This window comes from Aplidium turbinatum, chromosome 7, assembly GCF_918807975.1.
Source record: "Aplidium turbinatum chromosome 7, kaAplTurb1.1, whole genome shotgun sequence".
Taxonomy (NCBI): Eukaryota; Metazoa; Chordata; class Ascidiacea; order Aplousobranchia; family Polyclinidae; genus Aplidium; species Aplidium turbinatum.
In genome coordinates, this window is record NC_137478.1 from 20,231,810 (window position 1) to 20,303,898 (window position 72,089).

At 37.7% G+C, this 72,089-nt stretch overlaps 3 protein-coding genes across 4 annotated transcripts; 1 reads left to right on the forward strand and 2 right to left on the reverse strand.

Moving 5' to 3' along the window:
• The first annotated feature begins 669 nt into the window (after window positions 1–669).
• LOC145774298 (inter alpha-trypsin inhibitor, heavy chain 4-like) lies at window positions 670–28,885 on the forward strand. 2 transcript variants are annotated; one of them, XM_082585499.1, is made up of 17 exons: window positions 670–783; window positions 2,088–2,290; window positions 3,637–3,718; window positions 5,350–5,517; window positions 5,857–6,017; window positions 6,310–6,585; window positions 9,483–9,604; window positions 14,477–14,602; window positions 15,149–15,290; window positions 16,070–16,198; window positions 19,714–19,814; window positions 19,995–20,164; window positions 20,595–20,760; window positions 21,099–21,278; window positions 24,120–24,236; window positions 25,427–25,517; window positions 27,485–28,885. In XM_082585499.1, exons 1-17 carry the CDS (start codon window positions 688–690, stop codon window positions 27,696–27,698), a joined length of 2,544 nt encoding a protein of 847 aa, XP_082441625.1. In that variant the 5' UTR covers window positions 670–687; the 3' UTR covers window positions 27,699–28,885. The 2 variants fall into 2 exon arrangements, with proteins under 2 accessions (XP_082441625.1, XP_082441626.1); XM_082585500.1 differs by having other exon boundaries at window positions 24,126–24,236.
• A 1,874-nt stretch (window positions 28,886–30,759) lies between these two features.
• On the reverse strand, window positions 30,760–37,532 carry LOC145774161 (NADH dehydrogenase [ubiquinone] 1 alpha subcomplex subunit 6-like). The gene is made up of 3 exons (XM_082585332.1): window positions 37,359–37,532; window positions 37,007–37,122; window positions 30,760–30,950 (listed from the first exon to the last, which is right to left on the reverse strand). Exons 1-3 carry the CDS (start codon window positions 37,495–37,497, stop codon window positions 30,822–30,824), a joined length of 384 nt encoding a protein of 127 aa, XP_082441458.1. The 5' UTR covers window positions 37,498–37,532; the 3' UTR covers window positions 30,760–30,821.
• Window positions 37,533–39,848: 2,316 nt separating this feature from the next.
• LOC145774160 (uncharacterized) lies at window positions 39,849–48,290 on the reverse strand. Its single transcript, XM_082585331.1, has 5 exons — window positions 48,192–48,290; window positions 47,948–47,991; window positions 47,388–47,453; window positions 45,157–45,223; window positions 39,849–41,277 (listed from the first exon to the last, which is right to left on the reverse strand). Exons 1-5 carry the CDS (start codon window positions 48,261–48,263, stop codon window positions 40,582–40,584), a joined length of 945 nt encoding a protein of 314 aa, XP_082441457.1. The 5' UTR covers window positions 48,264–48,290; the 3' UTR covers window positions 39,849–40,581.
• Between the last annotated feature and the right edge of the window lie 23,799 nt (window positions 48,291–72,089).

The window sequence follows — 72,089 nt, forward strand, 5'->3', positions numbered from 1 at the left end:
AATGACAGACCGCACCGAACAGAGGCAATACATCAAGTTTTACCAACAGATTAGTGATAGTCAATCTAAAACTATCCGAAAGATTCAGCAGGTTATAAAATAGCCTATAACCAATTCACTTGTCACCAAACAACTGATAAACTTACGTAATGGTGGCGATAAGCATAATGCTACTTCGTGAGGTCTGGGAAAGGAAAGTTTTCTCGCTTGATTTAACGTGTAATAAGAATGAGTTTATGATTGTTTATTGTGAGATGGCGCAGCGGATAAGGCGCTCGCTTTTCCAATTTTGCAATCCTGGTTCGACTCCCGGCTAAAGCTTGTTGTTCAAAAACACCGCTTACTCCTACCCAGAGTGTAATAAATTGGGTGGTCGTAGTTGCTGAAAGAAAGGCGGCCGAGAGAAAGGAACTGGCCAGTGGCCACCCTACTCTCGTTAGTGCCAAAGGCTTATAATGAGAATCTTATCTTATCGTTCCCCGATGCGTGGACCAAGTATGGAATTTACCTTTTTACCCATTTATTTTGGTGTAAAACTAAGATTACACGACATATAAAAAACATATTGTTTTTGGGGTCTTGCAATGCACAATAACAAATCGATAGAAACTAAACAAGAAACTGAAAAAAAAATATCTTCAACTTTCCTTTGTTTGCATTTATTAAGATAAAGGAATATTTGTCATAATGTGGACAATATATATATTTCTTTGTTTGATCAGAAACTTTATCTTAAGTGAGGCAGAAAAGAATGGATATTTTATCATTTCCCAAAATAATGCGGTGAGTGGTCAATTAAAAAGATAAAGCAGTGTAGGCTACTGGTAAATCTAATTACTTGGCTGAAAACCTAGTTCAACTTAAATCTATATTGACAATACATTATCTTAGTAAGACAGAATATGTATAAAAATATAAACAACCTTACGGGCCGTTCAGCACGCCCTTCCCGCCAATGCCCCGTTACTTCCAATAACATCGCATCAGAACTTGTGAAAAACGGGACGTACAAAATAGGCGACCGCAAGTTCTCCAAACTTGTAAAGAAGGAAACGTCTGATCTCTGGAAAATCCTAACACCAGCCGAGGAAAGCATTTCTGGTGAATTTACGTCCGATGAGTTTACCGCTGCCCTACAATCAACTAAGACCCGTAAGGCCCCTGGTCCCGATAACATCTGCCCCGAACTTGTACTCCATGCTGGCACCGCCATGAAGTCTTGGCTGCGCAAATTCCTGTCTTCCTGCTTATGCCAACTCAAAATCCCCAGGATGCCTGCGACCTACACCATCGGAAAATCTCCCTGTCCTTGCAGGCATCCAACCAGCTGAGCTTCGTCGCGAAGAAGCTATCCTGTCTCTTTCTCGTCGCGCTACGAACCCCAACCACTTGCTCTACTCAAGTCTCTATGAGTCTGTGAACGAGAAACCTCAGCGACTAAAATCGAGACACCCATTTGTACGTGCCGCACAACTCCTGATGAAAACTGCTGAAGACCAATCCATCAGTGCGGCTACCTGGGCGGACCACCAATGGAGCTCGGAGTGGAAGAAGAACTCCTCAAGACTCCAAAGTTTCATCTCCGACACCAGCAACCACCCAACCGGAATGCATTTGCCAAGGAAGGCCTGGGTGCGGCTCAACCGCCTGCGTACTGGCGTCGGACTATTCCGCTCGAACATGCACAAATGGGGGATGGCTCCATCTGCGATTTGTGAGTGTGGCAAGGAGGAACAAACCGTAGACCACACCATTTGTAATTGCGCCATCTACCATGCGCCAAATGGTGTGCGTGGTCTGCGTGAACTGGATGACAAATCAATTGAATGGCTGCTCGACACCTGCCCAAACATCTAGACCGCGTCGCCGCCACTGCCCAAGGGTGGTAAAAGGCAGAGCCCCTCGACCCTTGGAGTGGCGAAGAAGGTTCAAACGAAGAAGAAACATTCTATTTGAATAAAAACCTTCTGAAGGTCACAAACAAGGGTGAAACAGCCAGTAAAAGGTTTTAAAGACCAGTAATTGCATTTGATGTATAAAAATATATTTGGGTTCGTTCTGTTCAAACGACTGTTTTGTTTTCACAGGAAGAGGTAGCTTCTCTTTCCCGATTTCGTCGTCAGTCTGACTCCACCATCAACATTGAAACATTCCATGTCCTCTCAACGGTGACGTCACGATACAGCCGAGTGGAAGTGACAAGTCTTGTACGAAATAACGAGGATGCAGCGAGAGCTGTGTCTGTGGTACTGCGCCTTCCAAAAAATGCCTTTATTTCCAACTTTTCAATGTTAGTTCTTAAAAACGAAACGCATTAACACCGTTGTATACTATGTACAGGGCCTGATTAAGGCTCACGGGGGCCCGAGGCACAGCTAAGTTTAGGGGCCCCCATTGGCACATCGCTTTCGATGCAGAGCAGCAGTGCTCAACTGAAGCCTAGCATTTCAAGTCCGAATGGTGACGGTCCGGAATCGTTCTATTTAGCAATTACACAATTTACACAATTACGTTACACAATTTGAAATCGTCACTCAAAAATAACAACTGTGCAGTTGTGCACATACCGGCACAACAACTTTCACTACCTATTCCTACGGTACTAATGTAAAAAAATTGGGGGCCCCCAAAACCAGGGGGCCTGAGGCCAGTGCCTCGTGTGCCTCATGGTTAATCGGGCCCTGACTATGTACAGTAGTAGGCTATCATGTTGCATAGTTTTTCTGTGCATATCCAAGTTTACGCCAGGTGGTTGCAGATTTGACGTAAGTGGACGGGAAGGCAAGGAAGCCAATCTTCGTGACCACTTTCAGGCATGCCTTTGAGTGTCCTGTTAAAAACACAACTGCATGCTCGTGAGAGGTGTCGAACTAGCACCCTTTCGAATGTCGTACCAAAGCTCTCACCACTCGGGTATGGAGCCGACTGTCAGACTGTTTGCAAAAGTTTTTGCAAAGTGATATTTGATTCGTTTTTCCCAAACAAATTTGATTTTGAACTGAAATACTTCATAGCCAGATAGAATTACGTTTCAGGGAAAACAGTTAAATTAGGCCACAGACCCGATAGCTCAGTTGGTTAGCGCGTGACGTATGGAACGAAGAAGCTTCAGATCAAGCGGCGTTGGTTCGACTCTCGGGGTGTGCGCTTGAGCTGATGAGCTTGTGCTCTCGTGTGTTTCACCCGAGATTATGCAGGTTAAGGACTGCTTTCCATTCAGCGGCATCTAGTGGGTGGAATAATTCCTCGCCAACAAGACTTCAACAATCTGAAACTTGGCTCTGCCATTCTTGGTGACCGGGCCTGCGTCAGTGATTCAAAGCCTCTACAAGTATACGAAACTGCCAGGATGAAGCTCTGCAAGAAGCTGTCCCAGTCCGAGGATAAAGATTTAATCAATCAACAGACCAACTTTATGCAAAGAAATAGTACGCAATCGTTGACCAGAAGACTTAAATTTTTCTCCATGATTTTTTTTATTCACACCAACGATAACGGTAGGCTACCCCAAAGTCTTGTATAGGCTGGGAAAAATTGCCATCTTGTTTTTTTCGATCTACTGAAAACGTACTTTTTTGATGGTAAGTGATATTCTATAAAACGTAGCATGAAAATTAGTAAAAAATTGTCTTGTAGGGTTATTGACGATGTCACGTACATAGGAGCGGTGAAAGAAAAGGAAGAGGCAAGGAAACAGTACAACCAAGCAGTTGCACAGGTGTGTTGGTGTCAAGTTGCTTTTAACTTTTTTAACCTTTTTCCTGCCATTGTTCCACAAAGAGAACAAATTTTTCGATAGGCTACTGCTTAAATATTTTTAAATTTTAGTGTAGATATTGTAATTCATTTTGTGCAATGTTAAAAAAAAAAGTTAAGGACAAAGCTAGGTTAGGACAACAAAGTTAACAGCAAAGTTAAGACAAAGCTGAAAATGTGAATGCGAGTACTTTACATGGTGAAAAAAGTTTCGAAACCTTTCAAAGTGGCCAAGGTGTTTGAAAAAACCACCTCATATTCTTTGGATATAGTGCGTTTTTTTTTTATAAGTGTCTTGTATTGGAGACTCACGATCTCACTAGTAGTGGGCCCAAGTTGCTCATTTCTCTCAACGGCCCTGCGAGTATAGCAACTGTAGCGGAAATCCGCAAAATGCATGGAGGATCTCTACAAGTTTGAACAGCGGAAAACAACGCATCTTGATTTTAGAAGATAACCAATGATCAGTGTTTACTGAACTTTCGAAAACACCGTGCAACAGCAAGTAGTGTTTCTTCTAAACTACCACAAGATATAGGCTTTTAAGGCCTACTCTACACTACTTCCTTGGGCTAGCAACGTGAACCCAATAACGTAGGTGCAGCAGGTGTAGAAAAAATACGTGAAGTATATGCAAAAAGTGCAACGTTCTTCTCTATGGGAAGCGTAGCAAAACTTGTTTAAAAGATTATCACACTCGTCTATGTGTAATCTCAAATAAGCCTACACAAATGTTTTTCCACCAATTTGTAACTCCTACCAGACAGACGTAGTTCTAAGTCACTAGAGAAAAAAGTTAAAAATCTTGCACGGGAAGCTGCCAATGTTCCACAAAGGGAACATGACGTAACTTCCGTTGGTTACAACCCTAAAACTTCAAAAATAAGTAGTTATCACAACAAAAACAAAATACCTAAAATTTATCAAAATCCAATGAGTGAAACTATGCGCGGTAAAATAAACGATAAAGTATTCGATAGGTACGCTAAACTAAATTGAAAGACAACAAAGTCACTTTTCAAGTGCATCTTCAAGAAAAGCCGTTCGAATGTTAAATGACCAGTATTTGTTGTATACTAGTTTTATAGCTATCTTGCTTTCAAATTTTTGTATTTTTGTCACCAGTCGGCTATTGGACTAGTGTACTTAACCTATTTATCCTTAGACTAGCTGTTAGGCTATATTCAATTTACCACATTTACCCTTGATGCTGGAGAGGAGTTGCAACATCTTTTGTAAAGGGAAAACGCCGTTATTACTTTGGACATCAGTAAGACTTTATCGTAATTCGCTTTTCGCTAGTCTTAGCGGGTACATTACAATTTTTACTCATTTTTTCTTGAAAATTGACCTCAGCCTTAAGAGTGGATATTCTAGAGTACAAACGGGGGCGGAAGATATTTTTTTTCTTCGAGGCTGCGCTTTGCCCATGATTAAGTTAGAGTATCCAACTCTCTATAGGCCCTAAACAAGCCGTTGGCACACTCAAAGCATTTATGAAAACGTTTGGACTTCCTTTAAAAACTGCTCAGTTGGCAAAATACAAATGACAATACTTCCTGCTAAGTCACAATCGAATCTGTCTTTTTAAAGGGCCAAAGTGCCGGTTTGGTAGCTGCAACGTCACGAGACATTCAAACATTTGACGTATCGGTCAACGTTGCCGCTGGAAAGGCGGTGGAATTTAAATTGAGCTATCAAGAGCTCCTCATCAGAAGACTGGGATTTTACAACCAAGTTCTATACGTTAATCCAGGCCAGGTAAATCATTCTAGGGTTGGTTTGTGATGTTATAACATGAGTCAGCTTGTTAATTCTGCAATATAGGCTACAATTCAATTTTAAAGACGAAAGAAGAACTCTGTTGGTGAAAACTGTTGATGAATTGATTAGTATTGTGCTTTGTTATTTTGTACAAACAGTTAGTAAACCACTCTAGACTGGCTAACCTCTGTGGTAACACTAAAATATCAAACCTACTTGAACAAGCTTTCTAATCTTAGTTGTTTAGTTTAGTAGAATTAAAAACATTTACTTTCTTTTATCTTGTGTGAGCGCTATATGTTTTACCCTGTAGTTTATAAATTCATTTATTCACAGGTTGTTGAAGGACTCAAAGTGGAAGTTTCTATCAGTGAACCGAGCGGGCTTCAAACCTTAGAGGCAAGGCTTCCGCATGGTGGCGCAAGACGAAACTATTTTGACGCCTATTACGCAGAAAGTGTTTCAATACGCCGAACAAAAACACAGGGATTGATTGTGTAAGTTTTCTTATTAATGATTGAATTGCTTTAACAAAATTTGACAATGCGTTTGGTAATCGAGTTGAGAGTACACCCCAAAATAGCAATAGACATGGTAGGCTACATGTAGCCTACTTCATTCATTACGTAGGCTGGCCTCGTCAGTATTACCTTACATTTGAAGATAGACTATAGGCCAATTAGCTCAAGATTTCAAGAAATCCATGATTATAGCTTGCATGTCTACACAGAATGCTTGGCTCAGAGTAATCGATGGTAACCCAAAAACAACAACTGACAACCTTTGCAGATACAGACCATCCGTGCAACAACAAAGGGCATTTCTTCAAGATAATGATCGTACATTCACGGTCACATACGACGTCACAAGGGTGGAATTAGGTGGTGAAATCTTGGTTAAAAATGGCTACTTTGTTCACTTCTTTGCTCCGGCTACAACATTTCCAATCATACCAAAGAACCTTGTCTTCATAATTGATCGAAGTGGATCAATGACAGGAACCAAGATTCAACAAACCAAAGAAGCTTTCATCACTATTCTTGATGACTTGAAAGAAATTGACAGGTAGCGCACAGCAAATATTATGCAATGTTTTGATAGTTAACCTAAACATAATATTACACATAGACATTCAGAGGTGGGCATCCGCTACTTTAAAAGTATCGCGCTACCCACTACCGCTACGCGAACTAAAGTAGCGCGGGTTATACCGCTACTTCTCCCGTTACTTTTGTTTTAACGTAAACTGACACAGTAAGCAGTTGGTGACGTCAAAAAGATCTTGAAAACGAATGAAATCATTCGTTTGCACTGTCATTTCAAAGTCATTATAGAAAACACGTTCTAGGTCAGGGGTTCTTAACCTTTTTTGTCTCGTTTACCCCTTGCTGAATGAAAAAAGTAAAATTTACCCCCACCGTTTTGGTGGCCCCTTGTGATGTCATCGTGTCCAGTCAACCATGCGAAGAAATGCAAAACATCCTTTTTGTCTGGATTTACCTTGGCAAATATCTGAAACAAGCTGTTTATTTGCCGAAGACACGATTGTTCTTGATGGGGTCCTGTGAAAAATAATGTCTACTCAAATGTCACAAATAACTATGATAAAAGCACACAAGAATGTTTAAGTTTTTTTCTTTTATTAATTACTGACACGCAATTTCAACACGAACAGTCAATCAGTGAGACTTTTGTGCTTGCTTTCCATGAACAATTTTGGAGATTCTAGGAACAGTCGTTGAAAGAGCTACTCGTATGTCGTATTTGGGAACTAAGCGAGATCGATGTTTTGATTTAATAGTCAACAATGAAGAGAACCCTGGTTCACACAGATATGTAGTTGGAAAAAGTATAATAACTTTACATGCACGCTAAGTCAGCGTAGGAAACTCTTCGACTAATCCACACCAAAACTTGGAGAAGTCACCATTGCACGATAAGAATTTGGAACAAAGCGTTGTTGAACATTGAAGATCAATTCATCTTTGCAAAGATCATCGTCAGCAATACTTTCTAGCTTGGCTTCGAAGGGATGAGTTATCCAAAGAGCAGTAGCCTACTGTTAAAACTTTCACCTTCGAAATAATCGTCAAAGTTCTTGTTAAAGGCGGCAAGGTGCTGGCATATTTCGACTTTGAGGTCAGAAATCTCGTTGCGACTTCTGATATTCCAATCATCAAATGTTGGAAAATTTGGGTAAATTCCTTTTTGAACTTTTCTACTCCACAGATCTAATTTTGCCTGAAAGCCCTGAATTTTATCATATACATCTATAATGGTAACACTTTTTCCTTGCATTTGCATATTGAGCTGGTTAAAACTTGAAAAAATGTCTGTCAAGTAAGCCAATGCACCAATAAATTTGTTGTCGCCAAAGTGCTTACTCAACGGGGATTTGCGTTCTCGAAGAAAAATCTCGATTTCACCATGTAGTTTGAAAACTCGAGACAAAACAAGACCCCTAGAGAGCAACCGAACGTCGGTGTGATAAAGGAGAACAGAGTGTTTTGATTCCATGTGATCACAAACCACTTTGAAAAGACGATGATTAAGAGCACGTGCCCTGATATAATTCGCACATTCAACCACATGCTTCAATACTGCTTTCAAATATTCTGGAAGGGTTTTACTTGCCAGTGCATGTCGATGAAGGGCACAGTGAGGAGAAATGATGTTCGGTGAGTGTTTTGTTTTTTCACCAGAGTTGTAAAGCCAGACTTAGCACCAAAGTGAACCCACATGATTCCAGGATATATTATTTTGTTGAAAGAAATTATCCATTTTTTCCAGAACATTAACCGCTTTGGTAGTCGTCTCTCAACTTTCGAACATCAAGAATTCCTCGAAAATGACAGAAATTTACATTAAGCATAAATTTGAATGAAAATCGAGTGCAACACTCCCAGTTTTTTAATAACTGAAAAAACGAAGTTTGCTTTAATTTATGATTCAGTAAATTTACCCCCTCGGAAGGTGAAATTTACCCCCAGGGGGTAAATTTACCCCCGGTTAAGAACCCCTGTTCTAGGTGAAATTTATTGCAATAACTTACGCTATAAAAGTAGCGCACTACTGCCCACCTCTGTAGATATTCAGTTGCCTATTCAGTTGTGCCATTGCAACTGAAATTTAATAATAAATATTCTGAGGTAAATTTGGGTTATTTGCTTTGCAAATATGTTTTGGATACGTTTTCTAAAGTTCACCAGAAACACATGGTCATTTTATTGATCATTCCCTTTTGCAACAGTCGACGAAAAGCTAAGCCCTATATCAGGAGTGGTCAATCTTTTTAACAAAAGAGCCGTTTTGTTATATCTTTTAACAGATATGACAAGCAAAGAGCCACAAAACGTAATATAACCTTCGTATGTCGTGGTATTTCTGTCTATTTCTGTAACTTGGAACGGTTCTTTTATGTATCGATAGTCTCCGTCTGTGAAATGCTATTCAGGCCAATCTCGTCTAAAACCTTACTCTGCTTCAACTTGTGCATGGCTATATGGCTACTGATAGAAAAGGTGTGCTGTTAGTGCTAAAAGGAGTAAATTGACCTGATAAAGTCAAAACATGAATGGCAAAATTATATTATTTTCTGACGGAGTATCACTCAGTGAGGGCTCATTGCTGAACCATCTTGCACATATAATACACAATGCAGATACCTTTCTATTTCATTCATTATAATAATAATCAAATGCTAATTTAATTTCCAAGTTTAGTTAAATCTAGGCTCAACCGCTTCCAAGAAACTAAAGGGCCGCATGTTGCCGAAACCTGCGCCTAGGCAGTGGGCTATTATTTCCCATTTTCAAAAGCAGTTAAATGAATCCAATTTTATAATAAGTTACTTCGAATCTCAAGAATAATATAAAATATTTTGAAAAGTACTTTTGTTGGTCATTTTTCTTTATAGCTAAAATGGTATCATTTCAAATATACTCTAAAAATGTTTTTTTCAGATTCAATATAATCACCTTTGCTTCTTCTGCCAGTGTGTGGCGCCCTAATCAAATGGTAGAAGTTACCAGCACCACTGTCAATCAAGCTAAGACTTTTGTGCAGGGAATCTATGCAGGCGGTGGTGAGACATGAAATAGCTTATGGTAGCAAAACTACCAAAAAGGCTTTTTTAAATATTAAAGTAGTGTGAAACAGTTTATGAAGTTATATAATATATCAAGTAGGCTACGATAAAACTCCGGTTGGCGATCACCCTGACAACGAGACCACCCGTTTTCACAGCCATTTTAGCGCGGTTCCAAAGATTTTACTATGGCAGCACCTTGAATTCTGTTTCAATAACGTGAGCGCTTCAGCTTCCAGACCACAACCACTAAATGGTTGGTCTAAAACTGCAATTTAACTCCACCAAAATGGCCACTTTGGTCAATCATAGGTCAATCATTTACACACTTCTTCTTCAATTGCTATGCCTGAACCATAAGGCATCAACGGCCTCCAATAAATTTACACACTTAGTGCACTGAAAGATCAGAGCACACACGAAAGAAAATGTAACTTCACGATGAATGACAGGTGTGAAGTACGATGCAGTTCGGCCAAACTTATGGTTTTCTTAGTTATTTGGTATTGCTTTGTGATTTTGGGTATTTTTTAGATTTATCTGTTGCTTGTTTTTGGGGTTGTTTGTTTTTGCAACTCTTGCTTTTTTAAGTTTAGAAACTGTTTTTGAGACTGAAATTGAGAGTTTTTTGTTGTGAGAAAAAAGTACGAAATGAAACTAAATTAGAAGAAAACAAAGACAAGACTTAGAGATGCACCAATTATATAAAAAGAAAATCGGTCAAGAAAAGGAGTCATTTTGAAAATGTAAGGTAGTTTTAAAAAGTGATAGGCTATAGGTATGACATTGAAACTGAGATTATTATCATGTTACATCAAACCAAGTTTGTCATATTATGGAATTGAAAGTTGGAATTACACTAAAGAAGTTCACAAAAAATTAATGCTTTTCAACTTTGGCGCTACAAAAGAGTACCAGGGATAGGAAGTAGCAATAACGCAATGTAGCCTGCTAATTTTTCTGTCTTGTCTTACAGAGTAATGAGCAAATCTCTTGCCCTTTAATAGATCGTTATAGCATATTAAAAAATTGAGGTGATGTCATCATAAATTTTATGACATCACCATTACGTATAAAATCATCTTAGTCAAAAATAAATCTGAGGTTTCTTTCTGTCAGACTAGACCCATTGAGAAATTTCAAAAGATGTGGATAGGTTACCTGAAATAAACAAAATGCATTTTCAATACTAGTGGCGCTAAGTGCTACATTTTAATATGCTTATTCCCCCAGACTTTTCAAAAAAATGCCAAATTTCCAAAAGTTGATTTTCCCTTGTGAACTATCAGTACGACATTGGATGAAAGTGTTTTTAGTTGAAATATATAATTCCACCGTCAGTATTATGGCTTCAGCTCAAAAGTGGGTGAATTTGTCAAAAATAGTAATGTTTAGGCCTTTGGAGGCAAGGTATCCCATCGTCTGGGAGCAAAATGATTATCATTTTCAGATTTCGCATATTAAAAATCATAGGAAAGAATGCGTGAAGCTAAAAAAATGTGAAAATTTTTGAATTTTAAGCATGTCTACATTGTCTAGGCTAACCTAAGGTGGTTAACTAACGTACTAATAATAGCCTGTGGTGTCAATCGGGTTTAAACAATAGGCTACGCTGGGAGAACTGCAAAAACACTACTTTAAAATATCAAGTTAGCTCTAAAACTGCAGCGTAGTGGAGTTTTTTTTCTGTTTACAAGTTCTCTAAAGTGATTTTTCGGCCCTAAAATCATCCCGCTTCCAAAAGTATACCCTGGACCACTGAATATCAACACGAGAGGTGGGCATTCGCTACTTTAAACGTAATTCATACATATGCGACAATATGCTAAAGAAGCAGCGCTCCCGTTACTCGCTGCCAGTCAATGAAAAGTATCGCGCTACCGTTTCCGCTACTCTAATCCAAAGTAACGTGCATTACTGGTAGCCTACTTATACGCGCTACTTTTGTCTTGAGCTGACACTGGAAAGCTCTATTCAAGTGCACTGAGAAGTCGAAATGACTTCGAAAACAATGATATCACCTTTTCGTGCCATATTTGTTTACACTACCATTTCAACGACGTCATGGAAAATAAGTTCTCGATATAATTTATTCTTATACTTCAGTCTTTCCATAAAAAATATTCAAAATCGACTCATTTTTTTCAACTTTAAATTGGAAAGTTGCGAATAGCCGAACTACGACTGAAGCAAATGTAGCGCTTATCCATTACACTACATTGGGAAAAGTAGCGTTGTTACTGCAGCCGTTACTTAAATAAAAATGAAGCACCGCTTCCGTGATTTACTATAAAGATAGTGCGCTACTTCCCACAATATAATCCCACTTCTGGTCAGCACTATTGGATGTCGCTATCCAACTTTCTTATCATTCCACGAGCCCACAAAGCGCCTATCCATTCTGCCCACTATAAAAAGAAATTTTTCAAGAAAGCGAGAGCAACATAATATTTTTTGTTGCTGCAAACTTCAACGCAATGGGCTAACATAGATTTGCTGATTTTTTCAATTTGAAATAGTCATACCAAGTGATACCCGCCCATGCAAAACTCAACTTTTTCGTTTTGTTGTTCGGAAATATAGCGTGAAACTAAATGATAACATGTAAGCTATTAAATACGGTAGGGGCATCAAAATCGCATCCCCATAGCCTATATCAATATAATCTATCGGCAAACAGTAGGATTGATAACGTGGAATAAACTAGGTTTGTTGTAAACCGACTAATTGAATGTTACTTTACATCATATGATTTTCGGTAGTTATAGATGTACATTCGTCTGCAGTAGCCTATATTATTTCACTTTTAAAACATAGTGAAAGCTGTCTTTTAAATTCAGCATTCTGCAAAAGCAACAATAACTGCCAAAGTCTTTTTACTTCAATAGGATTATGAAGTATAGGCTGGTGTAGGGCTGTATATACACTATACAGTGTATAGCCTGCTTGAAAATAACGATTTGCTCAATTAAGTTGAATGCAGGGATTAACGGACAAACTGTTTTTTTTCTATTTATAGCCTACGTCCTTGGCAAAATTATTGATTTTATTGTTTTATCAATATGTGATGATTAAATAAATTGATACAATCATTTAACATTGATATAAGATTGGTACAGGGCAAAATCCTTCTGTTCTCTGCAGGGCCGTAGCAACAAAGAATGTGGCCCTCTCCGAACATAAGTCCGGGGCCCCTTCCAACGCAGAAACTGGAATGTGGTACTGTATTTATTTTACACAACATGCAGGGTTCATATTATGTATACACAGTAGAGGGCACAATTCCGCTAGTTAGCGAAGCTAACGCTTTGGTTAGCGGATTAGCATTTTCGCTAATATTTAGAAATTTTAGCGTACTCGTTAAAGTAAATTTATTGGAAATCCGCTGATTTCTTTGTCGAAAGCTAACTTTTACAATAGCTGCGCCCACCACTGTGTGTACAAAGGTCTACAGTGACAATGTGGATATATATTCCATAATTACGCAAAGCGCTTCTTTCGAGCCTTGTTCTGCGCAAATTCAATGGGTCATAGTCCACTAAGTCCAGGGATCTGGCAATCTTGTTTTCGATTGTAATTGCAAGAGCAGAAAGCCTGTCATCTGTCATGGTTCAGCGCAGGATATTCTTGATCAGTTTCATTCTGCTGAAGGTCCTTTTAACACTGGCGACAGTAACTGGTGTGGTCGATCAGAAGAATTCTGATGCAAATGCAAAGATTCGGATATATCTCCTGAAGGCTGTTCTTGTACGTTAAAAAATGCTTGCCGTGACAAGTCCTCTCTCTTTCTCGATGACATAAATAAAACGATTCAATTCCGTTATTAGTTTGTTGGCATCAATGTCTCCCATTTTTCTTTTTAAATTTTTGCAGTGATTGTCCAGTTCCATTGTCCGCCCCATTAGCTCAGTGGTTATGCGCCCACTCAAAACCACGCGGCGCAAGTTCGACTCTCGGGGTGTGCGCTTGAGCAACGCATTTCAGGACTGCTTTCCATTCAGCGGCACCTAGTGAATGTAATAATATCCTGGCAACAACACTTCAATAATTGGAAAACATCACGCTGCCAATCTCGGTAACCGGCCCTGCATCAAGAGCCTCTAGTCTACAAGTATGCGAAGCTACCAGGAATAACCAATCAAGGCTTTGTCAGTCCGAGGATAAAGATTCAAAACCAACCAACCCAACCATTTTCTCTGAGACATTTCTTCAGGCTGCTAGCGTTGTACAGAAATTCAAACAACTTATACCACTTCACGAGTTGGTCAAAGCACGAAGAAACAGAAGACATGGCCTGATCAGTGAGAACAAGAAAAAATTGCGATTTGAATTTTTCTTCAGCAAAAAGACGACTCGAATCATTAGCACATTCGTAACCAAACATTCTTTTCCTACGTTGCACCGTGTTTTTTAAAAACACCTGCTCAATACCAATAAGCTCTGCTATTTCGCGTTCATTTGTGACCACGTGGTTAGTGTCCTGTATTTCGATAGTCTTCCAAAAACTTCGGCGGAGGGGCCCTCATTCCTTGCGGGGCCCCCTCCGATCGGAGGGTTTGGAGGGTGGTTGCTACGCCCCTGGTTCTCTTGTTTCCAAAGCAATCAATTTTGTTTGAATATCATTTTATCCTGTCTGTCTTTTTCGTTTCAAGTCAGTAGTTTGTGAGAATACGTAAACACTACCGTACTGTTAAGCGTATGGAAAAATTGCCTTATAAAACGGCAGGTTTTGTTGACAAAAAGATTGTACTATGAGCATCAAAAAGGTGCAGTTGAAACAACGTTAGTGCTTTCAAATTTAATTATTAAATTTCTTAGTCATTCACAAATGAAAAATCTTTCGGATGATTGATATTTTTTATTTTGAAGGTACGAATTTTTTTTCTGCAACTTTGGAAGGAATATCTCTTTTAGAAAGCGTCACTCGCAACGCCGCAAACAGCTTAGAAGAGGCTTCGATGATTATCATGCTTTCCGATGGAGACCCTACAGTAGGTAAGGCTTGAGCACAATGAAATGAGACCTTGTGCTTGCTGGTAGAAATATATCGTTTAAAAGAGCTTTTTGAAGAAAGTTATTTTTAAAATGTTTTGTCAATGCTCAACCAACACATTCATTGTGCATCAAATCAACATTTGGACATTTGTAGTAATAGTTTGTAAAAAACTACAGTTTTTATTAAAAACATTTGAACTTTGTTCGTTTTCTTTTATACATAATATAACAATGAAGTAATGTGGCGGATGGTGCATTGTGAACCACAACATCTCATGTTTTTTTTTTGAATCGACATGTATTGACCTTTAACACGTGTGTGACATCACAAAAAATGAATCAAATAACAATAATATTTTAGTAGTAATTCTATTATGATGACGTCAGAGAAGTCTCAAAGGGAGGCTTTGTATTTCACAAACTCCTCTGGATACGTCACTACAAAGCACATTCATACCTTGGGTGTAAGCCTGCGCTAAAACATATGCAGTAGGCTATCAGCAAAAATTGATCAACACCAAATAAGCTTTTGAACACGCTGTGCAGGAATCACAAATAAACAGCAAATCCAAGATGAGGTAAAGGCAAGAATAAATGGAAGATATTCCTTATTCTCGCTTGGATTTGGGGAAAATTTAGATTACTCATTTTTGCAAAAGCTTTCAGTGGAGAACCGAGGCCTGTCAAGGTAATGAAGATACAATTTTTATCATTGAAAAAAATAATCTAAACAACTGAATAGATTTAATATTTATTTTGTATGAATGTGGGTTACTAAAATGTTGCTTGGCCAATAGAAAAAGGATTTATTTTAGGTTTAAACAATTGAAGAGGGAAATACCAAAATCCGTTGTTTGTTTGTTGTTTGTACTTTGGTTTTATCAAAGGTTTAAGCTATGCTTTTGTTGTTTATATGCGTAGTTAGACTGTTTAAAGCAAACTTGGGTTACTATCGACTCAGGCAAACAACCCATTTTAATTACTGGTCTGTTATTCATTGACACCAAGTCTAATATTTAGTAGGTTACATTTTTCATCGTTTGTTTTTTGATCACTCGCTTTAAGTTTAGCATGACCAACTTTGGTTTAACTGCAATTTTGAAACGGTTCCTTTTACAATTCGATTGATTAATTGTGGGAACCTTATCCTCTGACTGACAAAGCTTCTTTGAGAGATTGATCCTGGCAATTTCGCATAGGCCTAGTTGAAGAAACTTTGAACAACTGACGTCACCGAGTTTGACAGCAGGAAGTTTCCGATTGACGAAATGTTGTTGTCGGCGAATTATTTCATTCATTTGGTGCCGCTGAATGAAGAGCTGTCCTTGAAATGAATTGTTTAAGCACACACTAGGAGAGTCGAACCGATGACGATTGATCTTGCATTTTCTTTGTTTGTAAAGTCAGACACTTGATAACTAACTGAGCTATATATCTTATACCAAAGTAACGTATTCAACCTTCTAGACAAGTGTACATATCTTCCGATGCTTCTTTGCAACTGAAAGGATTTTATGATGAAGTTGCCACTCCATTGCTTGCTCATGTTATCATCCGATACTCTGGAGCCATAACCGTGGATGTGACAAGAGTGAGGTAGGCTAGTGATGACTTGAAAGCAATTTCAATTTTTTTTTTATAGCAACGAAGTTTAGCAGTTATTTATCTTCGTTAAAAAACAACAAAAAATTATTTTGTTATTATGGAATAAGTAAGGCAGTATTTTCGAGTTTATTTCCTTAGAAAAAAATTAGCCTACGCTAGAAACTTTTCAGGAACTACAATAGACCAGAACCCAAAGCAAACACAAAGTTCAACGATTTCTAATTTTTTTTGTTTTTTTTACGCTGATTCTCTATTTTATTGTTGCCTTCTTGTTCACAAATTGATTTAATAATAGCATTCAAATTGTAGGCTAACCTATACAGTTAACTGCAAATCCGATAAACATTTGAAAGGAAGGCTAGCAGTGTTTATCAGTTTTAAAATAAGTTGCCAGGATTTTGTTTGAAAACGTAAACTTGCATCTGGACAGAATTTTAATTTAATTTATCGAAATGTCTTTTTGACACGCACAGTCGCACATAGCCTACATGTGAGACAATACTGCTATTGCTTTTGAAAACGTTTTCAGTTTCTTTTTAGCAGGTCAATAAATATTTAGATGACATGGATCTATCATGCTAATGCAATCTATAGCCTAGGCCTACATCCAGTGACGTACGCAGAGGGGTGGCATTAGGCCAAAAAATGTTGATTTTCTTTAGCGTTGATGTGATTGTATAGTGCAAACAAGTCACTGTTCAAGAGTGGTTTTGGGTATCAGGTTGTATTACTATTAACCGCCTCTCACATCTTCCAAACCCCAGCCTCTCGCATTTCAATATAAACACTGTCACTATATGCTGTACAGTGTACATTATACATTTATAAAACTCGATATTTTATAGCTTAGGTTGCATCATGGCCACCTAAAGACGGCCTGATTTGTCACATTTTACAGAAATTTTCAGGTTTTTCTAATTTTGGGCGAACGTTTAAATGAATTTTTCTAAAAATTAGATTTTTACGCTTTCTTTATTCTTTTCCCCAGATGACACAATAGGTTTTAACTTTTAACATCCTCACATGTTAAAAAACAAAGAAATTTTGATTTTGTAGATTTTAGTCAGACTGTAAATTTTCAATAACAGTCTGATTTTGCGTTTTTCAACTTACTTTTTCTCATTTGCTACTGCTTCCCCAAGGCAACAAAAAAGTTTTTTGTCATTAGGAAACCGCAAAAAGTAAAAACATCTCAAAAAATGTCCGTCAAGCACTAGCAGTAGCTGTAATCAAAATCTACAAAATGTGACAAATCAGGCCGCATCTCAAGGTGGCCATGGTTGCATCCATCGGTTTTGTGTTGTTGATCATCATTTGGAACAGCGTGGTTCAACTGCAGGCCCGCGGGCCAAACTTGGCCCGCAAACTGATAGTCAGCTTTACTTTAATCTAGCAATATCACTTCAATTTTTGTTTCTTTGTTATTTTAATTGACAAAAAAACTTTGTGAATGATCCTTGGTGATACATAACAATACCACTTTGTTCAAAAAATTTTCTCATACAGTAGGCGTGAGAGTTATTACACAGCCCCCAGAGCTTCAACTCTAATTATGTGAACTTCAGAATGATCCGTTTTTGCTGCCAAAGAAAATGGAAAACCCTGTAAGCTTTTGGAAATTAGTGTCAAAGGAGAAGTTCCCCTTTTAAAAAATGCTGTTCAGAACCTGTAGGCCATTCGAGGTTTGGAAGTAAAATTACATTTGCGAATGTACGTTTTCGGCAATAAACAATATTAAAACCAAAAATCGAAATCAACTTGGAAACGAGGTTCTTTACGCTTTCGTTCGCATGGTCACAACTACGATTCTCGTGGATACCAACGCTTTTGTCGAAAATTAAAATCTAAAGTTGATAAAGGTAAAGATGATCCCCCTTTTCGGGTGAAACAAGCTATAGAGGTTTTAGAGAGTAGTAACTAGTAAGTATATGCCATAGGCTATGTATAATTTGCCAGCAATAAGCCTATGCATCGCTATTAAAAACATTGGCCAGCAAGATAAAAAAAAGAAAAGTTTTGGCCTGCGATGAAAAGAAGTTGGACCACGCTGATTTGAAATGACTATTTCAAATGACTATTTCAAATCAGCCAAACCAATAAATCTATGTTATTTTGCTGAATTTACAAAAGAAATATTACTACGCTCTCGCTTTCTTGGAAAGTGTGTTTCAACGGTTGATAGCATAAGACTTGTCCAAAGTTAAATGCACATGAAACGACAAAGATGATCAATAATACCATCCAGAAGCCTTGACAGGGATTATGTATAGCAAATACTTGAGTATTCGAGATGTTTTTTTTAATTCAAAAAGCATTTTAGGAGGGGCACTTGCATACGGAAGGAAACTCAAAGTTTTATTTTTAAGACAAACACTGCATCAGTTTTTTCTCTAGATTTTAGTTATTGTAATGCAAGAGTGTTACAATTATTAGTTTTAGAGACACCCTTTTTACTTCCAAATTAACTTATGAAAATAGCCTGTAAATTTTTCAGTTGTTTTTGTTAAACTTCATAGCTCTTTGCATTGTTATGTAATCAAAGATGGAGTCCCTTACAAATTGTGGTGTCGGTCTAATTTTTTTTTATCTGAATTCACAATCTATGATTAGAAAAACATTTTAGGCACTTTTAGTAAAAATTAGAGATCCACTCCTGTAGGGTAGGCCTTCTTTTTTGTTTTTCTATTCAGAGTGCGACAGTTTTTGTTTAAAGTACCGTGATGAATTGCATTCGATATTTTTACTTTCACAAGGAGGTTCGATTTATACTTCAATCTTAGGACATTGCCTGTTAATCGAACTATTGCAGTTTGACTTAGGCCTATCTGTTTAGGTCTTCTATCGTGCTTTTCATATTCACATATCTAATGAGTCAATCCAAAAGTACTGTGACATGAGCAAAGACTGTGAGAGTTTATATTTTACCAACAAATAGCCTCGGCTACCTTAAACCTTGGTCAGACTATAAAGTATGGCATTAGGCTACTCTTGGATAAAAATGTCAAGTTATAGCCTATCGAACGCTTTACTCCAGTAACCCCTTAATCTAGCCTACCCTCAATACGCATGGTTCATTAGGTTGAGTAAGCTAACTACGTCGCCTACGGAAAACATTATTATGCGACGTCGAGAGCGTAATATCACATTTTTTGTTTTCAATACAAAATCTAGTTGCTATTGAGTAAATTAGTTGCTGCACACTAAAAAATTATCGTCAGTGCAAGCTGAGTCTTACACAATATGACTTGCTGGTTATTATTGGCAAATGGTTGTGTTCGTTTTCGTTTCAATTCGAAAAAATATTCGAATGGCTTCCCCCCTTTAGAAAATCTTGCTTACACCACTGCCTACATCTGACTCACGCAAAAAACTGCATGTGCTTGCATCTTCAGAGAACAGAACAAAATATTGTAAACAACTTGAGCTTGAAGAATCGACCGACTTTAAACAATCGAGTGAGTTACGGATTTACTACATTAGTCGGAGATGCAAACATTTTTCCGCAGCTTTGACAACTACTTTGGTGGAACAGAAATCTTGGTTGCTGGCAAGATAGACATCTCTGGAGATAAAACAGGTTCCAGCAATTTCATTAACTGGAATCCAGGTAACCTTTGGTGAATTTTTGTAGGTTAACATTAGCAGAGAACCCACTATAGCAAAACTTAAAGTTTAGGAAAGCTTCTCAAGTGTTAAGTCAACTTTAAAATGTTGATAGAAAAAGTTTATTTTTGCAAATAAAAGCTTTGTCAAAAACACTTTGTTGATACTGCAATTATTCGCGCAGATCTTCAAGGAATACTTGAAGGAAGAGCTGCAGATGGCCCCATCCAATTGATGACAAATGGAAAACCCATTGAGAAGTCCTTTATACAAGGATCGTTTGACATGGAGAAGCTCTGGGCTTATTTAACAATCAAAGATCTTCTTAAAAATAAGACTTACACTGGAAATCAGGTAAAAAATGCAAATATAAATAAATATACTATAGGCTACGTAAAAGGCGTAGGCTAATTAAAAATCTCAAGAGTTGTGTGACATTTTAGAGATCAGCAGCAGCTTGATTTATGGTTTCTGATTTTGAGACCTGTGAAACTTTATTTCAACTATTACTTCTTTTTTTCATGAAAAATTCGCTGCAAGTTTCGAAAAATCATTAAATACCCAAGTTAAATTAAAACAGTTTGGCGAATAAACCTACAGCAAAAATTGTGTTATGCAATGTGGTTTTTAATTTAGAGTTCACCCGTCTTGCAAAACATTAGCATTTTACAACAAACCAACAACAAACTGCGCCTAAAAGTAGGCCTATATAAGTTTCTATGGTCGTCTACTTTTTCTACAACTGCAAATACTAATCGGCATGTAAAATTACTAATCAATACAGGATGCACTACAAGCAATAGATGCAAAAGTTCTTCGCTTATCTTTGAAATACAATTTCGTCACTCCTCTAACATCAATGGTGGTAACAAAACCCAACAACGGAGAAACACTTGCTCCTCTTCCACCTGGTAGCGTCCCCCAAGATCGTTTACCACCTCCAGTAACAGGTTTTCAGAAATTGTGTTGATCTAAAACACCATTGTTACCATTTTAAATAATAAGTATTGAAGTTTCGTGGCATATATTTGAATTAATAGACTAACAGTGCTGTTGTTCTTGAAACAATAAAATGCATTGTGACCAAACTTTTTTAAAGGCTTAAAGTCGCTTATCAGGGCAAGTGGATGAACTAGATAGCCTTTATATGCTACTTAGGCTAACTGAAAGAAGTTGTTATGTAAATTTATATAAAAGTTTTTCTTGTTTGTTAACTTAGCACTGCCAACAAAATTCTTGATTTTTTTCTGTCAACTTTCCCCTCAGTAACAGTTTGTTGATTTATTAGTCCCTAAAGCTCCAACTACACCAAGTTCCACCAGAAGGTTTGGGTGGTCAAGCAGACGCCGTCGACGACGTTATATAGCGCCAACAACAACAACAACAACAACAACAACAACAACAACAACAACAGCGACTACAACAACAGCAGATTCTTTATTTGACACAAACCCACCTGTCAGATCAGGTAATCTAAGCAATAGCATGTTGTGTTTATCTGAAAAGGTGTGCTATAGTCTACCGATAGGCTAGGCATACAGCCTATTGGCTGCATTTGACTTTAATTCATCCGGAGATAACCTTGTTAATAAGGAAGATTTGATGTTCTTAGAAGATGAGACGGTAAATGACGATGAGTAGTCACTATACAGTTGATGCTCGAGCAAGTACTTCCATTGAAATTCCAACCTCTTTGAATCTTATATTCAACTGGAAAAAAAGTCATTTCCTGTTGATTCCAGAATGTGACTAAAAAGAAAAACTTCGAATATGAACTTGAGCCAACCCCATACAACGAGATGAAAGCTACAAATTGAATGGATCGGATTAAGATACCGTAGCATGAAATCCACCGCAGATATCCAAAAAGTTTTACCAATTTATTTTCCTTGATCAAAATTTTTGGCAATTATTATTATTATAATAATTACAAAAGTGCAATTTCAGAGGAAACAAAAACAATTCAACTCAAGTTTTAAGAAAGTTAATTGGCTCTTTCCTACATAAGATAATATACAATGTACACTGAAGTGGCACCAGTTTCTTGATAACTAACCTGTAGTTCTCCTGCTGTAAACCTCCTTTATGATTTTCAAAGTTGATCTTGATGTGACATCACATCAAAAGCAATTTTAATTAGAACAATAATGATGATGGCGTATGAGCGATCTTTCCAGGCTAGATTGGAGGGCAGGAAATCGTCAGTCACTCAGCAGTCTCGTCGTCCAGGACCTTCAGACCGTGCGCACCGTAAGGAGGCCGGTGGGTTAGGCAGTGGTGGATGACATGGTCTGCGGTCTGTTCCGTGGCACCACACTCGCATTCTGATGAAGGAGCCAGGCCCCACTTGTGCATGTCCGAACGAAAGCGGCCGACGCCAGTTCGCAGGCGGTTTAGCCTGACCCATGCAAGCCTTGCGAGGGACATCCCTGGTGGACGGGGATCGGCGTCGGGTATGAAGTCACGGAGCGTGGAGGTGTGATTTTGCCACTCCGTGTTCCACATGTGGTTCGTCCAGTGTGCCGCACTTAAACCAAGTTCTTCTGCGTTCTTAAGGAGTTGTTGTGCGGCAGGCACAAAGGGGCGTCTTGATTTCAGCCGCTGCTTTATAGGTGGTGGTTTCTTGAATGTTGCATGGAGGAGATGGTCGTGGTCCAAAGCGCGGCGAGCGAGAGAAATCGTGGCTCCTTTACAGCGTAGCTCAGCGGCTTGGATGCCTGCTAGGATGGGTAGGCAGTCCGTTGGAGTGGGACGCAGGCATCCAGTCACAGTACGCAGTGCGTCGTTGATGGCGGTATCAATCTGGTGGGTGTGAGAACTACGACACCAGACCGGCGCGCAGTACTCAGCGGTGGAATGAACAAGGGCTAGGGTAGCTCAACGAAGATTTTTAGCACCAGCTCCCCAGCCGGAACCCGCCAATCGCCTCAAAAGTGCGACGGGTGTAGATAGTTTTTTGCGCAGTGACTTCAAGTGCCGGTGGTACGTGAGTGACCTGTCCAGGGTTATGCCGAAGTATGTAGGTTCGGCACAGTAGGGCAGGCGTTCCCCATCAATGTTGATGTTTATCTCACGCTGTGTCTCCCGGTTGTTAAGGCGGAAGGCCGGCGACACTGTCTTTGACTTGCTGAGCTGTAGCTTCCATTTCTGGAGGTATGCTGATAGTGTTTGCATGTCTTGGCTGAGGTTCCTCTCCACTGACTGCCAGTTTCCTGCTGAGTGCAGGAGTGCCAGGTCGTCTGCGTATGCATATTTCCTGGGGATGGGGGGGGGGGGCAAGTCGTAGGTGTATATATTGAACAGGAGAGGAGCCAAGACTGAGCCCTGTGGGACGCCGTTTTTAAGTCGGCGTAGTCTGCTTCGACGACCGCTACCGGTTGTGAGGGTAAAACTGCGGTTTTGCACAAGTTCCATCATCATATGGACCATGTGTCTGTCAGGGAGCAGACGGAGTAACTTGCAGGTAAGGCCGCTATGCCATATGGTATCATAGGCAGCCGTGAGATCAACAAACACGGCGCCAGCCTTCTTCTTAGCCGAGAAGCTGTCCTCAATGTCTTGGGTCATAAGTGTGACCTGATCTCCGGTTGATCGTCCGTGTCGGAAACCAGCTTGTTCACGGGGAGCTGCGGATCTATTATTGGTTCGACACGGGCGTAGATGAGTCTCTCGAGGATCTTGAAGGGGATGCAGAGCAGTGAGATTGGACGGTAACTCTTCGGGTCCCCTGGGGGCTTCTTCGGCTTAGGAACTGCAACCACAAGGGCTCTTCTCCAGATTCTGGGAATTTTCAGGTGGCGCAAACAGCAGGAAAGGAAGTCTTTTAACCAGGACTTTAAGGAGGCAGAAGCATGGAGTATCAACTCCGGGCATAGGTGGTCAGGGTCCGGGACTTTACCTGGCTTTATGTGCTGGAGGGCGGCGGAAAATTCTTCCGGGGTGAACTCACCCGAGATGTTGTCCCCGTCTGGGGGTTACCCTCCAGAGGTCCGTCATTTCTTGCAAGACATTTTTAACAATGAAGCACTTAGACAGGCTTTAAAAAAGTTTAGGCCTATTTTTTAAATATTTTTTATCTGTTTTGCTTCTGCTTATCAAAATACAACTTGATTAGTTATCGCTTCTCCTCAATTCCACATAAATTTGGATTCTGCACGGTAGCTTAAATGAAACTGTGATGCATCGCAAGCAAAACCAAGAGCGAGATAACTTGAAAAGCCGCTTTTACTTAAGTTTGCAATTTCATAGTTGCAATATGGCATTATGTAACCGTTTTTTAAGAAAATGTGCAGTGATAAAAATTCCTTAGAATTAGGTATGCTTCCTCCAATGGTCCTTCCTCATGATCCCCTGTCGCTGGAAAGTTCATGCGGCCAAAGTTTGGTTTTAACATCTTCGATCAACATTACATCTCCTGGATATCCAGGTATGATACATAAGTAATTAAAAAGGGGTTTGACACATTTAACCTTAAATAAACGTAAAGTTTGTAAGGGATCCACGTAAAGCAGATACTTATGCGTCGAAAATTTAAGAAAAAAATAGGTAGAATAGGCTACCTTAATATATTAACGTCCAGTTTGTAGAGTAGGCCTACAAGTCAATTCAAAGAGAAACAAGAATTTATTTTTAAACATTTTAAAAATTTATTTTTAAACAAGAATTTATTTAAGAAATAAATTCTTGTTTCTCTTTGAATTGACTTGTACTCTACAAAGTGGACGTTAATATATTAAGGTATTCTACCTATTTTTTTCTTAAATGATACATAAGGATAGTCATTTATTTTTGTTTGGATGCGAAACACAATGTATACATAAAACGAAAAAAAAGTAAACTGTGTGCATCCAATGAGAGAGTGCAAAAGACCATAGCCTTAAAATAGCGTACCTACATTAGATCTAGCCTACCCTACTCTTTGTGCCTCTACGAAATCGGAGTGTCAAAGGAGCTGACTTTGTTCAGCTTCCATCTCTATGGAGATGCCTCAACGCGGTGTAACCTAGGGGTGAACCAAGGCTTAAAACTAGGCTCACTCCTAGACTCCCGGGGCTAATAGACACACGTAAAAGTCCCCAACTGCATAGCACAGGCAGCCCGTTGCAACCAGTTCCCCTAAAGCTGCACGTTTCAATATAATTGGACCCCAGTGGACATGGAGCTGGCCAAGAGTGTGTGCGTAGCCCTCGCGTAGTCACGACCACCAACAACCATACAAGCAAAAGGCCTCTGACTCAATTTAGACCTAGACCAAACAGAGCCCAATGGCGATGATATCACGGGTAAAGGGGGCAGGCTTGGTAAAGTTGGAAGCCTCCAGCCCGGTTTCAGACATTGACGGCGGATCTACGATGACAACTCTTACACATGTTTAGCCTACTCGTTGTTTAGACACCGAAATATTTCTTTTTATAAAGTTGAACGTTTTCAGAAATTAGCCTACGAGTTAGGGTATTATACGTGGTGAATTAACATCACGCAGGAGATGTGTTGTTCGGAAGTTGCAAAAGAACACTTTGTGCCAAATTTCTGACTATTCAAAACAAAACATTTATTTAAATTCATTTGTTGTGGTATCAAGACTATATAGTGATTGACTAACTGTTCATTAATTAGGATTGTATCCTGCTAACACACAATGTGTGTGGGAAGTGAATATAAACTCTCCAAGAGAAAACAGTAATGAGGCGAAGTTGCAATTTTTAAGGTAAGCGATTCTTCAAAACTAAACTTCAAACTTTTTATTTTCATTATAGGCCTAACCTACAAATTCGAACATCTTGAAAGTAGACATACAGTTTATTATTTAACCAATATCATCCTAGCGTCATTTCAAACTGATGAAAAAGTGCCAAGCGCCTACTGATGCTTATAGAATTATATTTTTAAATTAACTTTGATAATGAAGAATTCAGCAAATTGCTAGACCTCTTTATATAGTCAAACACTAGCCTACGTAACAAACTTTCAGCTTTGAAAAACTAGTGAGGTTGCACTTTATTAAATCAGGGGCTCTGATTCCGAATAAGGGCTTATTTTTTTACAATCATGTTAAAATTAAAAAAAAAGAAAAAAACGTTTTTAATTTTTCCTATGTTAGGCCTAGATGCTTAAAAATCCGATAGGCCTAAAATCAAAATTGTACGAATAGCTACCTAATGGGAATAATTAAAAGCCAAACCAATGAAATCGCCAGTGTTGTACGCGTCATTGAAACAATTTGGCAGCGTCAGCGTCAGCGCGAATTGCCTAAAAAATTTACGGCGTAAAGGACTGCGTAAGCTCTTAAAAAAATTGACGGCGTCAGCGTCAGCGCTAATTTCTAGCGCTATTTTTTGCCAGGGTCTCATAAAACGGAAATATTTCAACCAAGTTCAGGCTAACAATAGCTATAAATAAAGAGCAGGTATTATGTTTTGAGACTGTATTGTAATTAGCTGCTCAGCCTATTAGTTATTTCCTTGCAGAAAAACAAGCATTTCAAAACGTTTGTCTGACAATCTGCTGCGTTTGGGACGCATATTCAGGGGCGCCGGAGCGATTTTTGACTGGATGGGCAGGAGTATGAAAAAAAGGCACTTTTGTTGCTGAAAGGCCAATTTTTTTTTTTAAGTTTTAAGATAAGATATAGCGATAATGCTCATCTATCAGCTCATTATCGACGAATGATACAAGTGTCCGCTATACAAAAAACATTGGCACGGAAGGGCATCATGCTATTTTATAATGATGTAATATAACTTACTGTGATGGAGAATTTTGTGTCGTGAATATTATTTTGAGGCAAAAATAGAACATTATAATTAGGCTAAAAGCGAATAGCATAAATTATGATATTGCAAAGTGTGCAGTAGCTTACATGACCTTAAAAGGGCACCATTGCCATCTCTTCCCTCCCCATCCACAGAAATTTGAGGGCAGGGGGGCATATCCGCTCCCCCCCGCTTCCGGCGCCCCTGCGCATATTGTCCTTTCCAAGTGAAAACATGCGTTCCACAGCAGCGCTGGTTGGTATTGGTCACGTGTGTTGTATTTCAAAAACAAGTTGGAAACGTTTAGTCGGAAAGGTATCACTGTTTCAAGCGTGCTGTGATAGTTTAGCATGTATAAATTTTTTAACGAGGTCCACTGCACTTACATCGCTCTTTTTGGGGGTATAGAGCTCTTAAAATAAAGTATATTCAACGTCCGCGATGCCATTCATGGATTTTTCGCTTTCTGTCTCTGATCCCTCGTTCTCAATACATGGGTGATCACCATTTGGCGAACTTCTTCCGCATGTATTCCAGGGAGCCATTCCAACCAACGCAAAAGCCGGTGATTCGGATGAGTCGCGCTGGCCAGAATAGGCCTACATTGAATACATGAAACTCTTATTGTGAAACGAGATTTTCCATGAAAACAAAAAATGACGCTTAGCGCTTGACGCTTAAAAGCCTCAAAATAGTTGACGGCGCTATCACTTCCGTCAACTGAAAAATAAATTGACGGCGCTAGCATCAGCGTCAACGTACAACACTGGAAATCGCTTGTTATTCTTGCAAACCGGCATCTGTTGTTACAAACAAAAGCATTGAGTGTTCAATGAAAATTGTGGATGTGATTTGATGAAATTGACTTCGTCTTTGACTCCGCTACTTCAGTTGTGTTTTGATTAACTTTTATGTGTCATAGCTTGGACGTGGAAGGAAACGCTTGTTATCACGACCGAGTTTTAGTCTATCCGGATTTCGAAAATAGCGAAGACTCTTACAACAATCCGTTGCTCTTCTGCGACTACCAGGGCAACACCACCAGCGTAGTTGCTCAATCCTCTTTCGTCATTGTCTTACAAACCGACGAGGCTGTTCAAGGCAGAGGATTTCTGATAAATCTGCAAGTTGTTTAACTGTTCATGCTGGAAGAGTGGAGCTTCTAATTGACAAATTTTATAACTTGAGAATTAACGAATTGCTCTATAAGGTGATTGAATGTAATATTTGTAAAATATATAATCAACAACAGCATAACTTCCTGCAACTGCGAATTCAGAAGGTGTTGCGAACGTTGGCATATGAAGGATAGGCAAGAAATGGACTAACGCAAGCATCGATAGGCCTATTAAATCTTCTGTTTGACGTTGCAATAAAAGTGGCAAAGAAGAGCTTAGCAATATAGGACGTTACTGCGGGCGACACTTAGGGGAAAGGAAGGTAATTTGATACACTTTTAACATATTTGACTGTTGACTGAAAATTACGTGACACAAACTATTGATTTTAAGCTGAAATGAAAGTCTGATCTCTTACACACTTTTTAAAAACATTTTCACTTTTCTATTTTTGTTACTTTTTTTTAATTGAAATTTAAAAAACGTCACTCAAATGTATTTGATACAGTCACATTAACATATAAATCCCCTTTGACAGCAATAAATGAAAATTTAATATGTGGTTGGCGTGCTTGGATGCAAGGATGACTGTTGAGACCTATGTGTGCGGCGAAGCTTCTGCAGCGGGATGGACATGGGAAGGATAATTGGCTGGAGTTCTTATTCAAGGGGGGTGCTTTGCGCTGTTCTCATTTTTTCACAGCAGATAACGTTTAGGCCTACGAAAGCCTATATAACAGTTGTTTCCCAAAGTAGCAGGTCTAGTTAATAAAGAATAATTACTTATTTGAATCAACTACATCAATGACAACGTTTATTACAGTACAAAAAAGAGTTTAATATACTGTATCAATTTACCTTCTCCATGTGTTTCAATTTACTTTTTTCAAAAAAAGTTATAAAATTCTGATTTTTGTATACTTGGATGCACATTTCAAAAAAAAAGCGTGACATGCCCTTGAAGCCTTATCAATGATCTGTCAAATGAGTTTGATTTCAACTTTCAGGAACTTTTCTTTAATTTTCCAGACGAACTTAATCATGACTTAAAAATTTTACGAAAATACTCAATAAACACACTTTTACAATTTTATGCCACAAAAGCACGAGTTAGCTGCATGGTGCAATTTTTAAAGGCATTGTTTTTACAGATCTTCCATCTAATGACAATATTTTTGACTAATATTTTTTGTACATTTTTGTAGGGGGGGGGGGGGGTGTATCAAATTACCTTCCCCTGTTGTGCGTAAATTGTATTCATCTCGAGAATGAAATAAAATCGGCCAAAGTTAATATCGTTAAGCTTGGTTAATTGCCCTAAAAAGGTGACAAATTTTTTCTGTGACTTGAAGTCGCTTCTACCTTTTTTTAAACCTCTGCTATGTTTAGCATACCTTATATTGTTGTTCGTTGTGATGGTCAGAAATAAAAACAACGACAATAGCAGGGGGATGGCCCAATGACCTCCCTCCCCCTGGCCCTGCGTATGCTAGGCTACTGCATAAAGCTATAGCCTACTAATTCCGTTGAACGGTGCAAACTTCTTGAGAGCAGAGACGAGAGCGGTTACATAGCCAACTCTTAGATTGAATCAGTTAACAATAACTTATTGGTGAAGCAGTTTGCTTCTAACATGTGTCCTTGCAGTAGTCATGTGACTTCCGAATTCTTGGACATCACACGGTCTTCATATAAAAGTTTTCCCAATCTTAAACTTTCAAATACAGTAGAACTCGGTTAATCCGGATCTTCGCCTAATCCGGATGGAATCGCCAGTCAAATCGAATCCGGATTAACCGAGTTCTACTGTATAAAAAGTAATAGCCTACCCAGAGAAAAGCGGACATGCTAGCTTTAAAGTGCTATATTTGAGAAAACAAATTATGGACCTATTGCGTTTTTGAAATTGACATGTCACGTTTCAAGAACTGTCCACACTCCACAGCATAAAACCTGATATCTTTCTTTGTTTATTGAAAATTAATTTATTCTGGGTGACCACTTTGCACCGTAGTTCATTTTGCTAATTAGTTGTCAAGATCAAGTAATTTTTGTGAAATAAGAACAGTCACGTTTGGTAATCAGTAATTTTATTACGAATACAGCTTTCACTGCCGTAAATGTGGCTTCTTTTTGGTTTTTGAATCTTTATCCTCGGACTGACAAAGCCTCTGATAGGTTATTCCTGGTGGTGGTCACTCCAAGAGCCGAACCAGCGCCGCTTAATCTTGAGTCGGGAGCTTAACCACTGAGCTAACTTTTCAAATAGAATCACACTAATCGTTTGATAAATGCATCTTTGCTGTTTACAGGTATCCAAAACAGATCAGCTGAGCTGTTAGAAAACGATTTTCGTTCTAACGGTAGGCTACAATTTTAGGCTGTGTTGCAGGATATTGATGTCCGTTTTGACCCAAACAAGCTAGGCTTAGGCTACCAAAGAAAGTCTGTAATTATAAGCAAAACTAAAATATGCAAAAAGCTCATTTTTGGAGGGTAGTGATCCATTGTCTATCAATGTTCAAAAATAAGAGAAGCTAAATTTAAAAAAAGATTTATAAATAGGCCATCATCACATTAGAGGACAAGTTTTTATAAAAAAGAGCTTAGAAAACTACTTCAACCTCTCTGCCGTCGAGTGTGGCACGAGGGTTTCCAATATTTTTGTGTATTATTCATTTAGGCTAAGTAGTTTTAGATGAGTCTCTTAAAGGCTACTAGTCAGCAGTAGTGAACTGAGCAAGCCGAAACTTGGCATGTCACAAGTCAGAAAATTCAGTTTCGCAAGGGATGACCTATCATGACCAAGCAAGTAAATTTTATTTCTGACTTCGACAGTTAGTAGCTGAAATGCACTTGTTGAGTTTTCAGACGACCTTAAAGAAAATACGCGTCACTCGTCAGCCTACTGTGGTAGTTTGATCTGTAGTTTTTTCAAAAAGCAAATGTCCGTTTTGCGACGATATCCCTCACACCTATTTAAATCATATCAATTGGAATTGATAAATTGTGCTACTTCAATGGGTAGGCTATATTTCATTCCAAATTGACATGTTCGGTTTGAAAACACAGGTCACACTTAACGACAAAATGCAAATTTATTCATCATAATAAAAGAGAAAACCAATAAATATAGTAAATCTATTTTCGGGTAAAAAACTTTCCGAGAAAATCTGTCGGTTCTTGAATAGCGGTTTCGGATTTGAAAAATTCCTTTATGTGACAATCCTGCTTCCACTTCTGCAGGGTCTCTTGCAAGTCCATTTGTCCCTTGAGAAGAAAACATACAGAGTCACACAAAGGATAAAAATAGGTTGCTTTCAGAATTTCACTGCTGTCACAAAACAAATTTTCGAAACCAGTCCCATCGTTCAGTCATTGTGTCGACATTATTACTTTCTGCGTCTGATTTGTCCTTCAGTTGTGGTGGATGATGTTGTTGGTGAGCTCCCACGAAAATAAATAATTGTAACAGATACAGTACAATGCTCATTCTATTAACTTATTCGCCATATCTTTGCGTGCATGAAACAAGAACGGTCGTTGTTTAGAACCTTTGGATAAAAATGAACCAGAAGAATAACAAATCTATGATTTGAATTTTGAGTCAACTTTAGATGGATATTTGCAACAATTTCCAAAGCTATGTGCCAACTGTTAATAAACCAACAACGAAAATTGTCAAGTAGTCCACCCGATTAGGAGTAGGGGGGGGGGGGGGGGGGATTAGAACGCTTTTTGGCGAAAAACGGTTCTCTAATGGGCTAAAAATATGGACCGAGATATAAAAACTCCAACAAGCCCAAATTTATGCCTCTGGAAGATCGTTTACCCCTTTGAACATACCCCTTGAAGATGACCACTTTGAGATTTTGGATATTTTCTTGCAGTGTTGCCATATAAAACAATACGATCAAGTCTTAACACATTTTATCTCGCAAACCTTGTTCCTTTGTAGTTTTAAGCAGTTTTTGATAATTTACCAGTATGTAGAAAGATATTTTAGTTGTTTAGTGACACACTTTATTGAATTTAAGTTAAAAAATAGTATTTTTTTTGTGAATGGCAACATGTGTTCTGCTTTGGAGACTGATTGTTTGTACACGTTAGTATGAGTGATAGTGCAAGGCAACTAGGCTACTTTATATTGGAATATTGCCTGATCAATGAGTATAAAGCCTTTCCAATTGAGAAGAGAGTACTGATTTAGATACAATTCAAAGTTGTAGTAGGCCATATTAGGCTAATGCCTGACAGTTCTTAGCCTACAATCTTGTAGAAGACTAGGCTATAGCTTGTGGCGAGACCAACCTAGCCATTGGTGACTATCAGTACAATAGTTGCAATAAAATGATTATTTTGGTTCAGTTTTAAATCTACAGAGTTTTACTATGGTGTAGAGAGGGATGGAGCAGGGGCCACTGCCCCTTAACCTTATTTGGATTTATTTTGAGGATAAGTTTTAGTTTGCTCTTTGAAACAACTTTTGTTTGGCCAACACCTTGATGGTGTGTTGTAATATTGCAGTCAAGTATACCATAACCAAAACAGACCCAGAGCAAGCATTGATTTTTATTGTTTTTCAGATGTACTATAAACCTATATCATATTGAAGATACAGAAATCTGAAAGTGTACTATTATACCCTTTGGGCAGTTAGCAGTCTATTTACAACTAATAATGTCTGCTTTTGAAACTCGGTCCAAAGTAAAAAAAGAAGTTAGGTGATGTTGTTTACACTGAAGCAGCTGGCTTTCCAGCAGGAACCCTTCCTGTAGAAAAGGCAGTCCTTGAAAATATGTTGTACTTGTTACAGCCTAAGAGAGCAGGTGCAAATGAGAAAAGTAAATTGGATGCTGCTTGTATGATAGCAATGATGTTGCAAGAACATCGGTTGTTCTGCAATTTGTATACAGTTTCCACTATTGCAATTAAAAATCGTGTTGTTAAAATTTATGATGAATTTATGTATCTTTTGAGAATAAGAAAATCTCGTCAAAACAATCGGCATCAGAAACGAGTAAATGACTTCAATGACAGGTCCAGTGGTGTTTTTGATATATTTTGTGAAAATAATGTACAAAGAAAAAAACTTGAAGCTCTCCATGGAGTAACGATGACCAGTATGGAATGGGACTTTCTGAAAGATCAACGCTCAGAATGAAAAATGTATAGTGAGGATTACATTGACAAACAGTGGTGTAAAACAATGGAAAGGCGAAAGCAAGATCTTCATGCTCTTGAACGATTGAGGTGCTCCGAAAAAAGAATCACAGAAGAATATAATGAAGGTTTAACTGAATTAAATGAGATGCTTTCAGATTCTGAACAATCTAGTGCTGTTGAGGTCACTTCAGACGACACTTCAACCGATGATGAAGAGCCTAAGCCAAAGAGGAGGAAAGTAGCTATTAATCATGTGGTTGATGACACTATGGCAAAGCAATACCAGCATGTTCGACTTACTTTGCGAAATGTTCGCAGTGAATTTTATGAAACCTTGGACAAACTAAAAAGTGTTTATCATATGTTTCAGCTCCAAGCAGAGGCAGCTATCGTGGAAACAGCAAACAAGATGTTTGGAAGAACTTGGAAGTTTCATGGTAGTGACCCGGATCAACTCGATTTGGACACTTTGCCGGACAGACATATTATAAGGAAAACCGGCAAAAGCATCGAAACAATGGCTCTTGATTCTATTGTTCAAGAAATTATGTTTTCTGAGAATAATGCAGCCATTACATATGCTAATGACGGATCAAAAAAACAAGGAGCTGGTTCTTTTATTGTACAGGGAATAATAATAAATGGAAAATATAGAGCACTGCCTACCTTGTCCATTGCTTCAGAAAGCAGAGCTACTGTAATTTGGCAGACTTGAAAATGAATACACTACGGATCCTCTCTGTGGCTAGTAATTATTGAACATATTGTTTACTGATCGTGAAATAAGTAAGCACGTGAAATCGTAAGATCGTGAAATAAGTAAGCACTGGGCAAGTTTGGAAAACGCAATTGGAAGAGACAAAATTTATGCAAACTTTCTTGTTAATGCAACCTCATCAGCAAGAAGTGTCACTGAACAAGCTCTTAATTGCATAACAAGGCTAATTAATCATGATTTTGATCACAAACCATGGAATAAAGCCAGAGACTTTGACCTTCACATTGCCCCTAGAAAAAATCTATCAGTAAGCCTCAAAGATGAAAGATTTAATCGTTTGACTTTGTCCTGCGCTATTGTATTGTATCATATGGAAGACGTAGCTGATTTTTTGCGTAAATTTTGTCATGTTTCAAATCAGCTAGCATGCATTGTTAGGTCTTTCCTTGACATCGAATTTTTAGAGGTTATGTTTTGTATTGGAGCTCTTCTGGGTTTACAACTGGTTGAACCTTTGTTGTCACTCACTCTGTCCCAAACTACCACATACTCTAAACTAACACCTGCATTCCATCAACTTTATGAGGATTTGAACAACACAAATCCTGAAAAGCTATTCGATCTTGATAACCCTGCATTCCAATTCGTGTCATCCGATCGTTTTCATGCCACAAAGTACAGCCCAGAAATATGTGCAAGCATTGCACAAGTGACATCCACATACAAAGCACAACTTAAAAGCATGTTACAAGTTCTTCCAGCTATCGCTGAAGCATTCCAGAGACAAAAAGGAAACATTTTTGGATTCGGAGATCATAACCCAAAAGCAAATATATCCTTAGCCCACATGGATGAGGAAAAACTGGAAAAAGTGCCTATCCACAACATTGACTCTGAGAGAAGTGTTGGCTTCATTAACTATGAACTATCTCGCAGAGGGGCCAGAGAACTACCAGCAGCCTCTTCATCACAAGTAAAAAATAAATCCCAAGATCTAATTGAAAGTATGCCTTCTGGATCTTTCAAAAGTTATACCAAAAAACCAACCTTATTCCGAATTGCAGCTAGAGTGGAGATAACTTCAAGATAACTTGCAGAAAACGATATCAGAAAACAAAATGTCCGCTAATATTGCACTAGACCAAAGACGCCACAAAGATCTTGCAGCTCTCAAATCCTTAGGTGGACCGTTTACTTCATCAATGGAACTCGACAATTACGCAAATTCAATTCAAGCAGAAAGAACCAAGACAGACAGATTGTACAGGGAAATACGTTACGCCAGGGACACATCGTTATCCATTCCCAAAACTAGCGATATTTTTAAGCTGAAAAAAGGACACAAGAAGCTTCCACTTCACACATACATAACAAAGTTGAAACTATACCTTGAAAATATTGTATCAAAGACTGATGTGACAATGGAAGACTTCAGTGAAGCAATCACAACAATTGTGACTGAATCAAAAAAGTACTGTTTACGTACCACAAACAGTAAAAATTTAAAAAAATTCCAAAACTTTCAATATGTTCAAGGGGGTAAACGTTATTTTTAAACGTTAAAAGTATGATGGTTGGTGTTTTTACATGTTTCTCCATATTTTCAGGGGGTTAGAGCAGAACTTTTGGTCTAAGTCCCCCCCCCCCTATTAGGAGAGATGTGGGACGGGGACCAATACAACACAGCTCGTTTTTGATCCCTACTAAAAATTAACTTTGTTTGGGTAGTTATTGGAACGAGATTACATAAAGAACCTTCTTTGCCATGAGGTTTGAAAGTTAGCTTGTTGCAAACGCAAAAATGAGAGACAAAAGTTCAAAATTTTTGAAATGGGTGTGCTTCGAGACATTGTCAATTGAGACCATGTCTCACAGCTTCCTGTCTGAATTTGAAAGTATTTTTTGCAGAAAATGCCTATGTTACGGCAATCCAAAGGCCTATAAAAGAATTTTTCAAATGAAGCTTTAAATAATGCTTTGCATGACATTGTTCAATATAATTTATCTGTGAGAAAAGCTGCCAAAAAACATAAATTTGATCATACCACTCTTGGAAGATACTGGAAGGATGGATAAAAAAATGAGCCATTATCTGAAGTGTTATCACACTTCATTAAATTTATGAATGTCTCCAAGACCAGTCTAGGTATTTCTGTAAACATGCAATGTGCGAATTCTGTAGATTCTAATGAGCATCACCAAACAGGAAAAACTGAGCCTTGTACCTCAGCTTCCTTACAACAAAATGATTCGATTTTGTTATCTTCAATACGGCCATATCCAAAAGCTGTTGCAAAGGGATGAAAGAGAAAATCACGAAAACGTAAATCAGCTGTGATTACTGACAATGCTCCAAAGAAGCGGCTGACACAACATCTTAAAAGAAAATCTATAGAATCTAACACAAGCAGTGTTGCTGAAGTTGATCTAGAAACTGACGCTGAGAGTGTTTGCACCGATACCAGTGATGTTTCATGTGAAGAAAATGCATTGCAAAACATAATTCCTGATTGTCTTTCTACTGGAACCTATGTAGTGGTCAAAGTTCATGCAAATGCAGATGGTAAATTTAAACATTTCATCGGCCGGCTTGCACATGGTCCTGATCAAGATAATGGCCATGAAATTGAGATATTAAAATTGAATTGAGAAAACATCACACAAAATGAAGGACTGTTTTGTGTTCCCAGAAAATGAAACTGGGGCTTCTGTGTCTGATTGTAATATTGTGTGTCTTCTGCCAGATCCAACCTCTGTTGCCAAAACGAAACGCTTGTCTGGTGTTTTGAAATTTGCAATGAACTTGTCACAATATTACATTGCCTGATGAAAGACTTGTCTGTGAGGACCCCTCCCCAGCAAACTGTTACTGTTTAAACAATTTTGTGTTGAATCAGCTTGTTCGTTCTTCCATCTGTCCATGTTCGTTCTAGAAACGCTTGTTCTTTGCTTTTACACAAAATGCAATCTTTCTTCAGAAAAAGTACAGTTGTCGTGTAAGTAACAAACCTGTCTCATTGGTCCCATTGGTGTGTTGCAAAGGTCCCACCCAGCTGGGATCAATGATACAAAAAGTGAACATTTAAACAGTGAAATAATTTTTTAATCAGTGATCTAATCCGAAGCCCTAGCTATGCGTAAATACAGTAAGAAGATGTGCTTCCCTCAAACGCTTTGTACCCTGTACTGCGAAAATCACGCGTGACAACGGAAAAAAAATACTCATTTTGTTTCATTGGTCCCACATCTTCCCTACAAGGGAACACAAGCTGAAACAAAACAAATTTAATGGGCTTGAAAATAGGAACCTACCTACAGGTCAACATAAGCTTGCATAGACTAATCCAGGACAGCAAATCAATCGTGTTTTATATTGATCACGTCTACAGACGTTGAATCAATGTAAAAAACGGTCGATTTGCTGTCTAGAATGTGACTATACCTTGATGACTAAAAGATCAATTGCTCTAACGTCTCTGACATGAGAATTCTTAACAAATTCCTCACGAATCCGTGCTCGCATCTTTTCATTGGTGTACGGGAGGGAAAACATGTCAACTGAAATTTTATAATTAAGTCAGAGAAGTAAATAAAGTTTTGAGTCGTGACAGCACCTCCCTGAACAAATCACTAAGTAACATTTTTTGACGTCATGGCATAACAGCTAGGGAAGCACAGAATGAAAATACCGTGATATTAAAACCACGAAAAAATAGAGAAATAATAATTTTAAAATCGGAGCATAGATTTTTCCGAAAAATACATAGCTAATTTATGTAAAAATGGTCACTTACTGATTGTAGGCGTTGCTCGATACCATTGCCTGTATAATGCTAGAACACTTCGTCGTGCCTCAGCTGGGTTCGTTGACATTATCGGTTTGACTGCTGCGGAGTTCAACAGTCCAGCAGCTTGTTTTACTACTGAAGCCATTTTGTTTGACTTCACAAATGCCCTAACCCTAATTTAAACCTGAAAATAACATGCATAAAATGTACCTCCAACCAGCAAATTAGTCTTTTTCTAGTTGATTTTTCAACGTTTGCAAATGCTGAATCAATGTAAAACAGAACTGATTTGCTGGCAGGGTATTGCACAAAGCAACATTCTTGTTGAGTTTTCATGCTGAATGTAATGTAGAAGGGATTACAATAATGGGAGAATTGCTGAGTGGTTACCGGTACTGCTCATTATTATGCAACAACTGAAACAGTATAAACCTTATCACATAGTTTCATGGACATAAATCGAAAGGCAATAAATAGATGCAAGTTGATCAATAATGAAATTTTCAGATGTTTTTCTTTTCACGTTGACGAATGTTGTTAGTTGTGTTTTCATGATAACCAATTGACTTTAACACATCGAATAAGTGCGCTACTTAGTGAAGAGCGTTTTTCAAAAAAAAAAATCTCAGTATTTACGTCATATTCAATTCTTCAGTTGTTTCTTAAATTCATAGATCCTTGTACATTCTGTTAAAATTGACAATAAAGACAGCAGTTAGGACAGAGGTCAGGGAACGCCAGATTTCACTTTGTTACGTGAAAACGTTTACGTATACATATGACCAGGGTTTTTTTTCGGTCGTTGACCGATTTTTTAGCAAAAAATCCGAAAAAAATATAGTCAATTCGGTCAAAATGTCCGAAAAAATATATAGTCAATTCGGTCAAAATGTCCGAAAAAAACAACGTTTCTCAGCGAAACTCAATGTTGTAGCTAGTCAGGAAGTGCAAATTTTGGTTTGTATTAGCTACTTGAAAGGAAATATTTTCATCAGAAAAAATTACCGAAATAAATAAAAAATGACCGAATTTTTTCAAGTCATTTTGGATAAATGACCGAAAAGTCTCAGCGAAAAAAAACCCAGCATATGACCCCAATATCGAATGCAAAACGTGCGTTGTTATAGGTGTTTTTAACCACAAATAACAAATTGATTTCACATCATCAAGTTCCCATTGGCGACAGTGAAATAGCAGAAAGTGTATACAATACAAGTCGAAAATCATTGAATTTTGAATAAGCTTTATTGCGGTTACATGCTTCATATAACGCGAAAGCCATGGGGTGTCGTTTTTGAGAAAACAAAACTGCACATGACAATGAAAAAACAAAGCATTTAGTTTTACTTGAGCACTTATTTCGTCAATGCAGTTATGACAATTGTGTTGGTTATAGTGATAAGGTACGAAAGCACCGATTAATATCCTCATAGCAATTCAGCATGCCGCAAAATTGAGTTATCGATGAGAACTTTTACTGAAAACAGTTTGGAAGCCGCTCCAGTAGTCAAAAAGCGCTTGACGTCACTTTATGCTCTGCTCAGGAAACCTTGCCATGCATTGATGATTAAACAATGGCATATGAAATTGAAAAATGACATTTCAGAACATTTACTATAGGTCACTTTTGAATAAAAAAAAAACTCTTGATTTAGTATCAAGGTCAGTCAGTTCAAGAAAGGTGTTAAGAAATTGTTACACTACTAACGGAGCTATCAATTAATTTGATACTTTCACACTAATACATTCGTTATTAGACAAAACTAAACACTGTGCTTTACCCAAACTGAGGACAGACAAACAAAAAAGTATCAACAACAAATTCTGACACTGCACATTGATCGACAAAAAGGCGTAATAGGTTCAGTATAATTCACAATTATGTTACATTTGACATCGCCTTGCTTAGTATCCGAAAACTGAAAGTTTTCATCCGAAATCAATTTGTTAGTTGGATATGCTAGAGATGAGTGAGACCATAGACCAACTGGCAAGGGCAAATGGAGTAAGATGGTATGGACATCACATGTGATAAGGAGGGAGGAAGGAAGTTTTCTTAGAAAGGCACTAGATCTAAAGGTGGATGGGAAGAGGAAACGCGGTCGTCCAAGAAGAACGTGGAAACAACAAGTGAAGAATGAATTTAAAAAAGTCGGACTGAAGGAGGAAGATGCAAGGGACAGGGTGAAATGGAGAAAAGGGATTAAAACAATTGCTGCGCGGAAACAATCGGCCACCCCCACTAGTGGGGAACAAACCGACGATGGATCATGATGATGATGATGATAAGACAACACCAAAGTTTTTACTCAGAAAGAATTAAACAAACAAATATGAATGAAAATACAAAAAGTTTTCACCTAACACCCCATAGCAGAATGCAACAAATGTTGTACTGTACTGCTACTTGTTTTTTAAACCCATAGCTATTGACGAGCAGATACAGTTAAAATAAAACATATCAAAAACACAAAGTCATAGGTGACAAAACGCATCTTTAAACTAAACAAGGACCTGGGGCAAAGTAACGAAGATTTGAGCAAAGTAGCAAAGTAAAAATTGTAAATACGACATGAGAATGCGCTGTCACGTGTGTAAAGCAACTAAAACTTGACATGATATAGTCGCTTTACCAGGGTGGACAATGCCTCAAAGCTCAATTGCAATATTCGTCGGAGCTGTGGTTCCAGGCAACAGTTGAACAATAGCAACATTCCCAAAGTGAAAGCATTCGAATCGAGACAGTTGGGCGCCAATGGTTAAATTCTATAATGGATAAGCCCCAGAAATGAGCATAAGAGAATTTTTTCTTGATAGGGGATAAAACTATATTATCACTTACCATCGAACGATGTTGATTATCATGGTTAAAAAAAACTATCCTAGCAACAAAGAAATATTAAAACAAAAAACGTACAGGTAATAAAGCAGGTGGTGAAGTAAAAAAAAACATGCACGATAGGCCGAATATTCAAATGAATACATCCTTTGGCAAATAAATTAAAACCTTTCACCCTTTTAATGAAAGTTTAAATTTTCAGATAAAACAAAATCGCTATCAGGTTAATTTCACAAATCCCAAAAATTGGGAAGTTAAAACAACTAATGCTCAATTAAACGTTAAAACTTCTATCAGTAGAAAACAAACATTTCGCATAAGAATGAAATTGAAAACAAAATACAAGGAAATGAGCTGGTTGCATGTAGTTTCAGCTGAAATGTGAGAACTTCAGCTTTTAGATAAGCTGTTAAAAATTCCTTCTTTAGTTTCACATTCTGTAAATGTGATCATCTGTGAATTGACAGTGATGTCAGTAATCACAATTTCATGTTTGGTCCATTGGGGATCGACGGGTGGATCAGCTTCTGTTGAAACCAATTCGTTGTTGCTGTTCTCACTTTTAGAATTAATCACCGTTTCCACAACTTCGTCATTTCTTTGAGATAATTCAGTCTTTTTCTCGCTACTTTTTTTGATTTTCGGCAGCTGTTGTCCAGCCAGTGGTGAAGGTAACTTGCACCAACGCTTGTGGCCTTGTGACTTACGTTTCAAGCCTGCTTTTCGTCCTACACCTCGTGTTAGTTTTAAATTACCGGATTTACAAGCTCGGTCATAAAGACTGTGCTTGTGTTCGGCGTTAGATTCTACCAAGTCTTCAGAATCGGGAATATAATCCTGATCTTTTTGTGAAGGCTCCTGAGAAAGGTTTGACAACTCCATACTGCCTTCTTTATCATGCTTATCTTGATCACAACCTGATTCGTGAATGGAATGTGTTGCTACACTGTCGTCAAATTCATCAGGCTCTTGTGAAGTAGAAGGTCTTGGTGTGTCTAGAATATCAGTATTGGACAAACCAGTGTTAACTTTCGAGGTTTTAACCTCAGCAGGGTTAGAGGAAGAATGTTCTGTTGTTTGATTGACCTATTGTATAATAAAAAAATGTTAGTCCTCAAATGAAAAAAAAACAAAAAAAACAGTCTAGACTCACATGTAACAAATCAAAAATAAAACGTAAATGCACTTTTGCATTCCACAGATTTGCTACATATATGAAGATATCAAAGACAAATTACGCAAAAGACTTCAAAACTGGCCTCAAAACTACAATTACAAAGAAACCAATATTCAAAGACGTGTGCATATGGGGTCCACGTCTTTTAGGCGCAGACAGTTAGGCGCCCGTCAAATAGGCGCGCACACTGTGGCGTCAGGATATTTAGGTGCTGAGCACTGCGGCGCCCGTTTATTTAGGTGCTATTCCTTGTAAAGTCTGCAAATTGTATCAGCTCAGCTGTGGCAAAGCCTAGTCAAGATTTTGACGGGAAACTAAGTTACTCTTCACTCAAGCCTACCACCCACTTGAATATAAGCTACGGTATATATTTTTTCTGATGTATGATAGTGTACTTATTATTTGACTTATACAGTATAACTAAAAGTGAACTCAGTCATGTTCGGAAATAACAGCTAACTAACAGCAAATAAATGCCGAACACGCGCATTAAAAAAACAATCTATTTTTCTGTTCAATGCCGGTTTAAGCAGATTCACTCACGGAAGGCATGACACATTTTTCTGTTCAATACAACATTTTGTGTGAAAAGCATTGCCGGATAACGCAGCTTCACTCACTGAAGCCATGACCATTGACCAACAACAAATAAATACACGCGCATTAGGGTGGCTCTTAAAATTGAGTTTTTGAATTTTGCTTGGGACACCCTTTCAAATGGTGAGGTTGTCAGAAAAAATAACTCTTGCAAATTTTTTTTTAATTTGAAGTTGATTTAGGGGTGGCCCTCCCCCCCTAAAGTTCTGTGCCCTCCCTCGAAATACCAAATCTGCGTATCTCGAAAGCCACTTGAGCTAGAGATACGGTTTTTGTGTTAAAAGATGCAGAAAACATGGTTTTCTATCTGCTTTCTGAACATTGAATGCATCTATCTTGAGTAGAAAAGCAGTTATTTAGAAAAAAACGCATTTGACAAAATCTTGATTTTACAACCTTTTTTGTGACCACGAAACCGTCTATAAAATTTCGTTTTTTTTCTTAATTTTTGCACCTTAGAGGGAACACTGGTAACGATGTTCATTTCAAAATGTAATTCTGGTCAGTACTGCAAGAAGCGATATTATCGACAATATTTTACATATTGCCTTGCGTATTGTGACAGGATGTCTGCGACCTACACCATCGGACAATTTCCCTGTCCTTGCAGGCAACCAACCAGCTGAGTTTTGTCGCGAAGAAGCCATCCTGTCTCTTTCTCTGCACTACGAACCCCAACCACTTGCTCCACTCAAGTCTCTACAAGTCTGTGAGCGAGCAATCGAGCATCCTCGGCAACTGAAATCGAGACACCCATTTGTATGTGACGCACAACTCCTGATGAAAACCGCTGAAAACCAATCCATCAGCGCGGCTACCTGGGAGGACAACAAATGGAGCTCAGAGTAGAAGAAGAACTCCTCAAGGCTCTAAAGTTTTATCTCTGACACCAGCCCCCATCCAACCAGAATGCATAGTTTGCCAAGGAAGGCCTGGGTGTGGCACAACGCCTGCGTACTAGGCTACTGGAGTAAGACTATTCCGTTCAAACATGCACAAATTGGGGATGGCTCCATCCACAATCTGTGAGTGCGGCATAGAGGAACAAACCACAGACCACACCATCTGTAACTGCGCCAAATGGTGTGCGTGGTCTGCTTGAACTGGATGACGAATCAATGCAATTGCTGCTCGACACCTGCTCAAGCATCTAAACCGCATCGGCACTGCCCAAGGGTGGTAAAAGACAGAGCCCCTTGACCCCTGGAGTAACAAAGAAGGTTTAAACGAAGAAGAATCGACAATATTGTTCTTGTTGGAATTTGGATTCAACAGTTTCCTGTGCTCAGTAACAACGTGCAAAAGAAACTGAAGTTGGTACTCATCATCAGTTGGGAGTTTGTTAAAATCCGGGATTAGACTTAGAGCAACTCCTCTCTCTGCTCTGTCATTGACTACTGAAAGTCCCTTCGCCATGTGTAAAGCTTGAATAAATGCACCATCTTCAGTCCAATGAGCAGGATCCTTTGAAAGTATAATTATTGCTTCATCTTCAGTTCTTCACCCAACAGCTGAAGCCATTTTGAATTAGAGGTGCAATACTGTTCTAGACCCTTGTTGCTAAGAAACGCATCTACAGTACTTTGATGCTTCGTCTCCATGGTGGACGTTCTGCTGTTTCATTTAACATGGTTGCCACCATTAGCTTTTTACTTTCCACAGACAATCGAGAGTCAAACAAGGCTAGTTCAACCATTTCTTCGGACAGATACCATAAATGCAGACCAAGCTTTTTGCATAAATCGCCTTCGCCATGCAACAAGTGCGATGCATAGCACCTGAAGCTTGAAAGCGGATTCTACGCTCAAGAGTTTCTCCAAGGAATATGACAAAAAACGGGCATTTTAGCTATGCATGAATGCATAAAAGTTTAGAAATACTTATTTCGTTTATTGCTTTACCAGTTTTACAGGTTAGTTTATGAACTTTGTTTATTGAATAGCTTGGGCCACAATACTTGTTTAGCACTGTTTTGTGCTAGAATACCCGAAAACAGGTTTTTTCTAATAACTGCTTTTCTACTCAAGATAGACGCAATCACTGTTCAGAAAGCAGATAGGAAATCATGCTTTCTGCATCTTTTGACACAAAAACCGTATCTCTAGCTCAAGCAGTTTTTGAGATATGCAGATTTGGTATTTGGGAGGAGGGCGCAAAACTTTAGGGGGGGAGGGCCACCTCTAAATCAATTTCAAATTCAAAAATTTTTTGCAAGAGTTATTTTTTCTGACAACCTCACCTTTTCAAAGGGTGTCCCACACAAAATTCAAATTTTTTTCATTTTTTGCCAAATAAGAGCCACCCTAACGCGCATTAACAAAACAACATATTTTTCTGTTCAATATAACATTTTGTGTGAAAAGCATTGCCCTACCTGCCAAGCTCATACAATCTGCAGACTTTACTAGGAATAGCACCTAAATAAACGGACGCCAGAGTGCTCCGCAGTCCGCACCTAAATATCCAGACGCCAGAGTGTGCGCGCCTATTTGTCTGAGCCTAAAAGACTTGCTCCCTGCATATGCAGATAGATGCAATACAATACTATGTTAGCATACAGTAAAATTAGCCTGCAAATAAAAAGTTGTAACGAAATTGTTTCAAACTGTAGGCAACAAAAAAATTATCTAATAAAAGTATCACAGAACAGGCTACAGGAGTAATGAGTAGCCTGTTCAGTTTGAAACCTTTACGCATCCCATTCGTATGTAATATATTTTCAATCACAAGAGGATCTGACTAGATTTATTTAAGATCTAGATGCTGATGATAGCTTTACAAACTATCGCAACATCACTGTGGTTTGAGTGTTGTGCTAACGAATCTCATCAACGACTGTATCAGCTTGTGTCAGCCAAATGCACTAGGAGATCGGTATATTCTGGATGACGAGACCAAAGGCTACTTGCTTTCAACGGGCTTCTCGGCGAAGTCCAGGCAACGCCGTCAACATGGGGTAGAAAATCGAACCCAAAAGTTCATACGAAGGAAAATATATATATGAATGAACTTTAAAAAAAACGACCTTGCTGCAAGTATGAAAAGTGCTGTAGCCTGTGAATGTTGAATTTTTTTTAACAGAACAAGGAACAAGGGGTAGACTCTCTGACCCAATGGCTAAGGTCGACTCGCAAATTGTATGAAAATTACTATAATTTTTGAAGCAACGTTTAACAAGTATCAGGACATACAGATGGAGATTTTTTCGATTTGCGTCCTCTTCTCTTGATCACACCGTTCGCAAGTAAGTCTTGTTCACTGCAAATAATAAAATAAAGTTAAATTATCTGCTTTACATAAACTGGCACCAAACTCTAATCAACCTCAAAAAGTTCCGTTTTCTAATGGCAATGAAATCAATTCGACAGAATTTTCCTTCCAATGACATATACAAATATACGATATATAAAACTTTAGAGTTAATACATCCACAGTTAAAACAGCCAAACCCCCATTACATCCGATTCCAGAGTTAACTGGTTTCCAAATAGGAGCATTAACCAAATTATACTTTAATTGCGTTATGTTTTGCACAGGATACCCCCGTTCCCCATGAAATGCTTTCTGCTGATGATCTAGTTATAATTGCTGACTCGCTTCTAGAAATGGAGCAAAAATTTACTGCTTGGAAGGTCGATCTGAAGTCACATGGACTTTGTGTTATCATGAAAAAGATCAAGGTCCTACATAGTAATTGTAATATTAGCTGTCTGAAGAAGGATATCGGAAAATTGCAATGTGGTGAGTGGGGACGAGGCTTCGGAATCGATATTCTGCACCATCTGCAAAAGTTGGGTTCACCATAAGTTTTCTGGTGTTAGTGGCAAGCTTAAAGACTTAAAGAGGATTCCAATTATGTGTGCAAGAGATGTTGTGATTAAACCACTCCTTTAGAAGATGCCATCCCATAACCCACTTGAAATTGGGTGAAGACCAACATGAATACATTAATGCCTTCTGCTATCTTAGCGATATGATTAGTCAGTCAGGTGGATGTAGAGACGCTGTCACAGCTGGAATCAGGTCCGCAGGGAAGAATCTCCGAGATGTCCTTTTCATTTTGGCAAGCAGCAGTATCCCCTTTCTAATTAAAAGACATGTGTGTCAGAAGCGTAATGCTTTATGCAAGTGAGACGTGGCTAGTCATTGCAGAGGACATCAAGCGTTTGAGCATTATTGACACGACTAAGGTGAGATAGATATGCTCAAAGCGACTGGCGGAGAGAGCATCGAATGAAGAAGGCTTGGCATCCACCGAGTAAAAGAGGTTGTACGGTGGAGGAGACTCTGTTGGTATGTCCGTTTGCAATGAATGGAAGATGACTCCTGGCCTAAGAAGGTTCAGTCGCTGAAAGTAGAAGGGCGTAATCCATGTGGACGGAGTCTCCTGCAGTTGTGAACGAAGCAAGTGACAACTGAACACTTAGTAACAACTGAGCTAGCAACATTTCAGCAAGTGGCTGATAGTTGGCAAATGATGAAACTGAAAAAGTAATAACTAAGCAAGCCAAAACTTGGCGTGTCATGCAAGTGATGACCAAGCAAGTCCGATATGAGCAGGTAAATCTCATTTGCTGACTTGACAGTACCGTAGTTGAAATGTACTTGCTGAGTTAAAAGTTAAAACACTTGCTAGGTTGTCGCACGCCGAGTGGTCCAACTACCACGTGAACGACCAAATAAGAGATGGTGCGATAGCGTGTGGAGCGACCTCCGAAAGCGGAACCTCGTGGCAATCGAAGTTCAAAATAGAAATACATGGAAAGCCGCCACTAAGCCGCATTGAAATCTGCGGACATCCAACCTTCGCAATGCGGGGAACAAAAGACGCAAAGCCGTGCAGAAAACTAAGAACTTTCGTTATAACATTGTTTGCTCTTTGCAAAGCAGATTTATTTATGCTGTTTAACCATTATGTCCGGCATCGGTCAGTCCAACAATAACATGTATTCATAATTTTGTTTTGCATGATTGCATCCCTTGTTACAACATATTATAGGTATAGCACAATGGGAATCCCATAAGCAGCACAACATACAGCTGAAAGCAGGGATAGCTCACCGCTCTGGCAGTTTGAGCAGTGAGCACTCCTGGCAAGATAGGTGAAAGCATCCAAATGTGGTTCCGTGCGTACCACAAATGGAAAAATGACCACGCTGAATTACATACAGTAATAATGTGTCCATGTCTAGTGTACGTTTACTGCACTGATGAGACCTTTTAAGGTCGAAACAGTGACAACCTGTTTGCAGTTATGTATATAATTATGAATATACTCTCTCAACTCTTTTAAACAATAAAATAAATAGTGCAGTAAAGTATTTTGATCTGATTCCACACCATATTTCAAACTCAACAGTACAAACTACGCTCTTATGCTGAACAAGTTTACTTGGACAATTTCTTCACAAGTGCAACTTACTCCATTTCAAATATTCGTATCAAATTTTGATCCAAAATATTTTCACGGGGTTCCCAAGTGCTGTGCCTTCAAATATATATAATATATAATAATATATAAAAAAGTGGTATACATATTTGTATGTACATTTTGCATAGAAAAACTATTATTATAATATAAGAATAGAATCATGTTAGTCGAATTTATACCTTTGTTAACACATCATTAATAATGTCAAAGCAGTGACAATGTATTTTCACTGTTTGGCGTTAGACATAGAGCAATGCTTTCAAGTTTACATAATCTAAAGAACACATTTTGTAACAAAAAAAAAATGGTTAAAGTTATAAATAGTGTTGCAGAAAAACAATAAATCAAATTTCAGTTTATTGGTTTTCTGTCTTGTAAATGGTATTAACCTAGACTTCATTTAAGCTAGAATGATTGCATTTAAACCGGTAAAATTGCAGAAAGTAACTGAGAGATGGCAACGCTATAAACTTATAAAAATTTAAAGCGTCATCAATTTGATTAACCCATATTATGTCATCCCCGTTAAAGAAGAAAATTACATACGGTACCTGGGTGACCATCCCTTCCACTTCACAAAATATTCATCTCTGCCCTGAAAAGTTAAGAACAAAACCAAATGCATAAACTAGTAAATAAGCAACACCGGTAGACTTTTAATTTTACCATGAATATTCAATAAACTTAAACAATGTTTTGATACCACAAGCTCAAACACCAGCTGAATAGTTGATTGCAATTGCTGCTTTTAAAAAGTAATGCCTTCACCAATCACCATTATGTTCGTGACCTCACCTTTCTCAAACGCTTTTTGCTGATTCGTTCTGCCACAAATACATTTTCACCCATTTCACTTACATTCATCATGTCAATATGTCAGCTAATTGATTCTTGTTCTGTCAAAATATCAGCTATCAGAATGTTCTGTCAATATGTCAGCTAACAATTATTTATCGGCAGTGGCTATTTGACCGGCACTAGTTTTTTAATCGAAAATAGTATTTGACCGACATGACTTTTTTTTCACCTTCTTTTTCAAAGCAAAAGACAAGAAAACAAATAAAAAAGAGCATATATATATATATAACTTCTAAATTTAACAGTTTCTTTCAACTGAATCAGTGGTGCATATGATAACAATTGTCAGGCTGGTATTCCCAATGATATTAGTTCCATGCTACCCGGAAGCACCTTCTTTTAAACTAAATTGCCTGCTAAAAAACACCGGAATGGCCCGTTTCGGTGAGTCCGATCCCTTAACAGGGGATTTTTTTAAAAATTATCGAGTACCGTAGCCTAATTATCATTGCCGTTTTAGGGTTAGGGGTTAGGTGTTAGGAACTCACCGAATAGTAGCAGACACAAAAAACACTGCCTAAAAGTAAACTGAACATTGATGAAACCATTTTTTTAAAGAAGTACCGTATTGAAACTTTTTACAGACACCAAACTATATAATATATATACGGTATATAATATAATTTGTTCAGAGCAAAAATGTAATGCGTTGTTTGGCAAACACGGTCACATCCTCTTATGACGAAACTTACCCAGAGAAGTTCTCAAATTCCACCAAATTAAAAAAACTCTGAATATATATAGGCCTATATATATTATATATAGGTATATATATAGGCCTATATATATATTACTCATATTTGAAAAGACATAAAAAATTGGGCTGTAGGCTGCTTAAATTCAAAATTCACCACAAAAATGCAGTAGGCTAGCCTAAGAATTGAGTATTCGACTATTCGGATTAGACTTTAGTTTACATAAAAGCGCTTCTGGAGTTCCGGTTAGTATCGAACTCACATCCTTGGGAATACTAGCCATACAAATATTGTACGCACCACTGATTCAGTTGAAAATAACTGTTGAATTTAAAACTTATTGTTCTGCTTGATCTATTTGCAAGCAATAAAACAATTTCATTAATGCTTCCAAACGTGGTCTGCATTGTGAAAATATACTTATTGTTGCCTTCCACCACCTGCAAGGCGGAGCGATAGTTTAGTGCACTCAGGCGCATAAAAACCTACTTGCAATCTACCATGACAACTTGACCAGTTGATTAACAGTTGGATTAACAGAGCTGCTGTTCGCAAAAATACTTTTGCCAAATGTTAAGTGTCAGAGCAGCAACGCAACAATAAAATTCACGACATATCTCCTGTGCTTTGTATTTTGTAAACTACCTATCGAGCTACAAATCAGGTGTGAAAAGACAAATGCATCTACGAAACACGCTTAGTAAAAATCAAACAAAAACATGAAGTTTGAAAGTTTTTAGGTTGCCATACTGTGCTATCCGCCACCCAGTGCAAAACTAAAAGTCGGCGCCTCTATTGAGTATTAAGTATTGAGAGAAAAAAAAAATAGAACATTGCTGATCGCAGTTTCCGTTTTTTCGCTGTTTCCACAAACATTTTAAAATTTCCTGTAATGATCCTAAAAGTTTGTCAAAGTCGCTGATCGCAGCTTCCGCAAACATATTAAAAGGGTTAGGGTTGATCGGAGTTTCTGCAAACGCTTTAAAATTTCTGGTACGGTAATGATCCTAAGACTTTTTGTTGGTTTGCGGAAAATTTTTAAATGTTTGCGGAAACTGCAATCAGCGACTTCGGCTTTTTTAAATTTTTTCTTTCGATCTTTTCAAGGTACGAACTGACGGTACGAATCGTTTATGGTACAGTTCAGTTCAGTTCAGTTTATTTTTTGTTTTGTTGGCGAAAAAGAAAGACACAAAAAGCAAAAACACAATAAACACAAATAATTCGCACAACAAGGATGGCAGCGAAAGACCAAAAGGTCACCAAAGTCAGCTGCCACCCAAACATTTAAACAAAAGACTCAAAATTAAGAACATTAACACATACGGTATATAATAAATAGCACAATACCAGTACTTTAATTTGTAAAAATTAACAATAGAATTAACAATACATTAACAATGGAATAACACAGGGCAACACAAAAAAAATATTGTGAAGAGAAATAAGCGGATGATACGTTTCAGGAGTGATCATTGTACAAATTCTTTAATAAACATTTATATTTAAATTTAAAAACATTGTAAGACTTTTCTTTTATTTCTTTTGGTACTTGATTCCATAGTTTCACTCCATTAAAACATAGCATCTTCTTACCAGAGTTTGACGTTGTAGAAGGCAAATATAAATCATTTTTTTGGTTCTGACGGGTTTTATCATAGGCGCCGACTTTTCAAAAAACCTTGGGGGGCGAGAAAGGTGATGACGTCATAACCGTAACGCTATTTTACTCAATTAAAATAGTCTTTGATTAAGCTTGGTGTCTTGTTTATATTAACAAATAGGTCGCAAACCGAATTTATTAGAAGCGCTGCTTGAAACGATTAGTTTTACGCATGCAGTACGCCTAGTCGTAAAAATTTTGATATTGTTAGCTCATAATTGGAACAGTTGGAAAACAAGCCGATTCGTTTCCTTTTCGTGCGAGTGAACAACAACGATCAAGACAGTGAAGTTATCGAAATAAAACGCAAAAAATCATGATCTCAAGCAGAGTGAAAACCTGCTATCAGTTTTATTAACCTCGTTTCGCTAATTACTTACTTTCAAAGCGTTGACAATGGCGAAGTGTTTTCTCTTCTTTTTTTTATCGAAAGTCTTAGTAATCTTTTATTGAATACAGTAGGCTATACTCGAGTAAAGGTCGAGACTCGAGATGTTCGCAAGTGATTTTCACCTCAAAAAGGCAAGTTCAACTAACACGGACAATCGGACATGCTGTTGTCTCCAGCTCGGCAGTTTTTAAAATGAAAGCACTAAAAATGATTGTCGACGTAGATTGCGGAGTGTGAAATCGCGTCGGCCTAAGTAAAAGTTTTGAATACGTTTATTTGCAGTGATTTAAACTTAATTTTCAAATTCAATGATTTCTTGTCAATTCTAAACTTTATGCACTTGTTGAGCAATATGCAAAGCTCACGAGACAAAACAGAAAGAGCTGTTTTAAGAGATCATTTTTTTATTTTTGCGTATAGGATATAATCGTTCTTATTATTACGTAACATTCCATGATCGTTAAAGTAGATGTCAAACCTTAGCGGCCGCATAAAACAATGATGTCAGATTAGCTAGGTGATAATAGCGGTAAGAGACGCCGTTAATGCAGGCAATATCTGCGACCAAGACCATTAAACACCTTTTTTTTATCGGTTTTCGATTTAATTCTCACACATTACGAAGAAAACAATGCGTTCTGTTGAATCATAATTGTCTCACAGCGGGAAGACCTCGTTGAAAATAGCGCGTCTAATTTAGCTGGTTTACTGAATATTGCCGTGAATAGTTACGTGACTATTCCAGCAGCGTAAGTTACTCTATCATCTACTTTGAAATTTCCATAGCGTATGAGAAAGCCATGCGATCAGCTGCTGTTTCGCGGGCAAGAGCAACGTAGGCTTTTCTTGCTTTCGGCATTCTTTAAGTCCGTTTAAATTATCTAAATCTCTTTCGCGAAGTGTTTTATCTTTAAAACACCACTTGTAATCACCATTTTTGTTGCCCCTCAACCATAAATTTACGGGGGGCGCCGCCCCCCGGCCCCCCCGGAAGTCGGCGCGTATGGGTTTTATGATGGTGAGAGAGAGAGAGAGAGAAACCTTTTATTTTATCTGTTGCGACAATAGTACGGTACAATTATACACAATACGAATAAAATAGTACCATAGCTATCTAAATACCACAACAGACAGGAAGCAGCGAAAGACTATATCAGTCATCGAGTCAGCTGCTTCCCAGTTCTTAAAGTGACAAATGTCAAGCATCGGCAAATTACGTTGAAACAAGATAGGCTTATGTTCAGTAATATTAATGAAAGAAAAGAAGTCATGTGCTGCTGCGATCCTCAAGTGAAGTCCTGAGGTTTTATTCAAATATAAACTTTATACCGGGTGATTAAAAATAGGAAAAACTTTTGAAATCAATAAACTCTTGTAGCAAGGGCGTTTAAACTTCAGTGCAACCAAGAAAAGTTCAAGCCAGTAAATAGTACAAAGCTACGAGTAAAAACATTTTCAGTAACAGTATTACAATACAAAAATAATCACAGTTTAAAAAAAAGGTATAGGCCTATTGTTCTGTCATAAAAGAAATGGCTGAGTGACTCTCAGTGTGACCTGTTAGGCTGCATGAAACTAGCGCAATGTGACCGTATAATTTGACAAACAAATTGAATAGAATGTAAATGAGAAATAATTGAGTGTAACCGAATAAGGGAACGTTCAAATATTACGTAACGCCTTCGAGGGGGAGTGAATTTCATTTACAAAAATAAAGCAGCCAGCAAAGGCCCGGGGCAGCATTTTGTGCACATATTTGTACATAAATTTTGCAGTTTCTAATTTAATAATATCGTCAATTCTGAGCACATTCAATTGGTGATAAAGAACAGTTGTATTTGTTGACCTCGGCAAAAATAAGCAGGATCGAATGAACTTGTTTTGTAACACTTGTAGTGGAGCAAGCAATGTAGAGTTAGCTCGTCCCCAATTTATAATCGAGTATTGGATCTTGGATTGAAACAAAGCATAATATAAAGCCCGTAATACTGTTAAAGGGGCAATGTATCTCAGCTTAAATGCTATGCCGCAGACCTTTGCAAGCCGCTTTCTAAGATTAATAATATGACTATCCCATGTCAATCGCTCATCCAAAGTTACACCTAGATAGTTTATACATTTCTTCCTTTCGATAGATCAGCCACTAATGGACAGACTAAAATTTTCTGCTGCACTTTTTCTGTTGCAGAGGATCATATAAGTAGTTTTACTATAATTTAATGAAAGTTTATTGGATTTTATCCACACATCAATTTTTTCTATTTCTCTATTGACATTTTTTTGGAGAGATGACAGGCATTTATCTGACATGAAAGTTTGAGTCATCAGCAAAAAGTGTAGTTGAAAAAGAAGATGCATTTGGAAGATCATTCACATAAAGAAGAAAAAGCAAGGGACCAAAGATTGACCCCTGTGGGACACCACATTTAACAACATTGAAATTAGAATTCTTACCGTTAATCTTTGTACTTTGCATTCTATTTGTTAGATAAGATGTTAAAACGTTTAAAAACTTGCCATGAAAGCCATAATGGTGAAGTTTTTTTAAAAGTATGCCATGATCAACTGTATCGAAAGCTTTACTTAAATCAACAAAAACCGAGCATGTGTATTTATGATCATTCAAGTTAGAAAGTAAATCATCATAAATTTTTGTCAATGCTAAGCTTGTTGAATCATTTTCACGAAAACCATGTTGAGCTGGGGTTAAAATATTATATTTGTCAATAAAATTCATCATCCGTTTATATAGAATTTTTTCGAAAATTTTGGCAAAAGTTGGCAATAAAGAAATTGGTCGCAAATCTGTAAAGTGTAAAGGTGAACTAACTTTTGGTACAGGTATTACGGTATCAGACTCTTTTTGAGTACATCAGGAAAAATTTCTTGCAAGACACATTTATTCAGTACTTTTGTTAAAAAAGAGCATATAATTACATTAGCCATTTTAATAAATTTAGAAGGTATTTCAAAAATGCCTGAAGCTTTATTTGCTTTGAGGCTCCTTATAGCATCAGATACTTCTATCTCATTTATATCAGGAAAGCCAAAAGAAGAACATTTTCTGTTTAATATGAAAGATTCAAAATTTACATTTGAATTTGGAATTTTAGCTGCCATTGAAGTTCCAATATTTGTGAAGTAATTATTTAATAAATTAATGAATTCAATAGAATCTGTTTTATAGCTTTTATCATTTAAAGTCATAGTTGAAGGAAGCTTTTTATTATTCGAATTTCTTTTCCCCTCTATCATCTCATGAATGATCTTCCATGTTTTCTTGGAGTCACTTTTTGTTTCTTCAAACTTTTTTTTATAATGTTGATTTTTCAGTGATTGTTTCAAATGATTCAGCTTATTGCAATATGCTTTGTATTTCCTCTTTGCTGATTCATTTTTATTTTTTATCCAATATCTAAATCAGTGGTTCTTAACCTATGGGTAATTACCCACATGTGGGTAATTTCAAGATAGCAGGTGGGTAATCAGCTGAAATAGAATATTTAGAATTATAGATGTAACAAACAATGTCACAGTTGTAAGTGGTAAACGTTCAAAACAACCTAACAAGCACAGTGATATTTTATGATTTTTAGAATTGTTTCGTCATAGTGATTTATTTTTCGCATCATTTTTGTTGCCAGTTTTATGTATTTCATTTTTGTGACATAATAGTAAGATGTTTCTTGTATAATCAGTTCATTTACAGTTGTTTTATGAGCAAGCTTGATGGCTGCGTTGCTGTTAGCAGTTGTTTGAAGTAGTTTATACAGTGTATTTGTATATAGTGTACATTTAAAGTTAGTGTTGAGACGAGCGAGCTATATCATATTCTTTTGAAGATGAAAGCTTGGAAAAATTCTGGGGAATGATGGGGAAAGCATATCCAAAAGTTGTGCAAAACCGTTGACTATGTTCCCTTCCACTTATCTCTGTGAATCAGCATTTTCAAGTGTTGTTGCTTTGAAGTCAAATTTCGAAACAAGCTGTTAGATCTGTAGTCAGATTTGCTTTGTGCAATATCCAAAATCGCACCCAATATTGCATCGATTGTACACAAAAACAGCGCAAATGTCTCACTGAAACTATTGATGCCGTTCTTTACATTAAATGTTGTTTTTGTTGAATAACGCTGTTTTATATTTTTAATATCGTAAAATAGATAAAATTAGATTCTGGGTAATGGAACTTTGATCTGGACAGAAATGGGTAATATGGGAAAAAAGGTTAAGAACCCCTGATCTAAATAGTCTGTTTTTTGTTTTAATAGATTTATGAATGCCTTTTGTTATCCATGGTTTGTTAGAGAGCTTAATTTCAGTTCTCGACATGTTTCTAAGTGGTGCATGTTTATCTAGTGTTGCTTGAAATCGCATAATAAAAGAGTGCATCAAGTTGTCTGCGTTATCACAATCAGTATTTACTTCATTCAAATTAGACTCTAAATCGCATAAGAAGCTGTCAAGACAAAAGTTTTTTAAGCTTCGAATTTTTTTAGTGGGTGAATTACACACTACATTTTTATTTTTAACACATAAGAAAATAGGTAAATGATCAGAGATGTCATGTAAGCAAATGCCATAGGCATTTTGGTTACAAGTTATGTTTGTGTAGATGTGATCTAGTAGGCTTGGATTAGATTCTCCACAAAATCTAGTTGCACTTGTTATCAATGACTGGCAGCCTGCAGCTTCAAGGGCTTCTTTATAATTTAATACTGCAGGAGACTTTGCAGCCTTTAACAAGTCAATATTTATATCTCCACAAATTATGTATTTACATCGAGAGTTTTCTAATTTATTTAAAGAATCAATTATTTTGTCTTTGAATGCAGAAAAAGCGTAACTAGGATGACGATATATGACTCCTACAATAATACTTGGTGAGTTTTTTTGCACAATTTCAACCCAAAGATTTTCACAATTGGGTATATCAATCGAAAGGTCTTTTCGCTCATTAAATACATTGCCTTGTTTTAAGTAAAGTGCAACACCACCAGCACTGCTACAAGAATCCTTATGTAGCATGACATAGCCTGGTAAGGAATAATTAAGGAACGAGTTAGGACCAATTTTTGTTTCTGAAATGGCAAGAATATCAGGAGAATGATTGACAAGTTGAATAAATTCTTCAATGTTTTCTTTGTTTTTCCCTAGACTTCTTGTATTAAAGTGAAACAAAGACAAACTATTTTTGAAACTTGTAACAGTTTCTTGCAATTGTTTATAGTTAAAATATTGAGTATTTGGTTCTGGTTTTAATTGGTTTGTTATATTTTTTGAGCATTTTGGTTGATTATCCTCAACATTTGATTCTAGGCAGTTGCTGTCGTGTGATGTGTTGCACTTCACTTCACAATCAAAATCAATGTTAATTAGGTTTAGCAAATCATTATCAGAAATTCTTTGAAATGGTAACCCATCCTGTAAACAACTTGCACAAAAAAAAAGGTTGGGGACTGTTCACAAGTATAGAAAATTGTTTAGAAGTTAAACCAATGCATTTTAAATGTAGCCAATAATCACAAATATCACATTGGACAGATCTTTGCTTTGGTTTACATAGTTTGATACAAACTTTACAAGAATTTTTGGATGCCATAGTTATCAGAAAAGGAGATTTCAGGATAGAATCACCAATTTCAAAAAATTTATGAGTTCAAGTTATGTATGAGTGGCTCATAATTCAACAGTTTGAAGTCAACATCAATTTTCATTTTAAACAAATCATCAGGAGTTTCAATAAGATACCATATGTCTTCGCTTTCTTCAAAAACAATTATCTTTCCATTTTTTGTATGACATTTGGAAAATCTTTCATCACAACAATTTTTAACATAATGAAATAATTTAGCACGCAATGGGGTTAAATCTTCTGTGATAAAAGCACTTGGGATCTTGTTAAGAACATTTCCTTGCTTTAGGTTTTTCTTCTTGAACATAATTTCATTTCTTTTCTTGTATGACACGAAACGTACAATAATTGGTCTTGGTTTTTTTGAAATTTGTTTTTTCCTGCCCAAACGGTGTGCTCTTTGGATATCCTCCTTACAAAGGTTGATACCCAATTCTTTACTAATTTTTAATAGAACTTCCTCCCCATCATCACCTTCTTCATGCGGTTCTTCAACATTAAAAATTCTTAGGTTTTCTCTTCTCCCATACTGATCCAGTTTGTCAATTGTGAAAATGTTTTTGTTGATTAGTTGTTTTAGAATGGTGTTTTCTTCTTTGACCTCTTTTAACTCTTTTCTTGTCTCATCCAGTTGTTCCTTTATATATCCTACATCACTCACTAATATACTACATCACATCACTTACAAATTAGGTTGCATCCGGTTTACCCTATGCAGTTTATTAAAACAAATTGTACAATGTAGCCTACATATCTAAAACGCAGTTTATGCTAATATCAGCAGTAGGGTACTAACATGGACAACTAAAACTAGGCCTACCACGTTTGTTACATAGTATTATATATATTTATATATACACTTTGTTCTGCTACCGTTCATAAAGTTTTGTTTGGTATTAATTTGCATTTCTTTGTGTTGCAGACTTGCTGGTAGATGCAGTCGAATTACTACATTGCAAGCCTATACAACATGTATCATTTTCATTGTCGTGATCTAAAAATGATCCTAGGAGCTTATCCTGCACCAGCACAGAGCAACAGTGGCACAAACCCAGAGGCGGTGGCATTTTTTCAGAACCAGGACAGGCTGCATCTTTGCAAGAGCAGAGACCGACCGGACCAAACCTAGGGTGAAAAGCCCCGTCAAATCATGCAGATTCGATGCCAGATTCAATGACCTCAAACGTCCCTTGCTTGAACGCGAAATTGAAGCCTTTCCAGCATTTGCTGCTTCAAATGCACCATTTCCCTTCCTTTTGAAAGATCATGATGCATCAAATGTGAAAGTAGGAAGTGTGCTGAGTTATCAGATGAAAAATTCAATTTCCAGCGAAGAACATGGTAACACTTCCGTTTATATTTCCAATATCGCTATAGGGCTTTATTTCGAATAACCATTGTCGCTCGTATAAAGTTTCTAAACCTACGTTTAGTTTGTTTAGACTACTCCTTTAAGGAATTTGTTGCAGTATTGGCTGGTGCCCAGAAGAACCTCTATTTTAACTTACAGAAAGCACATGCTCTTGAGGAGGCAACAACTTCTCAGTCTCAATCAATTTTATTGCTCACTAGCCGAAACAACTGTGTACTAAGCAGTTCTTAATGATGACTTTTGTCTCCATTTTGTTAAAGATGAAGTAAAACTAAAAAGTATGCACAACTATTTCTATCAATTTCAGGGGCAAATGGCTCTCAATGTGTACGGTATGTCTCAGTCTCCCTTGGTGTGACTTAGTTGTCTAATGTCTATAGCAGAGGCGTGCAACATATGGCTCGCGGGCCAGAGCACGGCCCGCGGTACCCATTTACGTGGCCCGCACGTTCTTCATCAAGTAGCCCATTATTAGGGTGCGTCGTGTGCCCCAATGTTCATATTTTTTGTATTATTTTACCATTTATATTATTTATCAAAAAAAACTCTTTGGATGCACATTTCTTTGTTACTAATGCTTCCGGTGTAAAGCTACAACACAAACATAATGCTCCTTCTGGGGTCAACTCCACATAATGCTTTCGCAGTATTGGTTGATTTGTAATTAGAAAAAGTTTGCATGTGCCGTTGAAGTGATGATGGAGTATCCAACCGTATTTCGGTGCAATCAATTATAGCCATAGTTGTGGGGTACCGGTAGTCTTTTTTGAATTCTGGTTTGATGGCTGATAGAATGATGTCGCAATGAGGGAAAATTTTCAAACTTCCCAACCCTACATAGTATTCTACATTAGATGTATCCAGTGATGTACGCGCATACAAAAAATATTGACGCCGTCAACGTAAACGCAAACGTTTGAAAAACCATACGCCGTATGCGTCAACGCAACTAGTAAAAAAAGTTGGCGGCATCAACGTCAGCGCATACACTAGAGTAAACTCATTTTGTTTGCTAGGTGCCAAAGATTCACACGGTATAAACCACTCGAAACAAACAAGTTTTATTTTGAATCTCCACGAAGAAACACAAGCATCTGAAAGTGTTCGAGCGCTGAAAGGTATTGGCGTGTTGTAGAGAAAAAAATACATTAAAAAGTATGCGTTAGCGCTATGCGCTAAAAAAACGCAAAAACTTTACGGCGTAGCCTCAAGCGCAAACTATCCAAAAGAATGTGGCCGCAAGCGTTAGCGCAAACAAAAAGTGTACGCCGCAAGTATGCGGCGTATACGTACATCTCTGGATGTATCCATTCACAAAAAATCCGATGTGCTGATAAACAACTAACTCTAAACATGAAATTTAGTTCACCATAAAATGACCTCAGACAAAGCTTCATCAGCACCAGCAAGAACTCATCTTCCGCTGATAATTTGTGATCATATCTAGAAGTAAAATCTTGTGAAACTTCTTCGAGTGTATCGAAATCAGTTGCGTCATCGCCGACTTGGGTTGAACGTTTAGCTTTTGAAGCAGTGTAATCTGTAATGTTTTTGCGTACATCTATCAGGCAAAATAGCTTCAAGTACTGCAAAAAAATGATCAAAAGTTTTGAAGCCAGTAACAAACTTTATTACAGTTGGATTTGAAAGACTGCAAATACAGAATGCCAAAGCTTCAAATCAGGGGGCAACATATGTTTGAACATAATTATGAAGAGAAAGTTTTAACTGTAACCTCAGGGAAGCACATCTTTTAGGTGAAGACAGTTAGGCACCAGTCAAATTGGCGTGCACATTGTTGCGTCAGAATATTTAGGTGAGGAGCACTGTGACGCCCTCCGTCCGGTCATTTAGGCGTTATTCCTAGTAAAGTCTGCAGATTATATCAGCTTGGCAGGTACTAGGTAGGGCAATGTAATATTGAACAGAGTAGCCTAGTAGTAGTCCAGTCTTAATCCAGTGATGTCCCCGTTACTAAGGGTGGCCGGATTTACCTCCAAGATCCATGAACAGAATAATATATATATTATTTTGTTAATGCGCGTGCATTAGGGTGTGGCTGGCGACGACCAAAAATTGAATGCTTTACCAAATCACCTCTTCTTTTGACATACTCTGTGGATAGATGGTACAAACTCATCTGTTCCGGAATGGCCTGTTTTGGTGAGTCCGATCTCTATTCGGTGATTTTTTCAATTTTTTTAAAAAAATTATTGGGTACCATAGCCTAATTATATATCATTGCCGTTTTAGGGTGAGGGTTAGAGGTTAGGAACTCACCGAATCGGACTCACCGAATAGTAGCAGACCCCAAATTTTAAGCTGATTTTGACAATATTTAGGTGTAGCACCTGAGATTTTAAGATCGCACAATCACACGGCACCAAAAATTGTAAAAAGTTGCTTATTTTTTAACATTTTTCAATAACACAAGTAAATTTTCAACTATAAAATGTATTATTGGGCCTATATCAAAGAAAGTATTTGCATTATAATATTTGGGTATTATTGTGATAATACATTTGGTTTTTCTTCCACTTTCCGTAATTTGTTTAGTTGAAGCAACGAAAAACTTTGATTTTTGAAAATTTTCCTTTTCATGCATACACAGTAGGCTACTACACAAACACAGTTGGGTCATTCCATGTCAACTCAACAGGTTTTTGGAAAAGTGCAAGCTCGACCCGGGACTACAGAGAAGGGGACTTCCGACTGAAAAACAGCATGGGCCTTAAGAGGGTTACTACCGCTGAAACAAAAATCGACAAAAAATAACATCTAAACGTCTTTCTGTTTCATGTAACAACTTTTACGGGCACTCAGCACAAAATTGAGTAAGCTGTGGCTATATTTACACCATATAGTGTTAATAATTACCTCAATAGTGTTGCCAGATAAGGAATTCTGCACTAATTTGAGAAAAGTTTAAAGTTGTTGAAAACAAAACTTGAATTTTGTAAATTTTTTTAGTCCTGGGCAAAGATGAAAACGCTAATCTTATTCCTAACTCTAACCCTTACCTTAACCCTTCCTAACTTTAATCCTAACTCTGGCAACACCTGATTGTAACCATGGCATTAAGTGTGGAAAAATAGCCCCTTCCAATTGAATATATGGTGAGCAAAAATATGCAAACACTGATAAAACGTAACGTAAACATTTCACTATAACATTTAAAATCATAAGGCTACATGGAATCGCCAATACTATAAGACCGTATATATTCATTTTTTGGAAAATTAAACAAAGATGATGAATACTGCTGCAACGCCGACTTTGTTAGGCCTATGTGTTTCCGGTGGCTCCAGGTCCCCTGCTGCCATGGGCAAGCATATTAACCCTTGAAAGGGGGGTATCGCGACTGCCACGTCGCTCATTGTTGCCTGGTTTCGGAGGATGTTTGAAGTTCCTTGATTGGGGTAGGATTTCTACACAAACAGATAGAAAATAATGTAGTGCAGTCGAGCAGTGATACATACAAAATATACTAATCTGCATCGTATTTATGACCTCAGCAGTCAACAGTAGCATTTGCTAAATTCTGGAGTTTTCAACTGCGGTAATCGTTAAAGCAGGCACGAATTTAAATAAGACAATATAAATTTATTACCTATCAGTTTAACTATTCACCTGCATTTACTTTTTGTTGCTTCCTCCACCTTGAAGTTTTCGAATTTTGCGGCTTGGAACTAAACTTGGAGGAGCATCTTTTGAAGAATTGAAACGTTTTAACTCATTTTGTGCAAAGCAATTAAATGCAGAACGAATAATCCATTCAAAATTGCAGTGTCCAGATGAACATCTTTGTTTTAAAGCCGTTCCAAAACTTCCACTTGCTTCGACTGATGTCATTAGGGCAGAAGTGAAAGCGAAACGCTGGTTTCTCAAAGTGAACAGCTTGTGTTTCACGGCTTCATCGGCTACAAGAGCTGTATAGCTTTGAACAGCCAAAGCAGTGACAGCAAAGCATAGCTCTGTAGGAGCAGACAAACCTCCACGATCAGCTAACTCAAACAGCTGGGCATATTTCTCTGGTACACAGTCTTGGATTTTATGTACATTTACATCTTTCACAAGCAATTCTTTGCAAGCAGAGCACTTTCTTCGGCGAGATACACTACGTCCAATGTATCCACTAACAAAGTACGTAACATTAGCATCAACATCAGATAAATCATCTATGCTAACTCCAACAAAGAAATCCACTAGCCATTTAAAAGAGGAGTCGTCTGAAATTTCCGGGGGAGATTGCTGGTCAGAGGAAGCCAGGCGAGATGCTGATACCAAAGCTTGCTGTTGTAACAAACTTAAACAACAAATTTTTTTTTCTGACTTGAGCAGCTGCTTTACTGACATGAAGAAGTTACCTCCATTGGTTTGACGATACCAACCAAAGCGCGATTCAATAGGATCAGACATAAATTTTCCACTCAGGACATAATCGAATCCATGCTTCTCCTGGAGGTATTCAGCAAGTTTCGGAACTGCACCCATGCTCTGAATGCAAGCGGTAAACGTTTCAGTGGTAAGGCCGTTATTGCTGGACTTTTTCCACTTGATGAATATATCGATTGCTTTCTTCAGGTATAACAATCCACCTTGATCTGTAGAAGAATTTCTCATGGGAGCATACATCTCGTCTAACTTTTGAGTAGCTGAAATACATCAATTATATATGTCAATTACTCAATCAGTGTTCTACCTAGCTTGCAGCACTCGCCATATCAAAGCCATAACAGAGATGTGAAACTAAGATGCATCTACTGGTGATACCAATGTTTTTTGGTTTATGATAAGTTCTTTCTAAGCATGAGAATGAACAAAATAACATGGCCTGGAAGTTTTTACATGCTTCTTAGATCCATCTAAAAAAGCAGTTGCATAGCATTAGCAACAATCAGAGCAAAAAGTACACAGTAGTGGCCAGTGGGTTTATGAAACGATTGCCATGGAAATGATTTCTTTGTGAATGTCGTATGCAATGTGTAGCTTTGTAACAACTTTATGTAGGGAACAAACCTTTACTTGGTGACTTTACAGACATTATCTTCCAAATATTAAGAACAAATTTAACAAATCGTGATGTTTCAATAAATGCAGGGTTTGATTGCCCATAAACTTCTAAACCACGGACAGTTGACTCACTGAAGACACCTGCAACATAAATTTAAACAAAACCTAAGGCTTTCAAGAAAATAACTCAGCGCATGCAAGCGTGCTAAATGATTTGAAGAGATTAACGTGTTATTTCAAAGGTTTATCAAAGCAAACGTTGCTAATAATTTGGCAATATTAAAAAATATAACACGAACAATTCATTGACATGCAAAACTGTAAATTTAGTGTTACACATATGGCCATTAATATTAAGATACTAACCTTTGTTAAGTAAAAACAATATATACTTACTGAGTGCATGTTGAGGAGAAGTTCTTGCTATGTTGCTGGGATTGAGTGAAGCTTTCTTCAATGAAAATGCCACTTTCAGTGTTTTGTGCTCTTCAAGAGCGTACAGGTGTTTAATGTGCGAAAAAATTCCAGTACATGAATCCCCAAGTAAATCCTGATATCCAGATGTAGGAATACACATGCGATCCTTATTAATAAAATTGTTGAAAATATTTTTAAAATTGTGTGTGAAGTCAAATATCAGAAACAATCTCTCCCCAGGCCTGGTTGGATGAACAATGCTGTGCTGCAGCTTTCCTCCACACAAGTCAATAAACATTTTTCTGTAAAAACGTACAATATGTTAAAACATTCTCCTTTGTAGCCCAAGGCTATTCAATTATATCAATTATACACCTACCTATGACCTTGTTTTGCAGCTATTATTATTGTAAAGAATGCATGGAGCTGGAAATACGCACACTTGGCAGCTTAAGGAAACCTTTGCACAAAACCACACATTGTGTTAAAAAAGCTGCTTTGGATACTGCAAAATTTATTTATAACGAAGTGGTTATTTTTACACACTTGTTGCCATGGTTATAATCAGCTCAGTTGTTGCCAGAGTTAGAATTAAAGTTAGGAAGGGTTAGAGTTAGGATTAAGGTTAGGGTTTTGATCTTTGCCCAGGACTAAAAAAAAATTCTAAAATACAAGTTTTTGTTTTCAACAGCTTTAAACTTTTCTCAAATTAGGGAAGAATTCCTTATCTGGCAATGCTATTGAGGCTATTATTACACTATATAGTGTAAATATAGCCACGGCCTATTTATAAAATCATTTCACTATAATGGTTCTTAGGTGGATGAGTAAGAAAGCCTACCTGTTGCATACATGGTTGTCAACCGATACCGCCACAACTACAAGCAAGTCATGTAAAGACAGCATAACCTGTTTAAACCACTTGTGTAAAATTCCTGTATCCAGTCTGTTAACAGGAACGAGACAAACAACATCCTTATAATGGCCATGTGCAGACTGAACCATGAATGCTAACACTGTCTTTGCAGGTATGCCATCTTCAGTGAGGCGAATGAATGAACCATTCGAATACTCTATTCTTTGTGCAGTGTACACTTCATCAATCATTAGAGTTACTACACGTTCTTTTTCGGTCAAGTTGTTGATACGCCGATCCAAGTACTGCAAGTCAATTTTTCCATCTTCAACGGTGTTGGTAGAAGAGAGCTTACACAAAGTGCTGATGGATGGCAAAACAAAAATGCTACGCAACTTTTTGTACAGTGAAGTACTAGTCAGCTGCCAAAGAAATGACGTTGTAATTACAGACACAGAGTATCGGCGGGCATTTTTGTGACATTGAAGTAATTGCAATTGTTCACAGATAAATTGGAGCAATGGCAAGTAAGGTTGACTTGCAGATTGGTTTTCTGCTTGTAAACAGTTCTGCAGTGCAGACACTGCAAGATTAATATACTGCATAGAGAGATCTTTCACAGATGAATCCTGTTCAACTAAGGATTTGCAGAAGGCAAGTATATTTGATAATTCAGACATAGCTTGTAGATCATTGGAAGCTGAGGCCATCAAATGCCTGTACTGCTTTTGAGGAAGCAAAATAGAAGACACAAACACTTTGATTTTTAGGTTGTTGAGTACCACAACAGATATGGCTAATTCTGGTGCACCATCAGTTAATTCACATACAGTATTTTGAATGTAATGAAAGTGAACACTTTCATTTTTAACAACTTTCAAGTACCCTTCAGGCAAGATTGTGTCTTGCAGCTTAAGCAAAAATGAATTAAAATCACAAAGAGCATCAATTTGAAACAATGCAAGTTTTTGCTTTTCTATTCGTTCGTTTTCTTTGTCACGTCGAGAAGAAGCAGCACCAGATGTTGTTGGTCGAGACATAGAGGGTGTTTTTGACAAATGCATTGGCAGGTGAGGAAAAATAGATGGGACAGCATTTTCCTTTAGTCGCAAACGTTGATACCCTTGGCGCCCAAGTGCTTCACGCCGTTTCTTTTTGTGATCATCAGAGACTCTCTTTATGCATTCTTCTGGAAAATGCTTTATGCACACTCTGTGCGAGTTACTTGATGTCCAATCTTTACGAGGAATTGCTATAAGCCATTTTCTTTTCAACTCTTCATTCTTTGGAAAGGCAAACATTGAAATTTTGGCATCTGTCCGGTTAGATTTGTAACCTGACTGGCATTGAGGTACACAACATGTATTAACCATATTGCTGATAATTGTGACAAAAATTGTACAATAAGCACTGAAAAGCATATGTTTGCAGGTAATTTTAGCCTAGAATACATCAGCCAAAATTGTTAAAAACATGCCCTGTCAATAGCCTCACAGCAATTGCAGCTGAACTGTCTAAAAAAAAACTCAAAAAGCCTAGCCTAAATCACCATTTTATAACGTTGCTTTTTGTTCAAGTCTTTCTCACCATTACTCTGCACACTTGTCTTAACTTTAAAGCAAAGCAAACTTAGACTATTACATCACTTAACGAGTTTACCTCCAGGCTCCAGTCTTCAACTGACAAACCAATACTGAACACGCCATTAAGAAGTTCGCGCATGCGCACAACGACCCTCTTAAAGCCCGATCACAGAAACAAAATTTGTTCAGTCGGAAGTCCCCTTCTCTGTAGTCCCGGAAGCTCGACCCTCTTAGATTTTCTTGAAAATCACACTAAAGTTTCATATTGATGTATAATGAACACAAAAAAAATTTCAGCTCATTATCTCAAGACGTTTAGAAATTACAGCCCTTCAAAGTCACCAAGGTCCCTCAAAATGCGTTCGCATGTAAATTTTCCTCCATGTTTGGGTCTTCACAACTTTTCATGTAAAGCGTTTACAAATCTGAAATTTGGTATTCTGATTAAGAAGCAGCCCTAGTTTTCATATCTACCATCGAAATTGCTAATTTCAAATTAGTTTTAGATATAGAACCTTTCAAAAATTGAAATTTTTTACATTTGAAAAAATTACATCAATTTTTGATGTCCGCTATCTCCCAAACCAATAGTCCCAGAACTACCATTTTGCATATTATTATTCTATACTAGTTGGTAATTAACCCCCATGAGACTTGCACTAAAAAAATGTGAAATTATTGAAGTTTGGAGGGTGCAAAGATGAAGCGCGAGCAAAAAAAAGCGCAAAAATGCGCCATCTTGTGGTTAATATTTGACCCTGTGGACAGTCATTCAGGAAGTTGAAACTTTCAGAAAAAAATCTTCTTTGCCTAAGCTATAAACAGTTCAAGTTTCAAATATGTAACCCAACTCCTTCAATAGTAAATGCAGCTGTGAAATCATGAGTTTGACCATCACATGCAAAAGTCTTGGGGGTGTGAGGTAGTGTGGCTTACTTGGCAAACATGAAAATGTTTTGAATTTTGCTGAGGACACCCTTTTAAATTGTGAAGTTGTCAGAAAAAATAACTCCTTCAAAACATTTTTGAATTTGAAATTGATTTAGGGGTGGCCCTCTCTGAAGTTCTGCGCCCTCCCCCAAAATACCAAATCTTCATATCTCAAAAACTGCTGGAGCTAGAGATACAGTTTTTGTGTCAAAAGATGCAGAAAACATGATTTCCTATCTGCTTTCTGAACAGTGATTGTGTCTATCTTGAGTAGAAAAGCAGTTATTTAAAAAAAAACTTGTTTTGGGTATTCTAGCACAAAACAGCTCTGAACAAGTATTGTGGTCCAAGCTATTCAATACACAAAGTTCATAAACTAACTTGTATATAACTGGTTAGTTTCAAGATAAACATGAAACTAAACAAACAAGCAAACAAAGAAAAAAAAGTCAAATGAATCAGTAATAGGTCACAACTCGCAGCTATAACTAAGTCAAAACAGGAGAGTTGTATTGTTTCATGTTTTTGTGAATCTCTGCTATTTACTGTTGACTTTTTAAGATCATAGCATGCATAACCATCACAACGGGTAGATGGCTTTTCCGTGTTTCAGCATAATTATCTTTAAATGCCTTGCTCAATAGCACATTGAGCTGGTAACAGTAAAATAAAGCAGCACTAACACAACAAAGCAAGTATGGTACTGTAGTTAGCAAAGCACATTCAACAGTATGAGGCAAAGAATATTGCACAGCAAAATAATATAACTCCATAAGTGTACAGGATATATTTGTCACAGGACATCCCCGGCCAGGAATAAAAAAAAAAAAAATTAACACTGAGATTTGCAAGTCAGAACATCTTACATAAGATTTAAACACTGGAAGCAAAGTAACGGACACAAAAGATTGTGGCAAGTCATTACAATTCATTTGCAGTGTGATGGCAAAATAATCATAATTCGATCATAGTCCATTGTGTTTAATCTATACTGTCTGCCACCATGCCCTTGAAACTGTAGAGGACTTATTATACACAAAATATCCAGGAATGGAACCCAGTACTCATTCGTGAGTTGTGGGAGCATCTTCTGATGTGATGCTGCTACTACCTATTGCTGATTCATTTGACTTTTTTTTCTTTGTTTGCTTGCTTGTTTGTTTAGTTTCATTTTTACCTTGAAACTAACCAGTTATATACAAGTTAGTTTATGAACTTTGTGCATTGAATAACTTGGACCAAAATACTTGTTCAGCGCTGCTTTGTGCTGGAATACCCGAAACAGGTTTTTTGAAATAACTGCTTTTCTACTCAAGATAGACACAATCACTGTTCAGAAAGCAGATAGGAAATCATGTTTTCTGCATCTTTTGACACAAAAACTGTATCTCTAGCTCCAGCAGTTTTTGAGATATGAAGATTTGGTATTTTGGGGGAGGGCGCAGAACTTCAGAGAGGGCCACCCCTAAATCAATTTCAAATTCAAAAATGTTTTGAAGGAGTTATTTTTTCTGACAACTTCACAATTTAAAAGGGTGTCCTCAGCAAAATTCAAAACATTTTCATGTTTGCCAAGTAAGCCACACTACCTCACACCCCCAAGACTTTTGCATGTGATGGTCAAACTCATGATTTCACAGCTGCATTTACTATTGAAGGAGTTGGGTTACATATTTGAAACTTGAACTGTTTATAGCTTAGGCAAAGAAGATTTTTTTCTGAAAGTTTCAACTTTCTGAATGACTGTCCACAGGGTCAAATATTAACCACAAGATGGCGCATTTTGCGCTTTTTTTGCTCGCGCTTCATCTTTGCACCCTCCAAACTTCAATAATTTCACATTTTTTTAGTGTAAGTCTCATGGGGGTTAATTACCAACTAGTATAGAATAATAATATGCAAAATGGTAGTTCTGGGACTATTGGTTTGGGAGATAGCGGACATCAAAAATTGATGTAATTTTTTCAAATGTAAAAAATTTCAATTTTTGAAAGGTTCTATATCTAAAACTAATTTGAAATTAGCAATTTCGATGGTAGATATGAAAACTAGGGCTGCTTCTTAATCAGAATACCAACTTTCAGATTTGTAAATGCTTTACATGAAAAGTTGTGAAGACCCAAACATGGAGGAAAATTTACATGCGAACGCATTTTGAGGGACCTTGGTGACTTTGAAGGGCTGTAATTTCTAAACGTCTTGAGATAATGAGCTGAAATTTTTTTTGTGTTCATTATACATCAATATGAAACTTAAGTGTAAATTTCAAATAAATCTAAGAGGGTCGAGCTTGCACACCCTGTTGAGTTGACATGGAATGACCCAGTTAAAAGTTTAAAACCAATATGATATTAAATATAATACACATTAGCATAGCAACAATGGTTATGATGTATACATAAACTGATCATTCCATGTCAGCTCGATGAAGAGCCCCAGATTGATAAAACCTGTAACCTCTGGGGGGAATAGCACCCAACAAGATAATTTTAAGCTCTAGCAGCTCACTATAGTCATCACGAGGTTGCTTGGATAGCAATTCATTTAGGCAAAAATCAACAACCTCTTGTTTCTTATCGTCAAATACTTTGGAAACCTCTGCAGTTAAATCACTTGGTACCATGGGCTCGTATGTCGATTGTTCAATCAAAGACCACTGTTTTTGAAACTGTTTGAAAATTGCAATATCCGGTGCTGCTGATGGTCCAAAGCATACAAAAAAAGCTGCTTCTGCAACAATCTCAAAGATATGGTGTCGGCATGCAAAATGTAAAACTTCTCTTTCTAGTTCATTTTGTAAAAGAGTACAGGCTCCAAGTCTAGCACCAGTATTGCTGCTAGTGGTATCGAAACTCATGCCAATAATCTGGTCTGTAATTTCCCAATCGTCCGTACATGCTTTCACCGCAGTTGCAACAGCTTGACCAGTTCCAGATGAAAGCTTTGGAAATTCTAATAGTTTAGATGTACCAAACCCAGAAACTAACACAGGTAAGCGATCTACTTTTTCTCTTTGTTGGCAGTATCTGGCAAAAGTTTGCAATCCCAGTGAACAACAAGCTTGGCTTCAGTTGAAAAGGTACTTTTAATATTTTCAGCAACGCTTTTTCGATGCTTTTGTCTGGGACGTTGTATTGAAAGAGCGGTTGATGGCGAATCCAGACACACTCTGACCTATTGCAGAATCAGCTGCTTTCAATACATGGACTGCTGCTCGGTCACTTGTTTTTGTGCGGTCTTAAGGCAGCTGTCAAATGTTCATCAATTGCTGCTCTGGCTCTGCTGGCTGTTGGAGTTTCAGATGAAAAGATTTTATATTCACAGTCCTCGTCTTCAGTAGTCTCTTCAGCACTACTGGAACTTGAAGCCAACTGTGCCATTTCAGCAATAACATCAACCTTTTCATGCTGTCGTTTTTCCTGAGCAATTTTTAGTTTGTGTTGTTGCATGCTATGCTTTTCTTTTCCATCAATTTTCTGTCAACACCCATCATAATGCCTTGATACCTTGTTTGTCGTTGTGCCATCAAAAATTCCTTGTCTTCATTAATTTTGATTATAGATAATGCCATAGAATGTGCAACATCAAACAATGTGTCCATTTTTTTTTTGTAAAATCCTCTTCCTTCTTCTGCGAATTAGATCTTCGTGACTTCCTATTGAACAATAATTTATATTGATTTAGCTGCTTTTGAAACTTGGTGATAGCATTTCTTTCCTCCATAACATGAATCCGGGCCTTATCCCAAACACAAAATACTTCTCTCACAGTCAATCTCACTGCTTTTCTCACAGTCTGTTTTCATCACGGTGCAGTTTAAAATATCGCTTGGAACTTTCACTCCACGAAGGAAGCTGTTTTGCTGCCATTTCATCAATCGGAAATCCTACAAGCCATATAATATCAATTTTTTCTGCCTAGTATTAGCTAAGACATATTACTGTTAGCCAAATACTGGTAAGTGGTAAAGCGTATCCTGCAAATATAAGTTATGATATATAAGTGACTTAATTTAGACTGATTTGATAATCTATCTATTCGAACAGCCTAGGCCTGCTGTAGGCTAGCCTACTAACTCAAATTTTTTGCTTTAAAATAAAGTTCAAGACTGTCCAAATTGCTAGGCCTACTTGTGTTATAGCTACATCAATATAAATGTGTTTATAGAAATCCCCACCCTCCCAAACGGTAAAACAGACACCATGTTTGTTTCAATAGGACAAACTAAAATTTTCGCCATCTAGCGGTTTGGTATAGAAAGCTTGAAAAGGGGTGCAAACTTTATATGATGAATACCACCCAAAATGAAGTACTCAGCGTGATAATAATGAAGCAAGAGAATGAAAACGTCAGTGTCATCGGATATCACAGTTATATCACTCTCTTCATTATTTCGAGCAGACAGCATCACCTGTTGGACAATGATATTGTCCGCTTCCTCATGACTAGTTAAAAGGTCCGCCCTCGTGATCAATACACCACCAGTCCATGGCTGATCTCAAATGAGGCAACGTCCTCATCAATCACTATCAACTTGTGACTTTGGGTGTATTCATGGAATGACTCGTCTTCAACCAGAAGTTTGACAATCAGGTTTATCAACTGCTTCTTGTTTTCAGTCACCGTCAATACAGTCTTTTGAGGTGGTAATTTGGTATTCAACTGCAGCTCGTAGAGTCGGCTAACTCCAGTGGCCCTAGCACTTCTGGTGACACTCTTAGTACTGTAATCGTAGTACTGATCGAACACTAGGTGAACGTCCCCAACTTTTAGTCTCTTGGCAAAGTCGTGTTTCAAGTTGTTTGCGTAGTCTGTAGTGGTGCCCTCTGCAGGCCAAGGAATCACCCAGAGTAGGGCTGAAGCTGAACCATCAATCACAACTATTGAAGTGTCACTCGCTGATGTCCGAGCATATACCTCAAGCTGTCGCTTTAAGGAAGACTTTGATGTTGCAGCTCTCATTTCTCCTGTGGAGTAAAACATAGGCGTTGGTACTGGGCCACTTTGTAGGATAGGACATCTTTTATGTCAACATCACACCCACTAGCTTGTTGGCCTGTGACCCTGGAGTAGATGACATTCATGTCGTACACTTTACTACCTCCCACGTTTAGTCATTTACATGTCTCTTTGTAGCAACCATGGTAGTCACGGTCTTGTGAATTGTTTCATGTAAGCCATCAGGTAAATTCTCTCCAAATTTGCACATCTGTTTGAATCTTTTCTGCACAGCCTCCTGCACATTCACTACCGGGGTTCCATGTTGACCAGTTGCACTGTT

What these genes read in the sequence shown, in the direction of transcription:
- LOC145774298 (XM_082585499.1), top strand. Translation starts at nt 688, where the DNA reads ATGTGGACAATATATATATTTCTTTGTTTGATCAGAAACTTTATCTTA. An exon ending in CGATGGAGACCCTACAGTAG is followed by an intron (nt 14,603 to 15,148) that starts GTAAGGCTTGAG and finishes CACGCTGTGCAG; the next exon opens with GAATCACAAATAAACAGCAA. An exon ending in TTTCATTAACTGGAATCCAG is followed by an intron (nt 19,815 to 19,994) that starts GTAACCTTTGGT and finishes TTATTCGCGCAG; the next exon opens with ATCTTCAAGGAATACTTGAA.
- LOC145774161 (XM_082585332.1), bottom strand. Translation starts at nt 37,497, where the DNA reads ATGGCTTCAGTAGTAAAACAAGCTGCTGGACTGTTGAACTCCGCAGCA. An exon ending in TCGAGCAACGCCTACAATCA is followed by an intron (nt 37,123 to 37,358) that starts GTAAGTGACCAT and finishes ATAAAATTTCAG; the next exon opens with TTGACATGTTTTCCCTCCCG. An exon ending in TTGATCTTTTAGTCATCAAG is followed by an intron (nt 30,951 to 37,006) that starts GTATAGTCACAT and finishes TTTCTTCTCAAG; the next exon opens with GGACAAATGGACTTGCAAGA.
- LOC145774160 (XM_082585331.1), bottom strand. Translation starts at nt 48,263, where the DNA reads ATGATGAATGTAAGTGAAATGGGTGAAAATGTATTTGTGGCAGAACGA. An exon ending in GCAAAAAGCGTTTGAGAAAG is followed by an intron (nt 47,992 to 48,191) that starts GTGAGGTCACGA and finishes TTAACTTTTCAG; the next exon opens with GGCAGAGATGAATATTTTGT. An exon ending in AATCGAAAAAATCTCCATCT is followed by an intron (nt 41,278 to 45,156) that starts GTATGTCCTGAT and finishes ATTATACAATAG; the next exon opens with GTCAATCAAACAACAGAACA.